General features: G+C 43.6%; 1 protein-coding gene across 6 annotated transcripts; it reads right to left on the bottom strand.

Annotated features, from left to right (window-relative positions):
* Window positions 1-22,867: 22,867 nt before the first annotated feature.
* Window positions 22,868-61,375, bottom strand: PRRC1 (proline rich coiled-coil 1). 6 transcript variants are annotated; one of them, XM_073557354.1, is made up of 9 exons: window positions 61,200-61,375; window positions 57,551-57,674; window positions 52,870-53,265; window positions 48,170-48,315; window positions 39,138-39,240; window positions 38,707-38,870; window positions 38,087-38,190; window positions 37,796-37,898; window positions 22,868-28,444 (listed from the first exon to the last, which is right to left on the bottom strand). In XM_073557354.1, exons 2-9 carry the CDS (start codon window positions 57,657-57,659, stop codon window positions 28,235-28,237), a joined length of 1,335 nt encoding a protein of 444 aa, XP_073413455.1. In that variant the 5' UTR covers window positions 57,660-57,674; window positions 61,200-61,375; the 3' UTR covers window positions 22,868-28,234. The 6 variants fall into 6 exon arrangements, with proteins under 6 accessions (XP_073413455.1, XP_073413498.1, XP_073413545.1 ...); XM_073557397.1 differs by lacking the exon at window positions 61,200-61,375 and adding an exon at window positions 60,861-61,056; XM_073557444.1 differs by lacking the exon at window positions 61,200-61,375 and adding an exon at window positions 60,620-60,785.
* Between the last annotated feature and the right edge of the window lie 10,714 nt (window positions 61,376-72,089).

The raw sequence follows: 72,089 nt of genomic DNA, 5'->3' as shown, positions 1-72,089 counted from the left end.
TCACAGTATGCATTATCCTTGTAGTGTGACATCTCAGTATGCATTATCCTTGTAGTGTGACATCACACTATGCATTATCCTTGTAGTGTGACATCACAGTATGCATTATCCTTTTAGTGTGACATTACAGTATGCATTATCCTTGTAGTGTGACATCTCAGTATGCATTATCCTTGTAGTGTGACATCACAGTATTCATTATACTTATAGTGTGACATCACAGTATGCATAATCCTTGTAGTGTGACATCTCAGTGTGACGAACGGGGGTCCCGCTGCCACCAAAACGTGATGAGCAGCGGACCCTGTGTCACCACTGTGTCACAATCCCACCACTGACAACCGTGTATCAGCGGACGGAGGGACGCGACACACTGCCGGCACACGGCTATCAGAAGAACAGTGGTGGCTTATCTTAGTTATCCCACCACTGACACCATGTGACAAAAATATCCAGCAAGCTAATCTCGCTCTAACAATTTGCCGCAGGGGGAGTTATTTTGGATGCCCCACCACTGCTATAACCTTCTACGACCGCGGGGATTTATGGATATCCCACTTTCTCAGTTCCACTTTGGAACTCGCAGCTCTCCGGTGCCCCCCTTACCCTCAGGTCAGTCAGGGAACTGCACCTAAGATAATTAGTCGCCGGACGAGCTGCTTGTTGTGAACCGGCGGTTTGGCTACTGCAGTGAGGGAATTATCAATGCTGTGGCCGCAGCCCCTCATTCAGCAATATAAGACCCTTCTGGACTGCCAGCTAGCTGCAACAATCGTACACACCACGCTGCCACCAGTCATGGTTTACTTAATTCACAGTATTAAATTAAGAGGGTCCGTGGCCAACCCCTTGAATTAGTAGCGATTAACTAACAAAGGCATATAGTTCGATTCTTAGAGCATGGAGACAAAACTAAATAATTTTATCATTTATTCCCCGAATGAGGGCAGTGATTATACAGATAAAAATTGCTACAAAATTGAGACATTACATATGTACAATTACAAATATAAAATAAAGGGATTAAAAAACAGAAAGTAACACTCACAGTTGCATATTGTTCTTCAGGCAAAACCATGTGGCTGAGTGGGGGAAGGAGAAGGCGGAGTCACACATCTCTGCTCATTTGCAGGCCTCTCTGGCACGAGGATTGGAGCTCTTCTGAGCTCCCTGTATGGGAGGGGTACCTTATAGCCTGGGTGTGTGACATCACCGAATGGGGCAGTCTGGAGAGTGCCCACCTCTCCTTCTTCAAGTTATGATCTGGCTACAAACTTTAGAATAACCATAACTTAACGGGAGGAGCTCGCACAAACACATATTTGGTGCCATTGGTTGTAATTTACTGAATAGAATCCGAAAAAACCAAGAATGATGTAACTGAGACATTCTATTTGGGTGCAATCCATAATTCAGGTTCTGGCAGTCTGAGAACTACGCAAAAGTCACCGTAGGGAAGCCGGGTCCACGCAGATCACAAATATATGATTGTTATTTCTCTGTCATATATGGTTTGCCAGCTAGGCTTCTTTTTAATATTTCCTATATTGATCCCAGCACATTTCCAGAGAACAAAGGGATATTTTCCCCCTAGCTAATTAACATTCCTGCTCTTCGAGAGGAAGTTGTTGGTTTCAAGTTTCACAGGGCCCTGCACATGAAGGGTTGATAACTCTTGGGCGAAGGGACTGCTACAGCTTCATGCTAGGCTGACAGTTTACAATGTCATAGAATGGAGGATTTCTAGCACATTCCAACAGAAAACATCATATTTTGCAGACATTGTATATCACACTCAGTATGCATTATCCTTGTAGTCTGACATTACACTATGCATTATCCTTGCAGTGTGACATTACACTATGCATTATCCTTGTAGTGAGATATCACAGTTTGCATTATCCGTGTAGTGTGACATCACAGTTTGCATTATCCTTGTAGTGACATCACAGTTTGCATTATCCTTGTAGTGTGACATCACACTATGCATTATTCTTGTAGTGTGACATCACAGTATGCATTATCCATGTAGTGTGACATTACACTATGCATTATCCGTGTAGTGTGACATCACAGTATGCATTATCCTTGTAGCGTTACATCACAGTATGCATTATTCTTGTAGTGTGACATCTCAGTATGCATTATCCTTGTAGTGTGACATCACAGTATGCATTATCCTTGTAGTGTGACATCTCAGTATACATTATCCTTGTAGTGTGACATCACAGTATGCGATATCCTTGTAGTGTGACATCACAGTATGCGTTATCCTTGTAATGTGACATCAGTTTGCATTATCCTTGTAGTGTGACATCACAGTATGCGTTATCCTTGTAGTGTGACATCAGTTTGCATTATCCTTGTAGTATGACATCACAGTATGCATTATCCGTGTAGTGTGACATCACAGTATGCATTATCCTTGTAGTGTGACATCACAGTATGCATTATCCTTGTAGTGTGACATCTCAGTATACATTATCCTTGTAGTGTGACATTACAGTATGCATTATTGTGACGAACAGCCCACCGCCGTTCGTCCAAATACGGAGGCGACTAACGGGGGTCCCGCTGCCACCAAAACGCGACGGACAGCGGACCCTGTGTCACCACTATGTCACAGTCCCACCACTGACACGGGTGTATCAGCGGACGGAGGGACGAGACACACTGCCGGCACACGGCTATCACAGGCTCAGTGGGGGCTTATCTTAGTTATCCCACCACTGGCACCATGTGACCAAAAATATCCAGCAAGCTAATCTCGCTCTACAATTTGCTGCAGGGGGAGTTTAATTTGGATGCCCCACCACTGCTATCAATCTTCCAAGTACTGCGGGGATTTATGTATATCCCACGTTCTCAGTTACACTTTGGAACTCGCAGCTCTCCGGCGCCCCCCTTACCCTCAGGTCAGTCAGGGAACTGCACCTAGGATAATTAGTCGCCGGACGGACTGCCTGTTGTGAACCGGCAATTAGGCTTCTGCAGTAAGGGAGTTATCAATGCTGTGGCCGCAGCCCCTTATTCAGCAATATAAGACCCTTCTGTACTGCCAGCAAGCCGCAATAGCCGTACACAACGTGCTGCCACCAGTCACGGTTACTTAATTCACAGTGTTAAAATTAAGAGGGTCCGTGGCAAACCCCTTGAATTAGTAGCGATTATCTATCAAAGGCGTATAGTTCGATTCTTAGAGCATGGGGACAGGCTAAATATTAAATCATTTATTTTCCGAAAGAGGACAGTGATTACAGATAAAAGTTGCTATAAAATTGAGACATAAAATATGTACGGTACAGATATAAAATAAAGGGATTAAAAACAGAGGTACACTCACGGTTGTTCATAACTCTTTAGGCAAACCCATGCGGCGGAGAAAGAAGGCGGAGCCAAACATCTCCACTCATCTGGAGTTCTGGTCAGCACGAGGATTGGAGCTCTTCTGAGCTGGTTTTGCCAAGGGAATGCCTTATAGGCTTTGCTTTGTGACATCATGGAGAGATGCATTCTGGGTTGATCCCACCTCTCTCATCCAAGTTATGTTTTGGCTACAAAACTTACATTAGCTATAACTTAATGGGAGAGGCTGGTATGGGCTTATCAGTGGTATCATGTTTCCCAGCGTAATGAGCCCATCAAGAAAACATCAAACATCTATGCGATATGACCGTCCATTTGGGCGCAAATCATATCTCAGGTTCTCGACATGTTAGGACTTCGGAAGTGACACTGTAGCGGAGCTGGGACCGCTCGGATCACAGAGATATGGTTATTATATCTCTATGTTTTAGGGCTTTCGCAGGGCAGGCTCTTAAAGGTTTACTTCTAACTCCTGATTTCAAACAAAGAGTTTTTTCCTGCACTTTTTTCTTTCAGTTGAGGCTGAGAGAAGAGGAGCCAAATGGTTGTAACAGCAGGGGGTCTCCTAGCTAATTAACATTCCTGTTCTGCCAGAGGAAGTGGCAGGGTTGATGACACTTGGGGGGGAAGGAATTCTTACTACTGACAGTTTACAATGTCCTAGGATGGAGGATTTCTAGCACAGTCCAACAGAAAACATATTTTGCAGACATTGTATATCACACCTCCCCCCTTAAGAGGGCGCTAAGGAGGCATTACCTCTCGGTAATCGGCCATGCGCACCTCAGCGGGTTCGCCCCGGCGGGACAACCCATCGGCATTGCCGTTTTCACTGCCCTTCCTGTGTTTTACAGTAAAGTCGTACTGCTGAAGGGCAAGGCTCCATCGGAGCAATCTTCCATTGGTTCCCGACACTGTGTGCAAGCAGCTCAGAGGGTTGTGGTCGGTTACCACCGTGAAGGCGCGCCCGTACAGGTAGGGCTGCAAACGTTGCAGTGCCCACACCATGGCCAGACACTCCTTCTCGATGGTCGAGTATGCCACTTCCCTCGGCAAAAGTTTCCGGCTCAGGTACAACACGGGGTGCTCTTGGTCCCCCGAGTCGACCTGGCTAAGCACAGCACCGAGGCCAAACTCGCTGGCGTCGGTCTGTACCAGAAACGGGCGACTGCTGTCGACTGCTCTCAACACTGGAGAGTTGCACAGGGCTGCTTTCAAAGCTTGGAAAGCCGCCTCACAGTCATCTGTCCAGTTGACTGTTTGGGGTAGCCTCTGCTTGGTGAGGTCAGTCAAGGGTTTGGCAAGGGCGCTATAGTCCTGTACGAACCGCCTATAGTACCCTGCAGTGCCCAAGAAGGACTTCACCTGTTTCTTGGTCCTGGGGATGGGCCAGGACACGATTGCGTCCACCTTTCCTGGCTCCGGACTCATGAAACCCCCGCCTACCCGGTGCCCCAGGTAGTGGACCTCGTGCATGCCCATCTGGCACTTTCCCGGCTTGATAGTCAGGCCTGCCTGGTGAAGACGCTTGAGCACCTCCTGGCGGCGCTGAAGGTGTTCCTCCCAGGTGGAACTGAAGATGGCAATATCGTCTATGTACACCACCGTGTACTCCTCCAGTCCCCAAAGCAGGTGGTTGACCATCCGCTGGAAAGTGGCAGGGGCATTCTTCATGCCGAAGGGCATGACCGTGGACTCGTACAGTCCAAAGGGGGTGATAAATGCGGATTTCTCCTGCGCCTCAGGGCTCAGGGGAATCTGCCAGTATCCCCCACTCAAATCCATGATGGATATGTAGTTGGCGTCTGCCAACTGCTCGAGCAGCTCCTCGATGCGCGGCATCGGGTGGGCATCAGAGGTTGTGATGGCGTTAAGCCCCCTGTAGTCCACGCAGAACCGGGTGGTTCGATCCTTTTTAGGCACGAGGACTACAGGTGAAGCCCACGCGCTTTTTGACCGTCGAATCACCCCCAGCCTTAACATCTCATCGATCTCTTGGCGCATGACTTGTTGCACCGTCTCAGAGATCCGATAAGGTGTTCACCGTAATGGGGCGTGATTCCCGGTGTCCACCTCATGAACCTCTAACTCCGTCCTCCCAGGACGATTGGTGAACACGGGCCGGAAGGGTTCCAGGGTGGCCATCAACTGCAACCGCTGGGACACGGTGAGCGAACCACTTATCTCCATGTCCTCAATGGACCCATTGGCCTTGGCCTGGGCCAGCATGTCCAGGAGGGGATCTTCCTCCCCATCCTCGGGCAGATTGCAGACCGGTAGGACGCAAGCTTCACGTTCGTAGTGCGCCTTCAGCATGTTGACGTGAAAGGCCTTGCGCCTACCCCGAGCATGGTCAAGCGTGACCACGTAGGTGACCGGGTTGAGCTGTTGGTGGACGACGTAGGGCCTTCCCAGGCTGCCTGAAGCTTATCCGTTGGTACGGGGACCAGCACCCACACCTTTTGACCCACCTGGTAGGTCCGCTCCCGGGCGTTCTGGTCGTACCAGCGCTTCTGGTCAGCCTGAGCCTGCGTCATGTTGTCATGCACCAACTGCGTCAAGGTCTGCATCTTGTCACGGAAGCGCATGACATAATCCACGATGGACACTTCTGTGGGGTTTGGCTTATCTTCCCAGGATTCTCTTATCAACCCAAGGGGTCCCCGGACTCGCCTGCCGTACAGGAGCTCGAAGGGGGAGAACCTGGTCGAGGCCTGTGGAACTTCTCTGTAAGCGAACAGCAGGTGTGGGAGGTACCACTCCCAGTCATGCCCTTGGGTCTCAACCAGTATGCGGAGCATCTGTTTGAGGGTACCGTTGAAGCGTTCACACAAACCATTAGTCTGTGGGTGATACGGACTCGATACCAGGTGCGTCACCTGCATTTTCTCACAGAGAGCCTCCATGAGGCGAGACATGAATTGAGTCCCTTGATCGGTAAGCATCTCCCTGGGAAATCCTACCCTTGAAAAGATGGTCACCAGTGCGTCAGCCACCTTATCTGCCCTGGTTGAAGACAGAGCTACTGCCTCTGGGTACCGGGTAGCGTAGTCTACCACGGTGAGAATGTATCGCTTTCCGGAGCTGCTGGGGACAGACAGCGGTCCTACAATGTCCACCGCGATTCTCTGGAAAGGCTCCTCTATCACCAGCAAAGGAATAAGGGGAGCCTTAAGAGCAGGCCCCGCCTTACCCACTTTTTGACAGGTGGCACAGGAGCGGCAGTAGTGTGTTATATCTGTCCCCATCTTGGGCCAATAGAAGTGTTGAGACAGCCGTGCCTTTGTTTTGCTGATCCCCAAGTGTCCAGCGAGTGGAATCTCATGGGCAATCCGCAACAACTCAGTTCTGAACTGATAGGGGACGACCAACTGTCTTTCCCTCAACCACTCCTTTTTAGGATCTCCGGGTACTGTCTCCCGGTACAACCTTCCTCGTTCCAAGAACACCCGCTCCTTATCAGACTTGGAGGTGGGCGTCTTGGCGAGACCTCTCAATTTCTCCAGGCTGGCATCTGAGTGCAGAGCAGCCTGGAACTCCATGCTGGAGGCTGCCAGAAGTGACGTCAGGGTCCCCTCTTTACTGGGACCCTCTGGAACCGGCTCTGGGTTCACCTCTGGTTCAGTCTCTCCTGTAGCAGCAGAGGGTCCAGAAGACAGTGCGTTACCTGCGATCTGGGCACTCTGACTGCGTGTGACAGCTGCTATGTATGCTGTCTCCCTGGGGATTTCTACAGACCCACCAGCCGGTGCTGCCCTGGGCTCTACCTCCCCATCCACCCCCAACACTTCAGGAGCAGTTCTATTTATGGGCCAGTTACCTTCCTCGGTGGCACTGGTCAGATGCATGGCATTACCTTCCTCATGGTCCCCATGCACCTCCCCATTTCCTTGAGCACCGTTGCTTGCTCCTGCCAGGGGTTCCTCAGCCGTCTCACTCCGCAGAGTGACGGGGCTGAGCACTTCGGTACCTGTGGACACATCTACCGCTTCAAAGAAAGGGTTAACGGGTTCAGTCGGCACAGATACATCAACATCATCATCATCCTTCCTAGGAGAAGAATGGTTATCAGTTTGCTTTGGCACATTCACATCAGCATCAGCATCATACCTGGGGAAAGAATGGTTGTTAGTTGCATCATTACTCATCAAGGCATTGGCAGGTAACACATTCAGTTTCCCATCATCAACATCATCAGGGGTAACGTTACCCTTATTATCAGTTTGGGGAAGGGTGTCAGGGACATAGTATGCAACCATCCGCCCCAAGTCAGTCCCCAATAAAACATCAATGGGCAGGTTTTCAGACACTCCCACCTCCCTCAACCTGCTCCCGGCACCCCAATCAAGAAAAACCCGGGCCACTGGCAAGGGACAACGGGTGCCTCCAATCCCGGTGACAGTCAGGGTTTTCCCCTCGACAAACTCTTCAGGGGCCGCCAGTCCAGGACGGATGAGGGTTCGTTCAGCCCCGGTGTCCTTGAGGCCTGTAGCAAGACGGGCCCCCACCTGGACAGGTTGAACGTTGTCGTCAGCCCTCCCAACCACACCTCCCACCAAAAGAACAGAGGCGTTTGGGCCCGGGGGCCTTGGCTGGGGGGTTCTTCGGCTTTTCCGGACAGGTGTAAGAGAAGTGACCAGGCCGCTTGCAGAGGTGACACAGGCGACTGTCAGTAGCCGGCCTGCTGTTGGCAACAGGGACTGGGCCTCCGGAGGGACGGCTAGCTGGGGCACTGGGGTTGGTTGCAGGCTTACCCCCTTTCCAGCTGGTGGCGACTGGCCTCCGCGTCTCGGGCTTCCGGTTGGCCTCGTAGTTGTCGGCGATCTGCGCCGCTTTGTCCGCGTTCGTTGGTTCACGGTCCAGGATGAACTGTCGGACCTCAGCTGGGCAGAGATGCAGGAACTGGTCTTTGATCATCAGGTCCCGTAGCTGCTCAAAGGATTCAACGGACAGTCCATGGATCCACTGGTCAAAGTGGGTCCTGAGTCCTTGCACCACATCACTGTAGCTATCGTGTGGGCCACGTTGGAGGTGCCGGAACTTCTTTCGGTATACCTCAGGTGTCAGCCGATATTTGGCGATCAGCGCCTCCTTTATGGCGCGATAGTCATCATCATGCGCTTGCGGAAGAGAAGCAAACGCCTCCAGAGCTTTGCCTTTTAGCCCTGGGGTCAAGTACCTGGCCCATTGGTCTTCGGGCAGTCGATACTGTCTGCAGGCTTTCTCAAAGGCTCGCAGAAACGTGTCCAAGTCCCCGTCCTTCTCCATCACGGGAAAATGCTCTGTCCGGGGTTTAGGAGTCTGGACGCTGCTGGGCTCCCTGCTTCGGGCTGTGGGGGCATTCCCACCCTGCTGGAGAACCTCCAGTTCATGGGCCCTCTGCGCCTGGCGCTCGGCTCTCTCAGCCTCTGCTTGGCGCTCACGTTCGGCTCGGGCCTCCTGCCGATATTGCTGGATCAGCCTCACCCGTCCATCACTGTCTTCGGCGGGGAGTTCGTCCAAGGCCATTTGCAGATAGGGGTCCACCCCGTTCTGGTTGAATGTGGGGCCAGCGCTCATGAGTGGAGCCTCTGCTGCAGCCCCATTGTTACTCGAGCCCGCTTCTGCGTTAGCTGGGCTCTGGTCGTTTTCCCGTTGCACCAGAGCTGCGATCATTTGGGCTTTGTTTTTGTTCGTGGTGTCGATCCGCCACACCCCGCAGAGGGCAATAAGAGATGCCTTGTTATGCTGCTTATACCACTCTGCTCCCATCGTAGCCATGGTTGCCAAATTAAAGACAGAAAAGAAAAACGGAGAAAAAGGGAGGGAATACTTGCAAGTACACACTAATGTCTCAGGACTAGTAACCACTGAGTCTGTTCTCCAAAACCTATGATGCAGGATTCTCGCAGGAACCGTGCAGGTTTTTAGTAAGAGGAATGATTGCTCAAACCAAATCACTAATGCTCTAGGATTATCCCACCGCTCTGCCACCAATATGTGACGAACAGCCCACTGCCGTTCGTCCAAATACGGAGGCGACTAACGGGGGTCCCGCTGCCACCAAAACGCGACGGACAGCGGACCCTGTGTCACCACTATGTCACAGTCCCACCACTGACACGGGTGTATCAGCGGACGGAGGGACGAGACACACTGCCGGCACACGGCTATCACAGGCACAGTGGGGGCTTATCTTAGTTATCCCACCACTGGCACCATGTGACCAAAAATATCCAGCAAGCTAATCTCGCTCTACAATTTGCCGCAGGGGGAGTTTAATTTGGATGCCCCACCACTGCTATCAATCTTCCAAGTACTGCGGGGATTTATGTATATCCCACGTTCTCAGTTCCACTTTGAAATTCGCAGCTCTCCGGCGCCCCCCTTACCCTCAGGTCAGTCAGGGAACTGCACCTAGGATAATTAGTCGCCGGACGGACTGCCTGTTGTGAACCGGCAATTAGGCTTCTGCAGTAAGGGAGTTATCAATGCTGTGGCCGCAGCCCCTTATTCAGCAATATAAGACCCTTCTGTACTGCCAGCAAGCCGCAATAGCCGCACACAACGTGCTGCCACCAGTCAAGGTTACTTAATTCACAGTGTTAAAATTAAGAGGGTCCGTGGCAAACCCCTTGAATTAGTAGCGATTATCTATCAAAGGCGTATAGTTCGATTCTTAGAGCATGGGGACAGGCTAAATATTAAATCATTTATTTTCCGAAAGAGGACAGTGATTACAGATAAAAGTTGCTATAAAATTGAGACATAAAATATGTACAGTACAGATATAAAATAAAGGGATTAAAAACAGAGGTACACTCACGGTTGTTCATAACTCTTTAGGCAAACCCATGCGGCGGAGAAAGAAGGCGGAGCCACACATCTCCACTCATCTGGAGTTCTGGTCAGCACGAGGATTGGAGCTCTTCTGAGCTGGTTTTGCCAAGGGAATGCCTTATAGGCTTTGCTTTGTGACATCACGGAGAGATGCTTTCTGGGTTGATCCCACCTCTCTCATCCAAGTTATGTTTTGGCTACAAAACTTACATTAGCTATAACTTTATGGGAGAGGCTGGTATGGGCTTATCAGTGGTATCATGTTTCCCAGCGTAATGAGCCCATCAAGAAAACATCAAACATCTATGCGATATGACCGTCCATTTGGGCGCAAATCATATCTCAGGTTCTCGACATGTTAGGACTTCGGAAGTGACACTGTAGCGGAGCTGGGACCGCTCGGATCACAAAGATATGGTTATTATATCTCTATGTTATAGGGCTTTCGCAGGGCAGGCTCTTAAAGGTTTACTTCTAACTCCTGATTTCAAACAAAGAGTTTTTTCCCGCACTTTTTTCTTTCAGTTGAGGCTGAGAGAAGAGGAGCCAAATGGTTGTAACAGCAGGGGGTCTACTAGCTAATTAACATTCCTGCTCTGCCAGAGGAAGTGGCAGGGTTGACGACACTTGGGGGGGAAGGAATTCTTACTGCTGACAGTTTACAATGTCCTAGGATGGAGGATTTCTAGCACAGTCCAACAGAAAACATATTTTGCAGACATTGTATATCACAATTATCCTTGTAGTATGACATCACAGTATGCATTATCCTTGTAGTGTGACATCTCAGTGTACATTATCCTTGTAGTGTGACATCTCAGTATACATTATCCTTGTAGTGTGACATCACAGTTTCCATTATCCTTGTAGTGTGACATCTCAGTGTGCATAATCCTTGTAGTGTGACATCACAGTATGCATTATCCTTGTAGTGTGACATCTCAGTATACATTATTCTTGTAGTGTGACATCACAGTATGCATTATCCTTGTAGTGTGACATCTCAGTATGCATTATCTTTGTAGTGTGACATCTCAGTGTACATTATCCTTGTAGTGTGACTTCTCAGTATGCATTATCCTTGCAGTGTGACATCACAGAATGCATTATCCTTGTAGTGTGACATCTCAGTATGCATTATTCTTGTAGTGTGACATCTCAGTGTGCATTATCCTTGTAGTGTGACATTACAGTATGCATTATCCTTGTAGTGTGACATCACAGTATGCATTATCCTTGTAGTGTGACATCTCAGTGTACATTATCCTTGTAGTGTGACATCTCAGTATACATTATCCTTGTAGTGTGACATCTCAGTATACATTATTCTTGCAGTGTGACATCACAGAATGCATTATCCTTGTAGTGTGACATCTCAGTATGCATTATTCTTGTAGTGTGACATCTCAGTGTGCATTATCCTTGTAGTGTGACATTACAGTATGCATTATCCTTGTAGTGTGACATCACAGTATGCATTATCCTTGTAGTGTGACATCTCAGTATACATTATCCTTGTAGTGTGACATCACAGTTTCCATTATCCTTGTAGTGTGACATTACAGTAAGCATTATGCTTGTAGTGTGACATCACAGTATGCATTATCCTTGTAGTGTGACATCTCAGTATGCATTATCCTTGTAGTATGACATCACAGTATGCATTATCCTTGTAGTATGACATCTCAGTATGCATTATGCTTGTAGTAAAAAACAAAGACAGAAACATGATTAAATACCCTGCAGTAAATAAATAATTACCAATAAATCCATATCAATAAATAATTATTTTTTTACTGCCGGGTATTTAATCATTATGTTTCTGTCTTTGTTTTTTTTTTCTGCTCAGTGGCCAAGTGTGAACATGCGCTTACAGGCTACATGCACACCAAATTATGTCCCAGTTCTCACCTTTGCGATTATCCTTATAGTGAGACATCACAGTATGCATTATTCTTCTGTGAAATCACTGTGTACAGTATTCTTTGTTTTAATGTTCATAGTGCAGAGATCTATTAAACAGTACCAAAATAATCAAAGTTTTTCAACATTTGAACCAGCTACTGTTTTTCTTTATAATAGCCAAGTGCGGCACCATTCCAAGCTTTCACATTGTCTCCTCCTTAGGCTAGCCACTGCCTCCTATTTTACAATACAGTGCAGACCAAAAGTTTGGACACACCTTCTCATTCAACACATTAGCCGGATGATGGGAGTACAGTTGTGGCCAAAAGTATTGACACCCCTGCAATTCTGTCAGATAATACTCAGTTTCTTCCTGAAAATGATTGCAAACACAAATTCTTTGGTATTATTATCTTCATTTAATTTGTCTTAAATGAAAAAACACAAAAAGAATTGTCCTAAAGCCAAATTGGATATAATTCCACACCAAACATAAAAAAGAGGGTGGACAAAAGTATTGGCACTGTTCGAAAAATCATGTGATGCTTCTCTAATTTGTGTAATTAACAGCACCTGTAACCTACCTGTGGCACCTAACAGGTGTTGGCAATAACTAAATCACACTTGCAGCCAGTTGGCATGGATTAAAGTTGACTCAACATCTGTCCTGTGTCCTTGTGTGTACCACATTGAGCATGAAGAAAAGAAAGAAGACCAAAGAACTTTCTGAGGACTTGAGAAACCAAATTGTGAGGAAGCATGAGCAATCTCAAGGCTACAAGTCCATCTCCAAAGACCTGAATGTTCCTGTGTCTACCGTGCCCGGTGTCATCAAGAAGTTTAAAGCCCATGGCACTGTGGCTAACCTCCCTAGATGTGGACTGAAAAGAAAATTTGACAAGAGATTTCAACGCAAGATTGTGCGGATGTTGGATAAAGAACCTCGACTACCATCCAAGCAAATTCAAACTGCCCTGCAGTCCGAGGGTACAACAGTGTCAACCCGTGCTATCCGTCGGCGTCTGAATGAAAAGGGACTGTATGGTAGGAGACCCAGGAAGAACCCACTTCTTACCCCGAGACATAAAAAAGCTAGGCTGGAGTTTGCCAAAACTTACCTGAAAAAGCCTAAAACGTTTTGGAAGAATGTTCTCTGGTCAGATGAGACAAAAGTAGAGCTTTTTGGGCAAAGGCATCAACATAGAGTTTACAGGAGAAAGAAAGGCATTCAAAGAAAAGAACACGGTCCCTACAGTCAAACATGGCTGAGGTTCCCTGATGTTTTGGGGTTGCTTTGCTGCCTCTGGCACTGGACTGCTTGACCGTGTGCATGGCATTATGAAGTCTGAAGACTACCAACAAATTTTGCAGCATAATGTAGGGCCCAGTGTGAGAAAGCTGGGTCTCCCTCAGAGATCATTGGTCTTCCAGCAGGACAATGACCCAAAACACACTTCAAAAAGAAAATGGTTTGAGAGAAAGCACTGGAGACTTCTAAGGTGGCCAGCAATGAGTCCAGACCTGAATCCCATAGAACACCTGTGGAGAAATCTAAAAATGGCAGTTTGGAGAAGGCACCCTTCAAATATCAGGGACCTGGAGCAGTTTGCCAAAGAAGAATGGTCTAAAATTCCAGCAGAGCATTGTAAGAAACTCATTGATGGTTACCGGAAGCGGTTGGTCGCAGTTATTTTGGCTAAAGGTTGTGCAACCAAGTATTAGGCTGAGGGTGCCAATACTTTTGTCTGGCCCATTTTTGGAGTTTTGTGTGAAATGATCAATGTTTTGCTTTTTGCTTCATTCTCTTTTGTGTTTTTTCATTTAAGACAAATTAAATGAAGATAATAATACCAAAGAATTTGTGATTGCAATCATTTTCAGGAAGAAACTAAGTATTATCGGACAGAATTGCAGGGGTGTCAATACTTTTGGCCACAACTGTATGTAGTATGTATGTTTTATGAATGTAGTATATATGTAGTATATATGTATGCTGAATGAATGTAGTATACATGTAGTATGTATGTAGTATGTATGCATGTTGTATGAATGTAGTATATATGAAGTATGTACTGTATGTATGTAGTATGTATGTATGTTTTATGAATGTTGTATGTATGTAGTATGTATGGTTTTTTTTTTTTTACATTCAACACATTAGCCGGATGATGGGACTACCACTGGCCCATCATTGGCTAATGTGTCAATCACTGTCATTGTAGCAGGCATAGCCCGATGGAACTTGTAGTCCCATCGGACGATGCCTGCACACACACACAACCCCCGGCAGGCCCGCAGACCCCCGGCAGGCCCGCACAGACCGCACATCATGATGACATAATTTCAGCAGCCAATCACAGCCATGCCATTAGTTAACATGGCTAACACAACTGGCTCATTGCATTATGGGAACTTCCGATTCCGGTATTCGATATTGTAAAAATATCGGAACTCCGATACAGCGAATATCGTCCGATACCCGATATTTGCAGTATCGGAATGCTCAACACTAATGATGAGTCCAAATTTGAGATATTTGGTTCCAACCACCGTGTCTTTGTGCGACGCAGAAAAGGTGAACGGATGGACTCTACATGCCTGGTTCCCACCGTGAAGCATGGAGGAGGTGTGATGGTGCTTTACTGGTGACACTGTTGGGGATTTATTCAAAATTGAAGGCATACTGAACCAGCATGGCTACCACAGCATCTTGCAGCGGCATGCTATTCCATCCGGTTTGTGTTTAGTTGGACCATCATTTATTTTTCAACAGGACAATGACCCCAAACACACCTCCAGGCTGTATAAGGGCTATTTGACCAAGTAGCAGAGTGATGGGGTGCTAAGCCAGATGACCTGGCCTCCACAGTCACCAGACCTGAACCCAATCGAGATGGTTTGGGGTGAGCTGGACCGCAGAGTGAAGGCAAAAGGACCAACAAGTGCTAAGCATCTCCGGGAACTCCTTCAAGACTATTGGAAGACCATTTCCGGAGACTACCTCTTGAAGCTTATCAAGAGAATGCCAAGAGTGTGCAAAGCAGTAATTAACCCCTTCCTGACATCCGACGTACTATCCCGTCCACGGTACCCGGGCCCGTATGACCGTGGATGGGATAGTACGTCTACCGCGATCAGCGGCGCCCACGTTGTGAGCGCCGCTGATCGCGGCCGGTTGTCAGCTGATTATCACAGCTGACACCCGGCACTATGTGTCAGGGGCAGTCACGGACCGCCCCCGACACGTTAACCCCTTGCACACCGCGATCAAACATGATCCCTCCGTGCTTCCCTGAGCCCCCCACGGCAGCGCAATGTGCAGCGCTGCTGCGGGGGGCTCCTATCCTCCAGGCCCCCGAATCCAAGATGGCGACGGGGGCCTTCGGGGACCTGAGGAAGCTGGCTTCCTCAGTGCCTGCAAAGCGCAGGCAAGAGGAAGTCTGCTTCAATGCCTGTGACAGATTACTGATCTGTCACAGTGATCTGTGATGTGACAGATCAGCGATCTGTCACAGGACAGTGATGTCCCACCTGGGACTATGTAATAAAGTAAAAAAAAAATTAAAAAAAAATGTAAAAATAAATTAAAAAAAATCGCCAAATAAATTAGTAAAAAAAAAAAAATATTCCCCAATAAATTCATTTTTTGAAAATAATAAAAAAAAACACAATAGAAGTACACATATTAGGTATCGCCGCGTCCGTAATGACCCGCCCTATAAAACTGTCCCATTAGTTAACCCTTTTAGCGAACCCCTTAAAAAATAAAAATAAAAAACGAAGCAAAAAATAATGATTTATTATCATACCGCCAAACAAAAAGTGTAATAACGCGCGATCAAAAAGACGCATATAAATATCCATGGTACCGCTGAAAACGTCATCTTGTCCCGCAAAAAACGAGCTGCAACACAGCATCATCAGCGAAAAAATAAAAAAGTTATAGCTCACAGAATAAAGCGATGCAAAAATAATTATTTTTTATATAAAATAGTTTTCATTGCATAAAACCGGCAAAAACATAAAAAAACGACCTAAATGAGGTATCGCTGTAACCGTACTGACCCGAAGAATAAAACCGCTTTATCAATTTTACCGCACGCGGAACGGTGTAAACGCACCCCCCCAAAAGAAATTCATGAAACGCTGGTTTTTGTTCATTCTGCGTCCCAAAAATAGGAATAAAAAGCGATCAAAAAATGTCACGTGCCCGAAAATGGTACCAATAAAAACGTCAACTCGTCCCGCAAAAAATAAGACCTCACATGACTCAGTGGGTCAAAATACGGAAAAATTATAGCTCTCAAAATGTGGTGATGCAAAAACTATTTTACAATAAAAAGCGTCTTTTAGCGTGTGACAGCCGCCAAACATAAAAACCGCCATAAATAGTAAGTCAAACCCCCCGTTATCACCCCCTTAGTTAGGGAAAAATAAAACTAAAAAAAAGTATTTATCTCCATTTTCCCGTTAGGGTAAGGCTGTGTGCACACGCTGCGGATTAGGTGCGGATTCATCCGCGCGGATTTTGTAAAATCCGCAGGTGAAACCGCAGGTCAAAAGACCTGCGGTTTTACCTGCAGATTGCTCTGCGGTTTTGTCCTGCGGTTTTTCATCTCCTCATTAGAGGAGATGGCAAACCGCAGGAGAATCCGCAGAAAGAATTGACATGTCAATTCTTTCTGCGGATTGAAAACCGCAGATAATCCGCGCGGAAAATTCCGCACCGTCTGCACTGCGGTTTTTGATTCCCATAGGGAATCATGGTACTGGGGTCCGCAGCAGCCAAAACCGCTGCGGAACCGCAGCAAAATCCGCAGCGTGTGCACACAGCCTTAGGTTTAGGGCTAGGGTTAGGGCTAGGGTTAGGGCTCAGATTAGGGTTAGGGGTGTGTTGGGGTTAGGGTTGGAGTTATAATTGGGGGTTTCCACTGTTTGGGCACATCAGGGGCTCTCCAAATGCAACATGGCGTCTGATCTCAATTCCAGCCAATTCTGAGTTGAAAAAGTCAAATGGTGCTCCTTCCCTTCCAAGCTCTGCCATGCGCCCAAACAGTGTTTTACCCCCACATGTAGGGTATCAGCCTACTCAGGACAAATTGCAAAACAATTTTTGGGGTCCAATTTCTCCTGTTACCCTTAGGAAAATAAAAAATTGGGGGCAAAAATATCATTTTTGTGGAAAAAAATGATTTTTTTATTTTCACGTCCGAGTGTTATAAACTTCTGTGAAGCACTTGGGGGTTCAAAGTGCTCACCACACATCTAGATAAGTTCCGTGGGGGGTCTAGTGTCCAAAATGGGGTCACTTGTGGGGAGTTTCAATAGTTTAGGTACATCAGGGGCTCTCCAAACGCACATGACACCCGCAGACCATTCCATCAAAGTCTGCATTCCAAAACGTCACTGCTTCCCTTCCGAGCCCCGACGTGTGTCCATACAGTAGTTTTCTCCCACATATGGGGTGTCCGCGTACTCAGGCCAAATTGGACAACAACTTTTGGGGTCCAATTTCTCCTGTTACCCTTGGGAAAATGAAAAAATTGGGGACTAATTGATCATGTTTCTGGAAAAAATACCATTTTTTTATTTTCATGCCCTGGCATTATAAACTTCTGTGAAGCCCTTGGGGGTTCAAAGTGCTCACCTCACATCTAGATAAGTTCCTTAGTGGGTCTAGTTTTCAAAATGGGGTCATTTGTGGGGGGTTTCCACTGTTTAGGTACATTAGGGGCTCTCCAAAGGCAACATGACACTCGCAGACCATTCCATCAAAGTCTGCATACCAAAACGTCACTACTTCCCTTCCGAGCCCCGACGTGTGTCCATACAGTAGTTTTCTCCCACATATGGGGTATCAGCATACTCAGGACAAATTGGACAACAACTTTTGGGGTCCAATTTCTCCTGGTACCCTTTGGAAAATAAAAAAATGGTGACTAAAAGATCATGTTTGTGGAAAAAATACGAATTATTTATTTTCACGCCCGGGCATTATAAACTTCTGTGAAGCACTGGGGGGGTCAAAGGGCTCACCACACATCTAGATAAGTTCCTTAGGGGGTCTAGTTTCCAAAATGGTGTCATTTGTGGGGGGTTTCCACTGTTTTGGTACATCAGGAGTTTTCCAAACGCGACATGGTGTCCGATCTCAATTCCAGCCAAAAACGTCAAATGGCGCTGCTTCCCTTCCGAGCTCTGCCATGCGCCCAAATAGTGGTTTACCCCCACATGTGGGGTATCAGCGTACTCAGAACAAATTGCACAATAACTTTTGCAGTCCTGTTACCCTTGGAAAAATAAGAATTGAGGGTGAAAAGATCATTTTTGTGGAAAAAATGATTTTTTAATTGTATGGCTTTATGTTATAAACTTCTGTGAAGCCCATGGGGGTTCAAAGTTTTCACCACACATCTAGATAAGTTCCTTAGGGGGTCTAGTTTCCAAAATGGTGTCATTTGTGGGGGTTTCCACTGTTTTGGTACATCAGGGGTTTTCCAAACGCGACATGGTGTCCGATCTCAATTCCAGCCAAAAACGTCAAATGGCATTGCTTCCCTTCCGAGCTCTGCCATGCGCCCAAATAGTGGTTTACCCCCACATGTGGGGTATCCGCGTACTCAGGACAAATTGCACAATAACTTTTATGGTCCTGTTACCCTTGGGAAAATAAAAATTGGGGTGAAAAGATCATTTTTGTGGAAAAAATATGATTTTTTAATTGTACCGCTGTACGTTATAAACTTCTGTAAAGCCCTTGTGGGTTCAAAGTTCTCACCACATATCTAGATAAGTTCCTTGGGGGGTCTAGTTTCCAAAATGGGGTCACTTGTAGGGGGTTTCCACTGTTTAGGTACATCAGGGACTCTCCAAACGTGACATGGCGTCCGATCTGAATTCCAGCCAATTTTGCATTGAAAAAGTCAAACGGCGCTCCTTCCATTCTGAGCTCTGCCATGCGCCGAAAGTCGTTCCCCCCCACAAATCAGGTATCAGCGTACTCAGGACAAATTGCACAATAACTTTTGCAGTCCAATTTCTCCTGTTACCCTTGGTAAAATAAAAAAAATTGAACCTGAAGTATTTTTTTTGTGAAAAAAAGTTAGATGTTCATTTCTTTTTAAATATTCAAAAAAATTCCTGTGACGCACCTAATGGGTTAATAAACTTCTTGAATGTGGTTTTGAGCACCTTAAGGGGTTCAGTTTTTAGAATGGTGTCACTTTTGGGTATTTTCTATCATATAGACCCCTCAAAGTGGCTTCAAATGTGATGTGGTCCTAAAAATAAAATGGTGTTGTAAAAATGAGAAATTGCTGGTCAACTTTTAACCCTTATAACTTCCTAACAAAAAAAAATTTTGGTTCCAAAATTGTGCTGATGTAAAGTAAACATGTGGGAAATGTTACTTATCAAGTTTTTTGTGTGCCGTATCTCTGTGATTTAAGGGCATAAAAATTCAAAGTTGGAAAATTGCGAAATTTTCAAAATTTTTGCCAAATTTCCATTTTTTTCACAAATAAACGCAAGTTATTTGAATGAAATTTTACCACTAACATGAAGTACAATATGTCACGAGAAAACAATGTCAGAATCACCAGGATCAATGGAAGCGTTCCAGAGTTATGACCTCATAAAGGTACAGTGGTCAGAATTGTAAAAATTGGCCCGGTCATGAACGTGCAAACCACCCTTGGGGGTGAAGGGGTTAAAGCAAAAGGTGGCTACTTTGAAGAACCTAGAATATAAGTCATATTTTCAGTTGTTAATTCATAGTTTTGATGCCTTCAGAGTGAATCTACAATTTTCATAGTCATGAAAATAAAGAAAACTCTTTGAATGAGGTATGTCCAAACTTTTGGTCTGTACTGTATATTATAAAACAAGTCAAATTCTTATTTAACCCCTTAACCTCAGAGGTATTTTCGCTTTTTGATCCCCTTCTTCCCATAGCCATAACTTTTTTTTTTTTGGTCAATATGGCCATGTGAGGGCTTGTTTTTTGCGGGACGAGTTGTACTTTTGAACGACATCATTGATATTAACATATTGTGTACTGGAAAACGGCAAAAAAAAATTACAAGTGCAGTGAAATTGCAAAAAAGTGCAATCCCACACTTTTTTTTTTTTTACCACCATGTTCACTAAATGCTAAAACTAACCTGCCAGTATGATTCTTCAGGTCATTACGAGTTCGTAGACACCAAACATATCTAAGTTCTTTTTTATCTAAGGGGTGAAAAAAAATCCAAAATTTCTTTTAAAAAAATTGCACCATTTTGCCATACCCGTAGCGTCTCCATTTTTCATGATCTCTGGTTGGGTGAGGGCTTATTTTTTGTGTGCCAAGCTGACATTTTCAATTATACCATTTTGGTGCAGACACGATCTGTTGATTTCCCCTAATTGCATTTTCATGCAATGTTGCGGCGATCAAAAAAGTAATTCTGCCGTTTTGATTTTTTTTCTCGTTACGCCGTTTACATGTGCCAGAGAAGATGTGAGCTCAGTGCCAGAGCCCACATCAAAGGGTGCCAGACATTGGCGTACTATTACGCCCGATGTCGGAAAGGGGTTAAATACAGTACACTTACACTGTAATTATGAGTATCATAAAGATATACTATGATAAGAATAACGGTTTAGGAGTCCTTTGGATTTCCAATGACCCTTCAAGACCTTGACTGGAAAAAATTGATGACCATTATAACTCAGGAGCGACCTTGGTAGAAAATTCTTTGGATCCGAGTGATTAAAAGTATTGCTCTTTTTTAAACCGTAAATAATAAAACTATGACTTTTTGTGCAGATTTTGCACCTTTCTCAGGAACGCTAAATCTATTAATTTCAATAGAAAGTAACAGCACATTCATGTAACTCGGATCCAAGGGCTTTTCATCCAAGGTAGTGTCTGAGGCATGAAGGAACATTTATTGATACGGTCATTTCTAGGGATTCATTTTCTATTCCTGTCAAGCATAGGGAGACGGATTCTCTTTTGCGGGTCCGGCAGCCAACGCTTGCCGTGAGGTGTTGATGTCCATATCTACGCTCAACAGTGCTGTGCCGATCATTTGCACAACGAGCTTCTGCTAGGTACGTGGTCAAATCAGATGTATTTAGTCTATCTTCTTATTTTACATGGCACTGACATGTTCTGGAGTCCTGAAAAAAATTGCATTAATCCGTGGCCTCTCATGAAACAAGTTGATATACCCTGACGCCATTTAAGGCACCTTTGGATAAATTTACATTTCTTGACCAAAGCCGATAAATAACTTGTGATCATCTACATGCAAGCCGATTGGCGGTAATTTCATATCTGGTTTACACAGGCAGACATGCTTTCTACGCATACAGAACAATCGTTAATATATCATTACTTGCCAATCGAAGTTATCTACTTTGCCTACTATACTGGGATTTGTCATAATCTGATTTGAAAAGGTCTACAAGCTATAATAATCCAATGATTACTAGAAAGAAGGGACCTCAGTGCTACTAAAGGACAGCGGATGCCACATTTGCACTGATGCACAATATTACGCCAATTGTCCCAAGTTTTTCATGACAGAGAGGAACCAGCGTCTGATTTCTCTTACTCCTGCACTGATTAGAAGCACTTCACCTTCGTATTAAACAGTGTAAATTTCTTTTGGCAGTGCAGGGATTAATCTGCTCAGTTGAGAGCTCCTGGAAGCTTTCCTGTATTAAGGCTCTCAGCTGTTCACCGTTAGCCACTCCCATATCCTATATAATCTGGGCCCAGGCTAGCACTGATTGTCAGAGTTAGCTTATGCTGCATGGCTGGATGTTGTTGGTTATTATTGGAGAAGACGTTTGGTGGATTTATCTGTGACTGTTCCTAGGTTTTGAATGGGTGATAATTTCCTTTCTTCTCACTACTTTGGTTTAACCCCATACTGCACTCCCCGCTGCATTCCTCTGTTGTATGTGTGAGTATATTTGGTATTTTTCGTTACCCCTGTTCATATTACCTTGCTAGTCTGGTTGATGTATTACGGTACACTACTGCTCCCCTCTTCCCTGAGTGGGGGAAGGGTAAAGACAGAGGGCGGATTCAGAAACTAAAGCAAGGTACATGTTTACACCATCAGAAGTAATCCGGGCTCCCCTAGCATTAGGTAGAGGGAAAGAGCCCCTAGTCCTGGGACATCCAACAACATAGTCATGCCACCAATAAAACAACTTATGCAATTTCCTTTATTATAGGAAGATAAGTAATCAGGTCAGATTCACACGTCATATGTGAAAAATGGTCCTTGTTTTTTTCACTGTGCTGGAGTCATGTTTGGTCCATGTGACCGTTCTTACAATCCTTGTTGCATCCATTTTACCCAGTAAACTACAGAAAGCTCACGGATGACATCCATGTGCTGTTTTTTATTTCATGAGGACATTTAATTGCATAGGCATGACTGATCTGCACATTGGACCAAAATAGGACATGTCTCAAGTTTTTCTTTTTGCTGACAATTGATTTTTTTTTTTTTTTTTTAAAAAAGGACAAGTGAAAAGGTACATTGAATGTAAAGATAACCGAGAGCACCCATACCAAAAAAACTGGTGTGAATGAGCCCTTACAATGTTTCCCTCCTCTTTTTGATGCTATAGAGATGTAGACTGTATTTAAAATAAATTATGTATATGCTAAATATTTTTACAGGGCATTGGTAAAATATTTAGAAATTAATGTAAAAACCCGTGATATCCATTCAAACTTTCACTTGAGAAACAAAGGAACTGGAAACCAATCTAACTGTAAAAAGGTTTATTTAAAGAGGATACACATAATAGGCCACTGGCAGCAAGTATATTCTGAACGGAGTAGGAAACAAATTCTAAAATCAGTTTTAGGCAACTAGATTTAAAGCTAATGTATAAGATTAAAAGCAATATATTCAACCCACAGTCATTTGAGCTTCTGCATCAAAAACTCTGCTTATTTCTCTTCCTCGAATGGGAAATTTTTTTTATATATATATATATATATATATATATATATATATATATATATATATATATACACACACAGACACACACTCATATATATATCACTTTAGATATAACACTAGACAAATAATTAAAATCTGGACTGATTATTATAGATGCTATAACTGCATAATTAGCATGTAAAAATGTGGTTTTAAAAGGCAAAATCCACTTGAATATAGAAAAGTTAACTCATCTGCTAAGAGGATCTTAGCAAGCAATTACCTTAATAGGGTCATATAAAATATTAGGAAGTATAGCGATGTTCGAAATCCTGTGGGTATCACAAATTGAAATTTTCTCCTGGTTGTAATAAACCTACAAAGCCGCAAGGAACAGCAACCTTATAAAATATGGCAAACTTGCATAATAATTACTGTACTGCTGAATTTCACCATCTCCACCGGGGCTACCGGGAATGACCTGCCCATATGTGTTGGCTGGAACCAATGGCTGATTTTAGCAATTATTCCTGCAATGACTGTGAAGTAGCAGTGAACATCCCGGCTTGGTTACATGTATTTTGTTGTTGTTCACAATAAGAAGTCAATTAGTTAAGAATTAGAAATCACTGATTGAAGAAAAGTAGAGCAAATAATGATTTCAAAGTGTTTCACGCAAATTCTCTGCCGAAAACACTTTCACAAATCCCATTGGGATATGTTTCCCTCAAGGACAGTACGTTGCGACATTGCATTTGAAACATAGGAACTTGCACGCTACTTATCAAGGTGCCCACAAAAAAACAGGTTCCAGAAATGTTAATATTTTCCACTAGTAATATTTAAAACGATATTTTCAAGGCAGAGTGACGAGCAGCTTTTTCACTTCTGGAGGAACGTTTTACTTGATGGGTATTTTGATTTCAGTAACTGCAGTACCTGACCCAGCTCAGTTTCCCATACTAAGTAGATGCGTCCTTCAAACAATAAAGAAGTTCCATATTTGCACATTTGTACATGGCAATAGTACAAGATTCTTTTTGGCTGGCCATGGGGCTCAGCCTCTAACCGTACCAAAGTTCTGTGAGGCTGCTGTCATTACAGGTAGTAGATGTTCATCAGTGGTGATCTAATGGATTACTAAAATCGGGGTCCTCAGGCACCCATTTTGCAGGAGTTTGAAAGGAGCGGTGGTCATACATGTGCGCTACTACTCGAATCAAAGTCTACTAAAGCAGAGCGCTTGATTATCTCTGCCAATCCCATAGACTTTGAATAGAGCGATGGAGTGTGCATCCATGACCACTGCTTTATTCAACCTTCTGAGCAGGATTGGGTTCAGGATCAAACATTCTCTTATTCACTGGAGGTCCCAGTTATGGATCCCATAAATGTAATGGAGTTTCGGGGAATACATCTATAACTAGTGGCCTGCGCTAGGTGAAGATAAAAAATAAAAAAAGATCACCCGCCCCATGTCTTCACCCATGCTTTTTTGGCAACAGGATCCAGCGGTGACATTGTGATTATATATAGCACATACGCCCGTTCGAGCAAATTACTGGCTAAGTAGTGATGACAATTTAGACAGCCTCTGAGCCCAGTGATTAGCTGCAGTGGTCACCCCTGCAGCCTGTCAACAAAGACCAGATCAGCGGTGTTTTTCTTTATCCAGCTCAAGCCAATAAGAACACGTGGATAAGTGATCAATATTTGATGCAGGGGGAACCCCACAACTGCACCTGTAAAAATCATAATCAAAGTAAAAAAAATATGTCCATATGTAAATATTATAAATAAAGCGGACGACATGATATGATTTTAAAAATTCATTGATAAAAAGGAAAAAAAAAAAAAAAGATTAGTTTTCAAACGTTATAAGTATTTTTCACTATGGCATCATAATCAGAATTATTAAAACGAAATTAAATGCCCAGTTATCTAATACAATGCCCACTGGGACTACAGAAATCAGAGCAAGGACATTATTATTAGAATTATGCTATCTTATTCTGCAGCACTTTTACATGCATTATCATCAGTTTTTCACTTGCGTGTTCTGTCCATTTTTAATATTACCAATTGTACATCCATTTTTTAATAGATCCCTGTGTCTGTTCCATTTAGACTCCGTTCTATTCTGTGAATCAGAATAGGGCAGATTGCCTCAGGTTTTTAAAGATGGAAAAAATGGAAGTAAAATTAATATCACAGAGGACAAATAACAAAAACAAATCTGATGTGTGGATGTGCCCTTAGAAGTGTGGAGCTAGCTGAGAAATCTGCAGAAGGCTTCATTTTTCCATCAATTTTTCTTCTCCTATATGTGGATGAAGTGTTCAAAACCCCTGCCAACTATACTGTAATGTATACTGTACAGTAGCGTACCGCAGGCCGGCAGCACAAATCTGCGGCCAATCCTGTCTGCACTCATCCTTAGAAAATTATTATTATGCGCTACATTCATATATGGCGATAGTCATGTACAAAGCCACAACATTACTGCACAAAAAAAGAGGAGAATGGGAAAGATGGAAACAAAGTTGTAGTGACTCAATTTAATCTGTATTCTTCTGTAAGGTTAATCTCTGCTGTCCGACTTTTGCATAACAAATTGTGAGACCATATTATGCAGATTGGTGATCAGACACAGAATACACACTACTGTAAATTCCTCTGGTATCTTTCTGGTCACATGTACAGGACCCAAAGGAGATATTCTCAGCAGCGGATAATGCCATGGGCTATGAAATTACTCTAAAGCAAAGCTTTCAACTATTCATACCGCGAGGAGGTGCGATATATCAGTTTAATTTTGGATTACTTAGAGGTGGAACACAAGACCCCGCATCGTTAACACACGACTTGCTGCATGGAGTCTGAGCCATAACCTGAATAGGCACTGACAGTTTTCCATCTGAAGCAAAGACATAAGGCTATACCAATAGCATCATACTGTATGTACATTCGGATAGAAAGGGAAAGTGCGATTGATTTCTGTTGCATGTGTTGTGAAGGATCAGTCCAAAGATCATATGCTTGTTTGACATCACTACAATCCCTTTGGACCAAAAAGGAATTATGAACAGTCAGAATTAGTAGATAAAGCGCTAATTCAGCCCATCCCCAGGAGACTTCCGGGGAAGACACGCTGCGGTCTCCGGGGAAGACACGCTGCGGTCTCCGGGGAAGACACGCTGCGGTCTCCGGGGAAGACACGCTGCGGTCTCCGGGGAAGACACGCTGCGGTCTCCGGGGAAGACACGCTGCGGTCTCCGGGGAAGACACGCTGCGGTCTCCGGGGAAGACACGCTGCGGTCTCCGGGGAAGACACGCTGCGGTCTCCGGGGAAGACACTCATCTGGCTTCCAGGTGAAATAGCTCTCAATAGGATAAAGATAAGAACGGGGATGTCAGCTCACCCATAGCGGAGTCCAGAGATCAGAAAACCCATCAGTGCCGCAGGAAGATCAATCAATAGTGAAAAATGGTAAATCCAGCTTCAAAAATCTGATGTATATAAAAGCAAATTTATTAGGTAAATTGAAAATAAGAAGACAGCATGTTAGTCACAGCTCTGACTTGAGGAGATGATAGGGAGACGCGTTGCAATCAGCATTGATTAAAGACCTGGGGTCTGAAACACGTCTGCCTCATCTCCCCAAACCGGGGCTGTGACTATACCATGATGTCATCTTATTTTTAATTTACCTAATAAGTTTGATACTTTTATATACTTGTACAGCTGGATTTACCATTTTTGACTATTAAATAGCTCTCAATGGTCCAAAAGGACATGTTCTGGAGCTCCAAAGGAAAGAATTTAAAACTTAGCCTTTAATCATATAGGATATAAAAAAATTGGGATGCTGTGCACATATGAAAAAAGAAAATCCATACGGCTTATGCGTTTTGGGTAGAAAAACCCTTAGTCCTAGCTACTTTTAACTACTTTTCTTTGGTGTTGGAGAAAATCCCCCTGTGAACCATTGAGTGTATGAATTAGTCCCTGAGGACCAAAATAAAGATAAACCATCCCTGATATCACAGGACATCATTGGCATCAACTAGTGATCAGCTAACAGACATATCCATTTCTAAACTGAAATCTGAAGGATGCCAGGCTTTGCTTCAAGGTCACTACTGTAACAGCTACATTGATATGGTTTTTGCCATTATAAGGATATGGACACCTTCAGAGTTAATTTTTTTTTTACTTAAATACAGGCACTTACTTAAATTGTTGCACCCTTAAGCTGGTACAGACCCAGGGTCACACTGTACATAGTTGATTGTAGAATGAGATAACTATGAAACCATCAGTGAGCTTATTTTGACTGCAGGATGAGCTCACCCTTTGGCTTTATCCAGAAGTTCGTATTTCACGTGCTGAGTTTGGATCGTGACTTCCAAATTGATTGTCTCTTGAGACCTGTGGTTATTTCAGGCATTACAGTCCGAATAAGCACCGTGAGACACTGAAGTCTGAATTCAGCCTTTGTACTCCCGAATTAATTTATTGCCAAAAGTTTAGCAGCCGCCATGACGAGCTCACTGACGGATTGACTGTTAACTCTGCAGCCAGCTATGTGCAGTGAAACGTAGAAGCCGAACGCAGCAAAAAGTATTAATGAAACACAACTGCAAGAATGATTTTTTTTGCCAAAATTGGTTGCATTTAAATAACAAAAAAAAATGCACCTGAAGGCGTCCATATTTATTTACTGCAATATCAACCAGAACAGTAATAAAGGTGCAACAGAATCCGATACATATTCCGAGCTGTGTGATCTGCACATATTGACAAGAACAGACACACACTGTGTATTATATACACTGACACATAAGACGTAAAGCTTGGTGAGTTACTTCTATCTAATATCTAATGAAGGACGTACAGGCAGTATATGGTATATACTCCTCTGCTAAGAAGCCCGGCCTTCCACCATCACCTCTACAGCTGAGCACATACAGACATCGCGGGTGCAGGAAGGGACGGGGACAATACATTGCTAAACATCTGGAAGTGTATTTAACAAATGTAACCTCTCGATTGTACAAAAGATTGGATTCTGCAGCGTTTTAGGTTTCCCTTAAACAATAGAGAACTACTGTTCCGAGTTGTTTGGTCTCAATTTCAGATCTTAAAAACTCAGAATTATATAAAAAGATGTCGCGTCAGGTTGTGTTCAGAGAATTCTTGGTGGGAGACGCTGCTTGTACATTCCTGCGAGGGCTTTGGCCGCGCTGTAGATCATCTGCCTGCGCGACATGCCTGTGAATGCCACGTGCCAATCAGTCCTGCTGACGTGGGGTATACTTCTCTCCAGCACTTCGCCCACTGTTACAGACAGGCCAGACCACCGGAGGTTGTAGTCTTGTGGGGTGAGATTCTGAGCCTATATAGTGGGAGGAAGAAGAGTACGAAATGTTTTACTATGGGTCAGTAGGAGTGACAGACACTGGACAAGACGACAATCAGTAAGTATTTATATACATCCACCCTATACCACAAGCAAATTGATAAGGGACTAGGCAATAACAGAATTGCTGGAAGCGCTACTTCCATTATGTATTGTGAAAATCTGATGACTGAACTGCTTTAACCCCTTAGTGAAAGAGCCAATTTGGTACTTAATGACCAAGCCAATTTTTACAATTCTGACCACTGTCACTTTATGAGGCTATAACTCTGGAACGCTTCTATGGAACCCGGTGATTCTCAGACTGTTTTTTCATGATAAATTGTACTTCATGCTAGTGGTAAAATTTCTTCGCTATGACTTGTGATTATTTATGGGAAAAAAAAACGGAAATATGGCAAAAAAATTTAAAATTTTGCAATTTTCAAACTTTAAATTTTTATGCCCTTAAATGGGCCGGAGACCCTACTTGTGCACCTTTCACGAACTGATTGATATTTGAGTGCCTTGTTATTTCTACTACTTAAATGAGAGATATGTCACACAAATTACTTAATAAATAACATTTCCCACATGTATACTTTGCATCAGCACAATTTTGGAAACAAAATTTTTTTTTGTTAGGAAGTTATATGGGTTAAAAGTTGACCAGCGATTTCTTATAAACCATTCTTTTAGGGACCACATCACATTTAAAGTCACTTTGAGGGGTCAATATGACAGAAAATACCCAAAAGTGACACCATTCTAAAAACTTCACCCCTAAGGTGCTCAAAACCACATTCAAGAAGTTAATCAACCCTTTATGTGCTTCACAGGAACTGAAGCAATGTGGAAGGAAAAAAATTAACATTAACAAAAAATTTAGTTCACAACCAATTTTTTTTATTTTCACAAGTGTTAAAAGAGAAAATGAACCACAAAATTTGTTGTGCACTTTCTCCTGAATACGCCGATACCCCATATATGGGGGTAAACCACTGTTTGGGCGCATGGCAGAGCTCGGAAGGGAATGAGCGCCATTTGACTTTTTCAATGCAGAATTGGCTGGAATTGAGATTGGACACAATGTGGCGTTTGGAGACCCCCTGATGTGCCTAAACATTGGAAACCGCCCCCACAAGTGTCACCATTTTGGAAACTAGACCCCTTAAGGAACTTATCTAGATGTGTGGTAAGCACTTTGAACCTCCAAGTGCTTCACAGAAGTTTATAACGTAGAGCCGTAAAAATAGAAAATCCATATTTTTTTTCCACAAAAATGATCTTTTCACCCCCAATTTTTTATTTTACCAAAGGTAGCAAAAGGAATTGGACCCGAAAAGTTGTTGTGCAATTTGTCTTGAGTATGCTCATATCCCATATGCGGGGGTAAACCTGTTTGGGTGCACGGTAGAGCTCGGAAGGGAGGGAGCACTGTTTTGGAATGCAGACTTTGATGGAACGGTCTGCAGGTGTCATGCTGCGTTTGCAGAGCCCCTGATGTGCCTAAACAGTAGAAACCCCCCACAAGTGACCCCATTTTGGAATCTAGACCAAGGAGCAACTTGTCATCTAGGCAGAGAACGGCATTGAAAGAGTTACAACTAATGAATGATGTGGTTATTAAGGCGGCAGATAAGCGCGGAAATGTCGTGATCTGGCCTATTGATAAATATGAAAAGGAGGCTTTCAAGCAACTCAAGAATAAGGATATGTATGAGCAATTAGTAAGTAATCCCACGATATCCTTTACCCAGTCTTTACAAAAGATTTTGGATAACGCATTTGAGGCGGGTCTAATTCCTAAAAAGATCTTTGATGGGCTTATGACAAGGAATCCGAAGGTACCAACTTTTTACTTGCTGCCCAAGGTCCACAAGGATCGGGTCAATCCTCCAGGTCGTCCTATTGTTGCTGGCATAGGGGGGCTGTGTGATATGGTGTGTAAATTTATTGACTATTATTTAAAACCTATAGTCGAGACGCTGCCCTCCTATGTCAGGGATACGACTGATTTATTAAATAAGATCAATGGGATTACCCTGGAGGATGATATGATCCTTGTGGCCATTGATAATGAATCATTGTACACTTCCATCAACCATGTTGATGGATTGGCAGCAGTTCAATTCTATTTGGAAATGACCAGTCAGGATGGCCACTGGTGTGAATTTCTCATGGAGCTTCTGGATTTTGTTCTTCATCATAATTATTTTGTTTTCAAAAATCGTTTTTTTTTACAGAAGCGCGGCACTGCCATGGGTGCGGCCTGCGCTCCATCCTATGCGAACCTCTTTCTTGGCTTCTGGGAGAGGCAGGTTCTTCAGGGGGACGGGGCGCATGCCGCTGACCATGTGCAGTGCTGGCATCTTTATATTGATGACGTCTTTGTCATTTGGCAGGGGTCTTCAGATAAACTCCAGGAATTCATGTGTGACTTAAACTCCAATAATTTTAATTTGAAGTTTACTTATAAGTGGCATAAATCGACTATCGAATTCCTGGATGTTCTATTTAAGATCGACCATCAAAGGTTGATCCAAACTGACCTGTTTCGTAAAGAAACGGCAGTGAATTCATTACTCCATGCTCATTCTGCGCATATTCCACCGGTCATTCGCGCCATCCCCACTGGCCAGTTCCTAAGAACACGGCGCATCTGTTCTACAGAGAGATCGTTTGAATTACAGGCTAGGGAGCTGAGCCAACATTTAGAGCTAGAGGTTACAGCAACAGATGTATTAAACGAGGGTATCAAAAAGCCAAGAAAACTCCACGTGTTAATTTATTGGCCAATTACAACACTCGGCGAGATGAGAAGGATGATACGATTTGTTTCGTCTCTACATCCAACTGTCAGTGGGACCGCATTCGGGATATTTTGGCCAAATGTTGGCCTATTTTACATACCGATACTATATTGTCAGCATGTCTACTAGAGTTGAGCGATACCGTCCGATACTTCAAAGTATCGTATCGGATGGTATCGGCCGATCTTTAAAAAAAGTATCGGTATCGCCGATTCCGATACCGGAAGTCCCATTCAAGTCTATGGGACTTCCGGTATCGGAATAAGAAAAACCCTTTCCTGCCCTTGTACAGCCTCTCTGGGGTCTGTACGGGCCTTTCGGGGGGCTGTGCCGGCCTGCCAGGGGGTCTGTGCAGGCTCCGGTGGTCTGTGCCGGCCTGCCGGTGGTCTGTGCAGGCTCCGGGGGGCTGTGCCGGCCTGCCGGGGGGCTGTGCAGGCTCCGGGGGGGCTGTGCCGGCCTGCCGGGAGGCTGTGCCGGCCTGCCGGTGGTCTGTGCCGGCCTGCCGGTGGTCTGTGCCGGCCTGCCGGTGGTCTGTGCCGGCCTGCCGGTGGTCTGTGCAGGCATCGTCCGATGGGACTACAAGTCCCATCGGGCGATGCCTGCTACCATGACAGTGATTGACACATTAGCCAATGATGGGACAGTAGTAGTACCATCATCCGGCTAATGTGTTAAATGTAAAAAAAAAAAAAAAAAAGAATTACATGCTACATACATACAACATGCATACTACATACATGCTACATTCATACTACATACTACATACATGCTACATTCATACTACATAAATACTACATGCAACATACATACTACATATATACTACATGCATGCTACATACATACCACATATATACTACATACATACTACATGCATGCTACATGCTACATACATAACATATATACTACATGCATGCTACATACATACTACATGCTACATACTACATATATACTACATGCATGCTACATACATACTACATGCTACATACTACATATATACTACATGCATGCTACATACATACTACATGCTACATACTACATATATACTACATGCATGCTACATACATACTACATATATACTACATGCATGCTACATACATACTGCATGCTACATACATACCACATATATACTACATACATACTACATGCATGCTACATGCATGCTACATGCTACATACATAACATATATACTACATGCATGCTACATACATACTACATGCTACATATATACTACATGCATGCTACATACATACTACATGCTACATACTACATATATACTACATGCATGCTACATACATACTACATGCTACATACATACTACATATATACTACATGCATGCTACATACATACTACATGCTACATATATACTACATATATACTACATACATACTACATGCATGCTACATGCATGCTACATACATAACACATATATTACGTGGATCGCGCGCATATTGATGACGTCTGAGTGGACATTTTTTTCCACCTATGCGCGCGACTCAGGGATGGCGGTGGGGCATCGCAAGTTAACCGCTCGGTTCAGCTGGGCATGCGCCGTTTTGATTATCCACACCTGGGACGCCGCTTATATAACATGGATAGATGTTGTAAGACAGACACTTCCCCTTGAGAAAGCCGTGGCGAAACGCGCGTCGGGGTCGAGTGGGTCGTCCCCCTACCTAAACAGCAATAGTATGGGTGAGTGACTATGGCAGCCGGGCACTGGGCTTGATTTTTGGTATTTACCGATCAATCCCCCCTCTTATGGTATTACATACTGCTGCTCTCATAGGTGTTTGTTACCAATATTCTATATTATTCTGGGGCCACTTTTTGCCAGTCATTGACTGTTGCGTTTATTTAGCAACTTATATGTGCTATGACCTTAATTATCTATGTGGGCTTTAGGGCCAATTGTCACTCTGACCGTAGGTGGGGATGATTACCCTCGTTGTCATCAGGATTGTCTTTTTCTTTAATCACCTCTGATGCAATTATGAATGTTTGATATTCTCTTTTAATGTGACTAAATAAAGATTGTTCTTATTATTTTTTATATTTTCTCTTTGTGGTTTATGGTTACTCAATTTTCTCTTTTTTTATTTACATATGTTTGTGAGTACTCCACGTTTGATGGTTTGTCCTTATTATTCGGTGGGGGAACCACTATGTTTACTTTAACTGGTTCCTGACTACTTTTTGACTAACATGTTAGTTTTGAATTTTTTTTTCCACCAAGGAGCATGTCTAGATGTGTGGTGAGCACTTTCAACCCCCAAGAGCTTCACAAAAGTTTTTACCACAGAGCCGTGAAAATAAAAGAATCTTTTTTATTTTTCCACAAAAATGATTTTTTAGCCCCCCATTTTTTATTTTCACAAGTGTAACAGGAATAATTAGACACCTAAAGTTGCTGTGCAATTTGCCCTGAGTACGCTGATGCCCCATATGTGGAGGAAACCACTGTTTGGGCGCAGAGCAGAGCTCAGAAGGGAGCACAGTTTGAGTTTTTGAACGCAAAATTGGCTGGAATCAATGGTGGTGCCATGTCGCGTTTGGAGACCCCCTGATGTGCCTAAACAGTGGAAACCCCCCCAATTCTAACTATTCTAATTCCTAACCCTAATCCCAACCCTAACCACAACCCTAACCCTAACGCCAACACACCCCTAACCCTAATCCCAACCCTAAGGGTATGTTTTCACGCTGCGTGCTGGCAGCACTTTGGACACAGTAGATACCCAACTCTGCCCAAAGCGCTGCCGGCTTTTGTACATATGGTGATTCCGCACGTGTTCATTGAACACATGCGGAATCACCGCATCCTATCCATGGACTGGGTTATTTATCTGGCGGAGATGGAGTGTCTCCGCCAGATAAATACATATGCAGCAGTCTAGAAAGACGCACCGCATGTCCGTAATTTCGTAATCCCGTCCACTATGCTGTAACATCTGGACGCTGCGGATTGAATGCTGCTGCTGTGTGCAGTGTTCAATCCGCAGCAAATCCTTACAACATGCGTTAGGTGGAAACATACCCTAACCATATCCCTAAAGAGAACCCTAACCCTAATCCCAACCCTAACCTTAATCCCAGCCCTAACCCTAACTTTAGCCCAATTGTAACACTAATGGAAAAATGGAAATAAATATATATTTTTCATTTTATTATTTTTCCCTAACTAAGGGGATGATAAAGGAGAGTGTGATTTACTTTTTTTATTTTGATCACTTTGATAGAGTCTATCACAGCGATCAAAATGAACCTGGAATGAATGAACTAAATCTGCCGGGTGCTGGCCTGCAGATCTCGGCAGATGCATCGCACATGTGCCCGCCATTTTCTTTACAGGAAGAAGACGCCGGGAGCCGTGGGGGGAAACTGGGAGGTACAGGGGACAGATCGGGGGACTATTTCTCTCCCCTCTGATGTGATTTTTTTTTTTTTTTTGCAGTCCCCGAAGAAATTCCGACTCTGGGGGGGTGCTATTTACTTTTTCAACAGCCATTAATTAACGACGCTGTGGTTTAAGTACCCTTAACTACCGCCGTTAAAAGGCGCATTGGCAGTCGTTAAGGGGTTAAAGGGGATCTGTCCCCTCTCCTTATGTACTTGTGTGTCCCCTGTCTTACACATGTTTATTATACTTGTCTATATTTCCCCTTTTCACATGTAAAGCGCCATGGAATAAATGGCGCTATATAAATGCATAATAATAATCTGTCACCTCATTTTTCGCCTATCAGCTTCCAGCACTGCCATCAGAGGCTTATCTACAGCATTCTGTAATGCTGTAGATAAGCCTCCGATGTAACCTGAAAGATAAGAAACACAAGTTAGATTATACTCACCCCGGCATTCGGTCCGGTCCGATGGGTGTCGCCGTCCGATCCGGCGCCTCCCATCTTCATACGATGATGTCCTCCTCCTTGCTTCTCCCTCGGCTCCTGCACAGACGTACTTTCTCTGTCCTATTGAGGGCAGAGCAGAGTACTGCAGTGCGCAGGCGCCGGAGCCCTCTGACCTTTCCCGGCGCCTGCGCACTTCAGTATTTTACTCTGCCCTCAACAGGGCAGATAAAGTACACCTGCGCAGGAGCCGAAGGAGAAGCATGGAGGAGGACATCAACGTATGAAGATGGGAGGCACCGGACGGGACCGCGACACCCACCGCACCCGACTCCGCCCCCCCCGGTGAGTATGATCTAACGTGTTTTTCTTATCGTTCAGGTTTCATCGGGAGTTTATCTACAGTACAGCATTACAGAATGCTGTAGATAAGCTCCTGATGGCGGTGCTGGCAGCTGATAGGCCAAAAATGGGGTGACAGATTCCCTTTTAAAGGGAATCTATCACCAGGTTTTTGCTATGTAATGTAAAAGTAGCATAATGTAGGGGGAGAAACCCTGATTACTGCGATGTGGCACGTTGTTGCCTGCTGATCTAGCAGTGCTCTTGAATGCTGAGTTCTGTATAAAACCAACTACAGCACTGACTGGCAGCTTTTTGCTCATGCACAGTGTACACAAAACGTGTCAATCAGTGGTGAAGATATTACTGGACCACCACGAATCAGGTTTACTACTCCTCTAGTGATAATCTCCTGTTGATAGAACAAGATTTTTATCAAAACTACAACAATAAGCCCAATAAATAAGCAGTTCTTTATTAAAGCTACAGTGCTGGATAGTGATTCTTCTACGGACAATATCAAACAGCAGCCCAAAGAAGTTAAGAGCTGACATGGTATAATTTGAGGTTGCTCACTGCCTATTTTAACTCTGAGAAATTTCTCACGGCGAACTGCGGTGAACTCACTGACTTTTTCTCACTGTGTTGAGGTCACCGCAGTTCAGCCTAGCTGGGAACACAGCCTCAGTGACTTGCGGTAACCTCGATCATGTCAGCGCTGGTCACTGATGCTGCGCTCGCAGCAGGTCATTCCTCAGTGGTTCTTAGCTTGGACGGTCGCATCTTGGCCTCATCCAGGTTAAAACCCATTATCCCCAGACATGGATTACAGAATGGGACAGAACAACGGACAGGTGATGGATATGGTTGTTTTTTTACTATTAATTTATTACAGGAGATGAGGGCTTCAGTGGAATTAGGAAAAGTGCTTTTTGTTCTATTTCAAATAAATGACTTTATTCTGGCAGTGTCTTTAGTTACAACACAACTATAGGATTAGTAATGGAGAGGTGTCTTATAGACACCTCTCCATTACTAATCCGTGGGCTTAATGTCACCAGACAATATAAAGGTGATACCAACCACTCAAATATGAATCCAACTTGCCATCACTACAGGGCGCATCTGATAGGTGAGCCTTTTCTGGGACGGCTGCAGGCTGCTATTTTTAGCCTGGGGGAAGGGCAATATCCATTGCCCCTTAACCGCCTGAATATACCGCCTGAATATATCAGTTCACAACTGTCTGCTTTAGCTTGGCTGGTTGTCAAAAATGGAGGGGGCCCAACATTGTTTTTTTAAATTATTTTGAAACATATGGCATGGGGACCCCTCTATTCTTGATAACCAGCTTTGCTAAAGCAGAAAGATGGGGGTTGCAGCTCGCAGCTGTCACTTTTGCCTGGCTTGTTCTGAAAAATATAGGGGAACCCCACATCATTTTTATTTCTAGCGCAGGCAGCAGCTGTTGAATACTCTAATCAGCTGCCAATTGCTCTCGCTGTTAACAGTTGAATACAATGCTCAACATTGTACCCTGTTGATGCTGATCATATAGAGAGCATGGGACAGTGATGTGAGCTGTCTTCAGCACCTGGCACCGGGGAGCAATGCGAACAGTACCGCTGATTCCCAGGCGCTGGTACGTGTCACACTGGTCATCCGTGTGTCATCAGTGTGCACGTGTGCTGAATGTTTTGCGGCCCGTGCTGCTGCTGTTAAAACACCGGACATGTCAGTGTGTTTTGCCCACAGACACATGGGCCATTGAAATGCACTGGTATGCACAGACACATTCACTTTAATTGGTCTACGTGTGTAAGTGTCTCCAGTAAATGTCAAAACTGTCACCACACGTACCGGACATATTGACAACTGAAGGAGTCCTAACAGAAATAAATTTGCCTGCCTACCATCGGAGAAGTGTTTCGGCATTGAAGCTGGTCGGATCCAGCCAAACTGAAAGCTGTATAGCAAACACCATGCGAGGGGACGCTTCTGTACTAGGAAACCATCTACTGCAGAGGTGACCAGATACCTAGACATCAAGTTGCAAGCTATATAAAATTAAAAAGCCCTCTGTTGTTGAGATTGGAGTGGATTTGTAATAAGAAATAAATTGCAAAAGTTGTTTGTTTTTACAAACACTTTGCAATTTGAACCATTTCCAGACATAACAAAACTGCCCAAAGAGGTGTCATCATACATCTTAATAGCGTTAGAACAAACTGAGACAATTGGGAAGAGGACAGATCATTAGAACTTGAGTGTACACAAACTCTTTGGGAGTCTTCATATAAAATCACTTTTCTTATTTTCAGATGTGACTGGAAAAAAATTAACATACCTGTTGTACATACTCTAAAGGTATAGGTGTGGCTTGTGTGAAGGCTTCTAAACGTATGCCATGGACCGGGTCATCGACAATTATACAGCCAATGTCGAACCACCTGAAACATGCATAACAATATGATCTATGCGCATAGATTATTCATTTAGTGCCTCTTACCCGTGCGATAGGATACCGACCTACAGCATCATCTTATACGTGACTATCATGATACAGGCCTATATAACAGAGATTTAAATGGAGACACCAGCAGAATGAGGTTATTCTGCCCTTATATCCATTGCTTACTTGTCTGGCAGAAGCTCAGCAATGAAATTTTCCACTGACACAGCAGGCTGCTTCTCATGGATCACTCCACTCCGACGCAGGCTATCAATTCTTTCCTGAGCCCCCTGTAGGCAGAAGGTATTACATTTAAGGTGCTATAATGATACTTGAGCCTATTAGCCATGTATTTGTTTTATTAATAGATTATACAAGAACTAGTCTGTTCCCTCCACCGAGCCCAGCAAGTAAGCTACTTTATTAAAGTTACTAGGGGAAATTAAAGGTCCTGGGCTTGTAGACAACACAATGTGAGATGTTTCCTTCACTGTGGGGTATTACAGCTTGTACTTTTTATAGAGTGATGAGCGAATGTGCTCTGATAAGGTGTTATCCCAGCACGCTCAGGTGCTAACCGAGTTGTCTTCAGCGTGCTCGAAAAATATTCTCGAGTCCCCGCGGTTGCATGTCTCGCTGCTCTGTTGCAGCTGTCAAACAGCTGAGAAATATGCAGTCGTGGGAACTTGAGCAGATTTTTCAAGCACGCCGAAGACATGTAGTTAGCACCCGAGAATGCTCGGATCACACCTTATCCCAGCACATTTGCTCATCACTAGTATCTATGCAACAATAAAATAAACCACCTTTTGGCCCGCAGCATAACCAACAGGCTGTGGAGCAATATTTGACTGTCCGTCTTCTCCTGTAACAAGGGCCATGCCGAAAACTTCTTGGAAAGCATCTCGCACAGCAGCAACCTTCACTTCTTTCTTTGATGTTACTACTAGGTCAAGTTCTCCTCCAGATCCTAAAGAAATAAAATACATATGATAGATCATTTACACAGTGTTACTCATTGACATTAGTCCTTTTTTTCTTTAGTTTGAAATAATCTTGAATTTGTCACTTCTACCTAATGCCATACAGCCTCCACAGACGGAGACAAGCCTCCGATGAATAAGACCATACAAATCCTGTAGCTAAAAAACAAAGCTTATGTGGAGTTATGTCCATCATCATCCACAAGTAAAAATCAACATGTACATAATGATAGATTTGATATTTCATTACTTACGTATATATGGAGCCATGCCAGGATCCAGAGTAGTGATTACACTCTCCACTGAGTGTTTGGTTTTATCCAGGACAGATTTCACCACAGGATTCCCAGCAACTCCCTACATTAAATGGTAGAGTTTAATGGGGCTTTTTCCCTACTATATAGAAAAGCAGTAAAACAATCAAGAGGGTGAAAAAAAAACCAACACAAGAAAACCCCAGAAAATAATCTTTATGTTTTACAAGGAGTGGGAAAACACATTGAATGCATAGTTATATTGATATAGGCCACTTGCTGATAAGAACGGTTCTAATAGACCTCAAACATCTAGCCATAAAGGAACGTGACCCAGCCACTCATCCAGATTTATTAAACACTAGCTGAAGAGCCCGGCATTGCCCGGGTATAGTAACTAACTACGGTTAGTTAGAACAAATTACAATGATTATATCTATATACAGATCTGGCAAAAATTAAGAGCCCACCACATCAAAACCCTGTCAAGGACAGCCCATTCTCCAGACCTGAACCCCATTGAAACCCTCTGGAATGTAATCAAGAGGATGATGGATAGTCACAAGCCAGCAAACAAGGAAGAACTGCTTAAATGTTTGCGCCAGAAGCAGTGTGAAAGACTGGTGGCAAGCATGCCAAGAAGCATGGAAAACTGATGAAAAATCATGGTTATTCCACAAAATATTGATTTCTGAACTCTTCCTTAGTATTGTTGTTTCTAAATGATTATCAACTTCTTTTCTTTGCATTATTTGAGCTCTGAAAGCACTGTTTTTTTATTTTGACCATTTCTCCTTTTCAGAAAAAAAATACAAAATTTAATGCTTGGAAATTTGGAGACATGTTGTCAGAAGTTTATAGACTAAAAGAACAATTTATATTTTACTCAAAACTATACCTATAAAGAGAAAAATCAGACAAACTGAACATTTGAAAGTGGTCCCTTAATTTTTGCCAGAGCTGTATATAAAGCTGAGTGTAGAGCCCCGCCCACTCCGCATAGCCACATTCACTATAATATCCCACATCATCCCGTCAGCCAGAGCTACCGGACAACTACCACTAAGGCTAGTTTCACACTAGCGTTTTTGAGCGCAGCGACGGCCTGCGCACGGCCGCTGCTAAGCCCCGCCCCCTGCCGCGCCTCCACCGGTAGCTCCGCCTACCGGCGCATGACGCTGCATGCGCCCTGCGTCCCCTATCTTTATCACTGGGGGCGCAGGCCGTGCGCAGTATACGTTTGGCGGCGCATGCGCCTTTTTGACGGTGCACCGGCGCAACCAAACTGCAGCAGGTTGCATTTGGCGCAGGTCGGCGTACCGTCAAAAGGACGCATGCGCCGCCAAACGCATACTGCGCACGGCCTGCTCCCCCAGTGATAAAGATAGGGGACGCAGGGCGCATGCAGCGTCATGCGCCGGTAGGCGGAGCTACCGGCGGAGGCGCGGCAGGGGGCGGGGCTTAGCGGCGGCTGTGCGCAGGCCGTCGCTGCGCTCAAAAACGCTAGTGTGAAACTAGCCTAATATCCCGCATCATCCCGTCAGCCAGAGCCACTGGACTACTACCCCTAATATCCCACATCATTCCGTCAGCCAGAGCTACTGGACTACTACCCCTAATATCCCACATCATTCCGTCAGCCAGAGCTACTGGACTACTACCCCTAATATCCCACATCATCCCGTCAGCCAGAGCCACCGGACTACTACCCCTAATATCCCACATCATCCTGTCAGCCAGAGCCACCGGACTACTACCCCTAATATCCCACATCATCCTGTAAGCCAGAGCCACCGGACTACTACCCCTAATATCCCACATCATCCCATCACAGCCGCTGGACTACTACCCCTAATATCCCACATCATCCAGTCAGACAGAGCCACCGGACTACTACCCCTAATATCCCACATCATCCCGTCAGCCAGAGCTACTGGACTACTACCCCTAATATCCCACATCATCCTGTCAGCCAGAGCCACCGGACTACTACCCCTAATACCCACATCATCCTGTCAGCCAGAGCCACTGGACTACTACCCCTAATATCCCACATCATCCTGTCAGCCAGAGCCGCTGGACTACTACCCCTAATATCCCACATCATCCTGTCAGCCAGAGCCGCCGGACTACTACCCCTAAAATCCCACATCATCCTGTCAGCCAGAGCCACTGGACTACTACCCCTAATACCCACATCATCCTGTCAGCCAGAGCCACCGGACTACTACCCCTAATATCCCACATCATCCTGTCAGCCAGAGCCACCGGACTACTACCCCTAATATCCCACATCATCCTGTCAGCCAGAGCCACCGGACTACTACCCCTAATATCCCACATCATCAAAACAGCCAGAGCCACCGGACTACTACCCCTAATATCCCACATCATCCTGTCAGCCAGAGCTACCGGACTACTACCCCTAATATCCCACATCATCAAATCAGCCAGAGCCACCGGACAACTACCACTAATATCCCACATCATCCCATCAGCCAGAGCCACTGGACTACTACCCCTAATATCCCACATCATCCCATCAGCCAGAGGCACTGGACTACTACCTCTAATATCCCACATCATCCCATCAGCCAGAGCTACCGGACTACTACCCCTAATATCCCACATCATCCTGTCAGCCAGAGCCACCGGACTACTACCCCTAATATCCCACATCATCCCGTCAGCCAGAGCTACCGGACTACTACCCCTAAGGGTATGTGCACACGCTGCAGATTCTGCTGCGGATCCACAGCGTTTTTGGTCCTGCGGATCTGTAGCAGTTCCGCAGACATTGTACAGTACAATGTTAGCCAATGGGATTTAAAAACCGCAGTGCTCACGCTGCGTTTTTTTCCGCGCGGATTTGCTGCGGTTTTAAATCCGCAGAATGTCAATTCTTTCTGCGGATTCCGCAGCGGTTTGACACCTGTTCCATTGTCCAGGTGTCAAACCGCAGGCAAATCCGCAGATAAACCGCAGGTCACTTTACCTGCGGTTTTACCTGCAAATCCGCGCGGAAAAATCCGCAGGTGAATCCGTAGCGTGTGCACTCACCCTTATATCCCACATCATCTCATCAGCCTGGGGTCAGAATCAGAGCGCTGAGTGGAACGGTCCTAACTTCCATACCAGGGATCCCTTTAAGAGAGGCCTGGCATCAGAACCAGAGTGCGGAGTGGATTTGCCCTGACTTCCATACCAATGAACTCTTTAATAGAAGCCTGGGGTGAGAATCAGTGCCGAGGGATTTATCCTAACTTCCATACCGGAGATCCCTTTAAGAGAGGTCTGGAGTCAGTACGAAAGCGCAGAGTGAATTTGCCCTCACTTCCATACCGGGGATCCCTTTAAGAGGGGCCTCGGGTCCTGGGGTTACAACCAGAGCGCTGAGTGGCTTTGCCCTGACTTCCATACCAATGATCCCTTTAATAGAATCCTGGGGTCAGAATCAGAGCGCTGAGAGATTTGCCCTAACTTCCCTATAGGAGATCCCTTTAAGACAGCCTGGAGTCATTACCAAAGCACAGAGTGGATTTCCCCTCACTTCCGTACTGGGGATCCCTTTAAGAGGTGCCTGGGGTCAGAACCAGAGCACTTAGCGGAATTGCTTTAACTTCCATACCAATGATTCCTTTAAGAGACCCCGGGGTCAGAACCACAGAGCTGAATGGAACGGTCCTAACTTCCATACAGGGGATCTCTTTAAGAGAAGCCTGGGGTCAAAACCAGAGCACTGGATGGATTTGCCCTGACTTCCATATAAATGTTCCCTGTAATAGAAACCTGGGGTCAGAATCAGAGCGCTGAGGGATTTGCCCTAACTTCCATACCGGAGATCCCTTTAAGAGGTAAGATGTGCCTATGGATGTGTGATGGGGATATGATCATGGGAGGGGGGGGGGATTCATTTCTGTTATGTGCTCTCTGCTCCTTTCTGGGGGGCAGACAATGGTTGGGAGCTTATGTTCCCGGGATGCTAGATTTCTCCCACCCGGTCAGTGTCTGCAGAGGTGTTGTCGTGGAGTGGGAAAACTGTTGCTCATAGCAACCAATCACAGCTCAATCACAGCTCAGCTTCTTTTAAACAGCTCTGGTGAAATGAAAGATGCTTCGTGCAATCATTTATGTAAATCTAAGTGCTTGTATTCTACAACTTCTAAAAAGTACCGATAACTAGTCTGTGACTGAACTTTCCACTTAAGAAGCCACAGGCTCCAGACTTCCTCTCACAATGATTGACTGCCGTTATATGAAATCTGGAAGTGTTTGGAACGATGTAACTCAGCTCCGCTGTATCTCTACACAGTAGCTGCGAAGATCAGTGAAGAGAGAAAGGCGTGCTTTTTTTCTCTCCCACATATGACCCTGCCTGCTTATGATTGGTCAACATCATGCAGGGGAAACGTACACACCCCCCGAGACAAATCTCTGGTATTCCCCAGAAACTGTAACCTAAACTTTACAAGCTAATATCTCCACAATGGAGAGGATAAATTGGAAAAAAAAAAACTGTTTTCTCTGCAGCCCCTATTCCATGATGTGGATAGTTTGACGCCTTCACCCCAAAGCTGGTTTTCACCTTCATGACTAGAATAAATGACTCAAGGGAAGTGCAATATATAATATAATAAGTTAACCTGAAATCATAATAATGCACCCATGGAAATATAAAGGACAACTCGGATAATAGAATAAAACAAACGAAAAAAAACGAAAAAAAATGTCCAATAATAAAATATTTTATTTTATTAGAATATAGTTAAAATTAATGATAATCAGGGGAGGCCAATGCCAAAATAGAGGCACACCCTGGGGACAACAGTGATTACTCAATATCAATACATCACAAAGAATATCTCACAATGTTAAAAAATAATAAATAAATAATAACAAGTGTCAATACAATATCTTTGTGTAAAACAGCCAAAATACATCGTATAAAGTGTAGTCAAAAAGACTGTGCAAAAGACTAAAAAGATATATACACATCAATATATAGCCACAATAAAGTGCATAGCAGATTAAACAAAAAATAAAAAATAAATTGCCACACATAAAGTGCAATGTGCAACAATAATGAGGTGAATCAACGCAAGTAATTTGAATAAAGTGATGAAACAATGAATAAAATTGCGAGCACAATGTATTACTTGCGTTGATTCACCTCATTATTGTTGCACATTGCACTTTATGTGTGGCAATTTATTTTTTATTTTTTGTTTAATCTGCTATGCACTTTATTGTGGCTATATATTGATGTGTATATATCTTTTTAGTCTTTTGCACAGTCTTTTTGACTACACTTTATACGATGTATTTTGGCTGTTTTACACAAAGATATTGTATTGACACTTGTTATTATTTATTTATTATTTTTTAACATTATGAGATATTCTTTGTGATGTATTGATATTGAGTAATCACTGTTGTCCCCAGGGTGTGCCTCTATTTTGGCATTGGCCTCCCCTGATTATCATTAATTTTAACTATATTCTAATAAAATAAAATATTTTATTATTGGACATTTTTTTTCGTTTGTTTTATTTGTTTTACCTTCATGACTAGGCCAAATTTTACAATTCTGACCACTGTCAATTTACAGTCATATGTAAAAGTTTGGGCACCCCTATTAATGTTAACCTTTTTTCTTTATAACAATTCTGGTTTTTGCAACAGGTATTTCAGTTTCATATATCTAATAACTGATGGACTCAGTTATATTTCTGGATTCAAATGAGGTTTATTGTACTAACAGAAAATGTGCAATCTGCATTTAAACAAAATTTGACCGGTGCAAAAGTATGGGCACCCTTATCATTTTCTTGATTTGAACACTCCTAACTACTTTTTACTGACTTCCTGAAGCACTAAATTGGTTTTGTAACCTCATTGAGCTTTGAACTTCATAGCCAGGTGTATCAAATCATGAGAAAAGGTATTTAAGGTGGCCACTTGCAAGTAGTTCTCCTATTTGATTCTCCTATGAAGAGTGGCATCATGGGCTCCTCAAAACAACTCTCAAATGATCTGAAAACAAAGATTATTCAACATAGCTTTTCAGGGGAAGGATACAAAAAGTTGTCTCAGAGATTTAACCTGTCAGTTTCCACTGTGAGGAACATAGTAAGGAAATGGAAGAACACAGGTACAGTTCTTGTTAAGCCCAGAAGTGGCAGGCCAAGAAAAATATCAGAAAGGCAGAGAAGAAGAATGGTGAGAACAGTCAAGGACAATCCACAGACCACCTCCAAAGACCTGCAGCATCATCTTGCTGCAGATGGTGTCACTGTGCATCGGTCAACAATACAGCGCATGCATAACCAAACAACTCAATCTTTGTTTCATCAGTTCACAGGACCTTCTTCCAAAATGTAACTGGCTTGTCCAAATGTGCTTTTGCATACCTCAGGTGACTCTGTTTGTGGCGTGCTTGCAGAAACGGCTTCTTTCGCATCACTCTCCCATACAGCTTCTCCTTCTGCAAAGTGCGCTGTATTGTTGACCGATGAACAGTGACACCATCTGCAGCAAGATGATGCTGCAGGTCTTTGGAGGTGGTCTGTGGATTGTCCTTGACTGTTCTCACCATTCTTCTTCTCTGCCTTTCTGATATTTTTCTTGGCCTGCCACTTCTGGGCTTAACAAGAACTGTACCTGTGTTCTTCCATTCCCTTACTATGTTCCTCACAGTGGAAACTGACAGGTTAAATCTCTGAGACAACTTTTTGTATCCTTCCCCTGAAAAGCTATGCTGAATAATCTTTGTTTTCAGATCATTTGAGAGTTGTTTTGAGGAGCCCATGATGCCACTCTTCATAGGAGAATCAAATAGGAGAACTACTTGTAAGTGGCCACTTTAAATACCTTTTCTCATGATTTGATACACCTGGCTATGAAGTTCAAAGCTCAATGAGGTTACAAAACCAATTTAGTGCTTCAGGAAGTCAGTAAAAAGTAGTTAGGAGTGTTCAAATCAAGAAAATGATAAGGGTGCCCATACTTTTGCACCGGTCAAATTTTGTTTAAATGCAGATTGCACATTTTCTGTTAGTACAATAAACCTCATTTGAATCCAGAAATATAACTGAGTCCATCAGTTATTAGATATATGAAACTGAAATACCTGTTGCAAAAACCAAAATTGTTATAAAGAAAAAAGGTTAACATTAATAGGGGTGCCCAAACTTTTACATATGACTGTATAAGGTATCAACTCTGGATCGCTTCAACGGATCCCACTGATTCTGAGATGGTCTTTTCATGACATATTGTGGTTCATCATAGTGGTAACAATGTTTCAATTTGAGTTCCATTTTATTTCTGAAAAAAAAAAAATCAGAAATTTGGTGGCAATTTTCAAATCCTTAAATCAGAGTTTTGTCACACAAAAATAATATTTCCCACATGTTTACCAATTTTTGTGGGGGAAACCAATGTCTGAGTGCACGGCGGGGCTCGGAAGGGAAAGAGCGCCATGTGACTTTTTGAGCGCAAAATAAACTGGAATCGAGGACACACACCATGCCATGTTTGCAGAGCCCCTCATGTACCTAAACAGTGGAAACCCCCCTCAAGTACCCCCATTTTGGAAACTAGACCCCCTCCCAAGGAATTTGTGTGGTGAGCATCTTAAACCCATAGATGCGTCACAGAAATTTATAACGTTGACCCGCGAAAATGAAAAATAAAAAATAAGTCACTTTTTGCCACAAAAATGTTCTTTTAGGCCCAATTGTTTATGTTCACAAAAGGTAACATGAGAAAATGGAACCCAAAATGTGTTGTTCAATATTTCTGAGTACGATGATACCCCAATTGTGGGGGAAAACTACTGTTTTGGCACACAGCAGGGCTCAAAGGAAAAAGACGTTTGGAACGCAGACTTTGATTTTAAAGTTGATTATGTGGTCTGCAGGAGTCATGTCGCATTTGGAGAACCCCTGATGTGCCTAAACAGTGGAAACCCCCACTAGTGACCCTATATTATAATTGATTCAGTGTTTTCCTGGTATGTGACTTTTTTAATGTGGTGGCATATGTAAGTAGAGTATTCTGCATCAGGATAGTATATGGGGAAAAAAAGGATTGGACAATAGCAAGCACGAACGTTGATCAGTGATTTTTGCGTCACTGATCAGCGCTCGGCGGCTGCAGAATGTACAAAAAAAGAAAAAAAAAAACTGACAAAATCGAGCAATCAAATAATCATTTCATTGTCTGGAACACTTAAAATGCTGTAATTGGCTGTGATTTTTGCAGCAATTTGTTTTAGATAGAAAGCAAAACAAGCTGTACTCTCCTTCTCTGGGTCCATTGGTGTCTCCGCCGATGCTCCTGATGTCTGCCATTAGCTGCAGCACTGAGTCACATCGACAATCAGTGAGCTCAACAACTCGGAGCTGGGAGCTCCGTCCACACTGAAGTGCTAAGCTTAGAGCCACTGAGCTCACGGGTTAGCTGTCGTGCTGTCAGGATGACATCAGCTCCGCAGTCAATGCTATATATCGGGAGCAACAGCAGAGACTCCTCAGACTATTTCAACAACCCCTTTAAGAGGTTAAAGAAAACAAGATGGCAGAAGTTTAATTTATCTCCACTATATTGTTATTTAAAAAAATATTGGACCCGTCATGTAATGATCTGACCTACTGGTATGTTATGTCAACTGTCCTGCAAAGTAAATGACATAAAAAAAATAATGCCAGAAAGACAGTTTTTGGTCACCTCATCTTCCACAAAATACTAAGAAGCTATCATAAAGCACATATGTACACCAAACCAGTTTTTGTTATTTTTTCATTTTGTGAAAATAGCAGATAGATTAAAATAAAAAGTTTGGAAGTTGTTCAATACATTATATGGTGGCATTAAAAAATACAGCTGATCCCATTGATAAAAAGCCCTCATATGGATAGGTTATTTAAAAAAAAAAAAAAAAGTTATGGCTCCTGGAAAGCTGTACAATAACACGGAAGCAAAAAGGACTACAGGTTGCAGCAGGAGGGTTGTAAGCTGTTGCATCTCACCTTAATGAAGCCCCAGATTCCTCCAGCAGGTGGGTCATTGTGGCCAGCAAAAACCCTGGGGTCCTCAGGCTCCTCCGGGAATGTAATGGAAGAGCCCGATACACCGGGGGCGACAGGAGTCAGATGGGGAACAGCATTTGGTAAAACTTCAAAAAGGAAACAAAAACACCAGTAAGTTTTGGCTCTTTTAAAGGGAATCTGTCACACTTTTTTTTGGCTTTGCAGCTGCTGTCATAGACATCGGGGGCTTATCTACACCATTCTGTAATGCTGTAGATAAGCCCCCGATGTAACCTCCCTTCTTCATGCGATGAAGTCCTCTTCTCCCATCCTGAAATGGCTCCGGGGCAGAGCAGAATTCTGCAGCGCGCAGGCGCCAGACCTCTCCCGACGCCTGCGCACTGCAGGATTCTGCCTTCAACAGGGCAAAAGTAGTGCGCCTGCGCCGGAGCCATTACAGGACGGGAGAAGAGGACGTCATCGCATGAAGAAGGGAGGCAAACGATAACACCTTCTCCGATCACATTCATTCATCACTAACAGACACCCATGTTATGTGGCTAGCATATAAACTCAAGAAAGTGTGATGTATATAAGATTAAGAAAAAATAAGGAACAAGGTTGTGACAAGTCTCTACGTGACCCACATGTGACTGCTGTGTGCCACGTCTGCCCTAGTGCTGCCGATATCTGACAGCACCTGATCCTCCTACATCAGGGAATACACTTATTATCCCTCATGTTAGAGAAAAACAACAAAGCTCTGTTATGTCATGGAAATAAAATAAACTATTTCCAATTATTTTAAGATTATGTATCTACATACATAGATTAAAGGCGTTGCTCAGAGTAACAAACCATCTGGAAATGTGGTTAAAGTGCACCTGTCACCAGGTTTGGCCGCTATAAGATACGGCCACTGTCTTTCAAGGCTTATCTACAGCATTCTATAATGCTGTAGATAAGCCCCCGATCTGATCTGAAAGATAAGAAAAACAAGTTTTATTATACTCACCTGCAGGGCGGTCCGATGCGGTCTGGTCTGATGGGTGTCGCCCATCTTCTTGTGATGCCGCCCTCCTGCTTCTTCATCGCTCCACCACATCGTGCTCCTGCTCAGGCGTACTTCTCTGTCCTGTTGAGGGCAGAGCAAAGTCCTGCAGTGTGCAGGCGCCGCGAAAGGTCAGAGGTCCAGCGCCTACGCACTGCAGTACTTTGCCCTGCCCTCAACAGGACAGAGAAGTACGCCTGAGCAGGAGCACGATGCCGGGGAGCGATGAAACTACAGGAGGCCGGCATCGCAAGAATATGAAAGGCACCGTACCTGCGACACCCATCAGACCAGTCCGGCCCCCGGGTGAGTATAAAGAAGAATACGTTTTATATCTTTCAGGTCGGACCGCTTATCTGCGGCATTTTAGAATGCTGTATATCAGCCCTGAAAGGTGGTGGCCGCATCTTATAGCGGCCAAAACAGGTGACAGGTCCGCTTTAAATCAGTAAGGTGCAAAACTTATTAAAGGGGTTTTCTGGTCTCGGAATAAGTCCTATAGAGAATGATTGCAGAATCATGACAGTGTGTGACATGCACAGTCACAATTCTTCTATATGCCCTGCAGACAAGTCTCTCTGGCTTCTCTCAATAAGAGAAGAGCAAGAGTCTAGTCGGCACGTGATCATAAATGTGCAAATCATATTCACCTGGAGTCGTTACTGCCCATCGCCTGGGAAATACTGTGGAATCGCATGATACACTGTCATTATTAAACATTCTGCAGTTGCAAAAAGTGACTGCAGACTGTTCTTCTTAGATCGGACAACCCCTTTAAAATACTTTAAGAATACCCAAACTTCAGTCTCAAGGCTCTCGCTTCCATTTAGGGTCCAACACAGTACAGCACCTCCTGTCTAGGCTCACCGTCAGTGCTGCTTGTGACGGGGCTGGCTGATTGCTCATCACAATAGAAGAGCCCGCCATCATAACTGATGAACCAACAGAGGAGCTTGGCTTAGCTACTGAGATGCCAGCCAGCCTCCCTCACACAGAAATGATGGCACTGTTCTAAGCCCTAACCAGAGAAGGAGCTGCTGAGAACCAGGAATGAAGCTTCAAGATGAGATATGAACATATACTAATAAGTTATATAACTACTGTAACTAGTTTCAGAACAATTTTTGCACTGTACAACCCATAAAAATTGCGTGGCCTCACTCCAGCTTTCGGATTACTCTTAGGCTGTGTTCACACATGCCGTTTCTGACCGCAGAACATAAGCTGCGTTTCCCAGTACGCAGAAATCTCATGCACACTCTGCTCTTTTTTCTTGACAGAAGTGGAGAACTGAACGGTTTTTGAAAATTTGCAGCATGTTAATTCTTTTAGCGTTTTTTTCACCAACAGAAAGCTATGAGAAAATTACGCAAATAACGCAGCGTAACATTTGTGCTGCATTTTTTCTAACATTTTTGGTGAAGAAAATGAACATGTACTGGAGACCAATCCCATGTAATACGCCTGAAAAACGCAGCAAAAAAAACAGAACTAAGTTTTTTTTAACCCTAGCCTACCTGGCTTGGCTACAATATATACAGGTGCCAAGCAGAAATGTAATCCGCACCCAAAAAACTATGTAACAATGCAGGGTTTTGAAGGCAGTGTTTTTTCCTGCCAAGAGAGCAGGTTTTGGCTTCAGAAAAAATGCTGCATGTGAACATAGGCTTGGGTTATGTGTGTGCACATGTTTGTGTTTGCAGCAAATTTTTCTGCTGCAGAAAACCAGCGATTTAGCAAGAAAAAACGCTGCATAAAATACACGTGTTTTTGTGCTTGTTTTTACATTTATTTAAATGGGTGACAAACCTGCAAAAATGCTGAAAGAATTGGCACAGATTTGAAAAAAATGCTTTGAAGGTTCAGATCTGCTGGGGAAAAAAAGCAGAATGGCTGTAAAAATACGCTGCAAAAACACAACATGTGAACAAGCCCTTAAGACATGCGACACTTAAAGGGAACCTGTCACCTCCCACCCCCCCCCCCCCAAGGCATTTTTCAGTTAAAGAGCCACCTTCAGCAGCACTAAGGGCCCCGTCACACACATCGAGATCGCTGCTGAGTCACTAGTTTTGTGACGCAACAGCGATCTCACCAGCGAGATCGCTGTGTGTGACAGCGATCAGGAGCGGCCCCCCTGCCTGTATCACTGATCGTTGATGGAGAGCCCTGGACATTTTTGGGGTCGCTGGTCTCCCGCTGGTCAGCACGCATCGCTGCGTGTGACAGGTGGGAGACCAGCGACCAGGAGCTGGTAACTAAAGGTACACATCGGGTTTCGAAGGGGGCGCGCTGTGCCTAGAAATCCGATGTGTACCTTAGTTACCAGCGCGCTGATGCAGGGAGCTGGTAACCAAGGTACACATTGGGTTTCTAAGTGACGCACGCCCCTTAGAAACCCGATGTGTACCTTAGTTACCAGCTCCCTGCATCAGCGTGCTGGTAACTAAAGTACACAGAGACGCCACGCGCTCGGCGTCGCTGGTGCTGATCGCTGGTGAAGCTGCCTGTTTGACAGCTCACCAGCGATCATGTAGCGACTCACCAGTGATCCTGACACGTTGATATCGTTGTCGGGATTGCTGGTGAGTCGCTATGTGTGACAGGGCCCTAAGGCTGCATTCTGTGAAGATGGCTCTCCTTTTTCTGACCCCTAGGTTAACACTGAAATATTGACTTTTATAAATAGCTCCTCATACCTGTAATGTGTCCCCCTGTATCAGCAGCCTAACATCCGTCCATCACGCCTGTCCGGTCACCCACCATCCGTCCATCATGATGCCCCTGTGCGTCGCTGCATCCTCCTGTTTTGAATGCCGGCGCCTGCTCTGTGACAAGAGTTCTCGGGCATGCGCAGTGCACGCTGCCCGAGAACCGACATCAGGCTATCGCGCCTGCGTGTTGTGAAGGCCCCTGATCCCGCCCCACAGTGTGTTATGATGTATTCACACTGTGGGGCTGGGGCCTCCGCAACAAGCAGGCGCAATAGCCTGATGTCGGTTCTCGGGCAGCGCGCACTGCGCATGCCCGAGAACTCTTGTCACAGCGCAGGCGCCAGCATTCAAAACAGGAGGATGCAGCAACGCACAGGGGCATCATGATGGACGGATGGTGGGCAGCGCCGAGACACCGGACAGGCATGATGGACGGATGGTAGGCGGCTGATACAGGGGAACAAACCACACCTATGGGACACATTACAGGTATGAGGAGCTATTTGTAAAAGTCAATATTTCAGCGTTACTAGGGGTCAGAAACAGAAGAGCCACCTTCACAGAATGCAGCCTTAGTGCTGCTGAAGGTGGCTTTTTAACTGAAAAACACCCGGGGGGGGGGGGTGACAGGTTCCCTTTAACTTCAAGAGCATTAACAGACATTGCTCACGCTTGAGGTTCAGATGGACACTTGTGCCCCTCTTTTCTGGGTGATCAAAGTGGTCTATGAACCAAGATGCCACCGATCAAAAACTGCTACACGGTGGCTAAACATGGCTACTTTTTTTTTTTAAAGTTATGATATCAATTCACAGGAGAATTCTCCATTATACTGCAAACACAAGCTTTCAAGAAATTACGAGACATTCCCTCCAGACATGTTTGTAATGACACCACAATGGAAGAGAGTAAGAATATAAGATTAGAGACCCAACCTGTGACCGGGGGTGCAGAGTATGAAGGCATCAATGGTGTCTGCGGTGCTCGCCCAGCGTGACCCTTGGTAATATCGTAGGTGGAAGCCATAGAAAATCCTGTGACTGGAGGACCCATAGGTGGACCTGATAAGACTGGTGCAGGAGAAGAACCAAGTGGAGGAGGAGGAGGAAAAGATGCAGGAGAAGAGAAAGATGGCATCGGACTGCTGAAACCTACAGGTGCAGTCGTGTGAAGAGGCGGCAGCAGCCCTCCTGAGGCCAGAGGTGTAAACGGCAGAGGAGCTGAGGTTCTCATGGGAGGAACGGTGGAAGGGGGAAGAGGAGTAGAAAAACTAGGGGGTGAAAAAGTCTGAGCAGATGGGATCATCGGAGCAGCCAGTGGACTCGATAAAACTGTAAAGTGAAGACAAAGTACAGGTCAGAGCTTTATACGGCCATGGTGGTTTCATCACAATGCATGACATGAAAAGCAAAGAGACGTGCATTCATCACAATCACAAGCAATTATTTATCTACTTACGTAAAAGGAATCCGTCATTCCCAAAATGTATTTTAAATGGGCTATACAATATGGGATGTAGCCCCTATAACAACCAAGCTAACCCTGCACCTGTTACACTACACGAGACGATAACTATTATTTCATATGCAGACGTTGATGCACCCTTGGCGTGGCCAAGAGCTGGGTGCACCATTACGCCTCCTCATTTGCTTCCCAGAGTGGGCACCATGTGGATGCTGCCGGTGTGTGTGAGGGTACGCTGAGGCCGGGTTTGTTCTTCTGATGACGATCGCTGCACTGCAGAGTGTATAAGTGTAGCGAGTGGCGTCTTTAGAGGTAATGGTGTAGGAGCTTCACAGTCTACAGCAGATCTCGCGTTATCACCTCTTGTATTATGTGTATGTACCGTTAGCGCTCCTGGTCTTGGTCATCAGGGTGAGGAAGACTGCGACCAAACGCAACCTTGGATCGTGGGCAAGTGGGTCTACTTGTGTCCCCAGTGTTTTTCCTTAACATCGCTGACATAATACACGTGTGCAGGCATTAAGCAAATCTCTGGCGTTATCATTGCGCCTATGTAGTCGGTGTGGCATGCAGGGCTGTGGAGTCGCAGTCAAAGTCGTGGAGTCGGAGTCCATTTTGGTGGAATCGGAGTCGGTGTCATGGAAACTGAGGGGGTCGGATTTGGAGGTTTGACTTACTGACTTCACAGCCCTGGTGGCATGCCCACTTATTCCCGTTGTTTTGGAGCGCGGTGCACCTTTCATAGGTAGGCTTTCACCAACGTCTGAAGTACTGGATTTTGCGCTTGGTTTCGTCATATTATGAAACCAATAGTTTTCTGGACATCACTGAATATTATTATGTAATGTAGGGGATCACTCTCGCTGGTAGTCATTAGGGAGCGTTCGCACAGGCAATGCAGTTTGCTTTCCACAGGTCGCACAGGACCAAAACAAACAATAGTCCATTGTCAACTGACTCGGGACTAGTAACAGCTGTTTTTCTATCTTTTCACTACACACAGCGGTCCCCGAGCTGGTTGCCACTTGGAATGACACATCCATTCATGACAACGTCTTGATCCCCAGCCTATGCTACATATTATTGGAAGCGTGTTGTGCTACACTTTTTATGCAACTTAATCAGCTCTTTTTTCGTCTCCTTACCACAGGATTACATTAATGCACTTGAGTTAACAGGGAATTGTACTCATGCACTTTCATTTCCTTATTGCTGTATTAGGCAGCATGTTTGGGCCCTTCCTACCTGTCATTTATATTGGCATCTAGTCCTCTTGTGTATATGGGTAGCATTATATTCTTATGTAAGTAGGGAGACGCTGTGGCTGTATAGGAGGTCTGTACTTCCATGTGCTGTATAGGATGTCCTTGTGTCTCTCACACTAGAAGCTCCTTATTTTATTATCCAGAATCAATGTTTCTTATTTTCTTTCTATGCAAATACAAATTGTATTTATAAATACTTTCTCAAGTTGTCACTGTGCTCACCTCGTCTGTGTGGGATTATACCCTACCAGATGATACACGCTTGATTTACACGTTAGAATATTGGTCCTTATCCACAATACTATCGATTTAATAATATAAACAGGCGCTCTGTCTTCTAAGTTTCTGCTTTCAGACCTTATCGTGTTTGCTTCTAGAGGTATTCTGAGGAGAAAAATTGTTTAAAGGGGTTTTCTTCCTTTTTTTTTTTTTTTAAACAGCGGGAAGCTATGCTGATAGAAAAGCAACCTACACTTACCCCAGGAATCTGCTCCGTGCACTCGCCCTGGACCAAAACTGATGACATGAAGACTACCAGCCAATCAGTGACTGGTGGTCACAGTGTCATAGATTAATGTCTGGCGGAGATAGGACCGCTAACGTGGCAGTTCTGGAGCAGGTTCCCGGGGTCAGGGAAGCCACGGTCAAGTGTCTGGTGGTCACAGTGTCATAGATTAATATCTGGCGGAGATAGGACCGCTAACGTGGCAGTTCTGGTGCAGGTTCCCGGGGTCAGGGAAGCCACGGTCAAGTGTCTGGTGGTCACAGTGTCATAGATTAATGTCTGGCGGAGATAGGACCGCTAACGTGGCAGTTCTGGAGCAGGTTCCCGGGGTCAGGGAAGCCACGGTCAAGTGTCTGGTGGTCACAGTGTCATAGATTAATATCTGGCGGAGATAGGACCGCTAACGTGGCAGTTCTGGTGCAGGTTCCCGGGGTCAGGGAAGCCACGGTCAAGTGTCTGGTGGTCACAGTGTCATAGATTAATGTCTGGCGGAGATAGGACCGCTAACGTGGCAGTTCTGGAGCAGGTTCCCGGGGTCAGGGAAGCCACGGTCAAGTGTCTGGTGGTCACAGTGTCATAGATTAATATCTGGCGGAGATAGGACCGCTAACGTGGCAGTTCTGGTGCAGGTTCCCGGGGTCAGGGAAGCCACGGTCAAGTGTCTGGTGGTCACAGTGTCATAGATTAATGTCTGGCGGAGATAGGACCGCTAACGTGGCAGTTCTGGTGCAGGTTCCCGGGGTCAGGGAAGCCACGGTTAAGTGTCTGGTGGTCACAGTGTCATAGATTAATATCTGGCGGAGATAGGACCGCTAACGTGGCAGTTCTGGTGCAGGTTCCCGGGGTCAGGGAAGCCACGGTCAAGTGTCTGGTGGTCACAGGGTCATAGATTAATGTCTGGCGGAGATGGGACCGCTAACGTGGCAGTTCTGGAGCAGGTTCCCGGGGTCAGGGAATCTTCTTTTATCTGTACGGTCCCCACTGCACTATTAAAAAAGACCAGAAACTGATCCCTCACAGGTCTTGTTCCGGCACTTACTGGCTCCCCGCTGGTCTATGCTTCCACGTCCCGTTCTTGACATATAGGAAATGGCCAGAAATGTCGTAAAGCCATTCATTGGCTGGGGTTGGGGATAGTTGCAGCCACTGATTGACAGGACAGGCATTTCTGGAGATTTCTGGTATGTCAAGGACAGGACCTGTGACAACAAGATAAATGCCAAATCCAGACCTTAGGAGAAAGAGAGTGGGGTGCGGTAAGGATGAGTATCCATTCTTCTATTATTTCTTACTTGTCTGAGGACTGAAAGCAATCATTGTTATTGCTGGAACACGTTTAAGAAAGCACAGTAGCACCGTAAGGCTGCGTTCACACATCGCGGTTTTTTCGCGGCGGTTTTAAACGCTCGATTTTTCCGCGAAAAATAAGCATCCCATGCATTCCTATGGGATTCCGCACATGCTGTGCTAATGCTGCGTTTTTTTCCACGGCGGAATCGCTTTGCGGTAAAAAACGCAGCATGCTCATTAATTTAGCGGAATCGCTGCGATTCCACCTACATAGGAATGCATTGTTCTGCTTACTTTCCGCATGTGGCTGTGTCCACCATGCGAAAAGTAAGCAGAACATTTGCGGATGGTATCCACGGTCCAGAGGAGAGGAGACTGTCCTCCGGGCTGTGGGTACCATATCCCTGTAAAAAATAGAATTAAAAAAAAAATATATTGTTATTCTCACCTTCCTACGTCCCGCGCAGCCTTCCCGCCTCCCTCCATGCTCCCGACATCTTCCGATCCCAATAATCCTTTGCGAGAATGACTGCGGAAGATGCCGGGAGCGTGGAGAGAGGCGGGAAGGCTGCGCGGGAAGGTGAGAATAACAATATTTTTTATTTTTTTAATTATTTTTTACATCCTATCTTTTACTACTGATGCTGCATAAGCAGCATCAATAGTAAAAAGTTGGTCACACTCGTCAAACACTGTTTGACGAGTGTGACCAACCTGTCAATCAGTTCTCCAAGCGATGCTACGGATCGCTTGGAAAACGCTAGCATTCTGCAAGCTAATTACGCTTGCAAACTGCTAGTTTTTCGGCGGGAAAATCGCAGGAATTTAAAATGCGATTTTCCCGCGGAATGGAATTCCGGAATTCTCGCGGTAACTTCCGCGAGAGTTCCGCTACATGTGAACGTAGCCTACGGTCCAAAACTGAATCCAGAGACCTAGATGACAGAGCATGTATGCTGTAATGTCCACACAACTGATGATTTTTGGAAAAATCCATACGACTTCCAGACGTAGCATTCTCCCAAACATATGCATTAGTTACAAATTATGTCTAACAGACAGTGTCAGATCACGGAGACACACGGACTCTACCTGGAGGAACCGGGGTGGCAATGGCTGTAGCGGCTGTATGTGAGGTCCCCGCGGTGCTGGGTGGAGGAGTGCTCGGAGGGGTGGTCTCTATGCCGCTCTCTTCCATCATTTTCTGTGATGGGCTCTGTAAGTAAAATCTGATCAGCACAAATACATTGTAACGTACACAGACAGCACCACTCTTGCCTCTCACGAGCCTTCTGTAGATGCTTGAGGCACTTGGAAGGTTCGTTTTATGGATCACAGAGACAGCTTTGAAGGTCCTGAGGCTCATGTGAATGTTATAACGGCAGCCATGCCTGGAAGTATGTACATTCCTGATACATCACAGTATGGGGGAGATTTACTAGACCCGATGGAATAGAAATTGGACCCAAATAATGTCATAAAACTGCCGTACAACGCATGGAAGATCTGGTTTAGAGGATTCCTGCACCTCCGCTCCAGCAAATGTCTAAAAAGGGATGATGGCTCAGTGGATCCAGGAAATCAGACAGATTTTTGACTGGCCTGCGCACATTTCTCTTTTCTCAGGTTTAGGAACAGAAAAAAATTGTCCAGCTTCCAGCCAAACGTACCAAAGTTAGTGCACGGCATACACCGCTGGGGACCTTTGGCCAAACGTACCAAAGTTAGCGCACGGCATACACCTCCGGGGACCTTTGGCCAAACGTACCAAAGTTAGCGCACGGCATACACCGCCGGGGACCTTTGGCCAAACGTACCAAAGTTAGCGCACGGCATACACCGCCGGGGACCTTTGGCCAAACGTACCAAAGTTAGCGCACGGCATACACCGCCGGGGACCTTTGGCCAAACGTACCAAAGTTAGAGCACGGCATACACCGCTGGGGACCTTTGGCCAAACGTACCAAAGTTAGCGCACGGCATACACCGCTGGGGACCTTTGGCCAAACGTACCAAAGTTAGCGCACGGCATTACACCGCTGGGGACCTTTGGCCAAACGTACCAAAGTTAGCGCACGGCATACACCACTGGAGACCTTTGGCCAAACGTACCAAAGTTAGCGCACGGCATACACCGCTGGGGACCTTTGGCCAAACGTACCAAAGTTAGCGCACGGCATACACCGCTGGGGACCTTTGGCCAAACGTACCAAAGTTAGCGCACGGCATTACACCGCTGGGGACCTTTGGCCAAACGTACCAAAGTTAGAGCACGGCATACACCGCTGGGGACCTTTGGCCAAACGTACCAAAGTTAGCGCACGGCATACACCACTGGAGACCTTTGGCCAAACGTACCAAAGTTAGCGCACGGCATACACCGCTGGGGACCTTTGGCCAAACGTACCAAAGTTAGCGCACGGCATTACACCGCTGGGGACCTTTGGCCAAACGTACCAAAGTTAGCGCACGGCATACACCACTGGAGACCTTTGGCCAAACGTACCAAAGTTAGCGCACGGCATACACCGCTGGGGACCTTTGGCCAAACGTACCAAAGTTAGCGCACGGCATTACACCGCTGGGGACCTTTGGCCAAACGTACCAAAGTTAGAGCACGGCATACACCGCTGGGGACCTTTGGCCAAACGTACCAAAGTTAGCGCACGGCATACACCACTGGAGACCTTTGGCCAAACGTACCAAAGTTAGCGCACGGCATACACCGCTGGGGACCTTTGGCCAAACGTACCAAAGTTAGCGCACGGCATACACCACTGGGGACCTTTGGCCAAACGTACCAAAGTTAGAGCACGGCATACACCGCTGGGGACCTTTGGCCAAACGTACCAAAGTTAGAGCACGGCATACACCGCTGGGGACCTTTGGCCAAACGTACCAAAGTTAGAGCACGGCATACACCGCTGGGGACCTTTGGCCAAACGTACCAAAGTTAGAGCACGGCATTACACCGCTGGGGACCTTTGGCACATCTCCTGACTGCCAGGTAAACATTTCTATGAGAATTTTAGCCAAGACTAGTAAGGCCACATTCACACGTTCAGTATTTGGTCAGTATTTTACCTCAGTATTTGTAAGCCAAAACCAGGAGTGGGAACAATCAGAGGAAAGATATAATACAGTAGAAACACGTCACCACTTCTGGATTTATCACCCACTCCTGGCTTTGGCTTACACATACTGAGGTAAAATACTGGCCAAATACTGAAGTAAAATACTCAAATACTGATCGTGTGACCGTAGCCTAAATCTGCTCCTATGTGTTATTTTGCACAATTAGCCCGGCTTCATATTCACAGTCAACATCCGTGTAGCACCAGATTTTACGGATACATTTCCATTATTAACCCAGGAAACTATGTGATCTTGTACATTTTTAATGTAGATGAATGAAAGTGAATCACACCGATATAAAATATGGACATATGGAAGACAAGGATGGAAAGTATCAGTCTTCTGGATTACACTCGTACGATCTGTGTGGTCGCCTGACATCGGCCTTAAGCCAGTGTCACATGACCGTATGATCTCTCATTGGGCACAGTGTGACCGGGGTCCGATCAGCGTCGGCACAGTGTGACCGGGGTCCGATCAGCGTCGGCACAGTGTGACCGGGGTCCGATCAGCGTCGGCACAGTGTGACCGGGGTCCGATCAGCGTCGGCACAGTGTGATCTGATTCTCTCAGATGAGCAGAAGATGGAGAAAACAACATTGTCCATCCTGACAGTCTGCGGATATCAGAACGCACTCTGATGTCATCCAAGTGCAGTCTGATATTTTCCACGCACTCACTGACTTGCATGGTCGAATGTGAACCAATAATCGAATCCAACTCGGGCATCCTGCAATCATTTCCCCAGACCGGTTCTGGACGAGGAATAATTTCAGACATGTTCATGTCCGCATAGAATAACATTGGCCTGAGTGCGGTCCGTTGGCCCACACGTCACGGTCCGTACTTGGTCTATGAATGTCGCGGTGTGAAGACGGCCCTGGTAGCTTTACATTAGAGATTGTGGCACTGCCCTGACCCCCCTATTATGGCGCAGACACGGGGGAGGGTCCGCACATTTCACAAGAGGGAAATCTGTTGCGTTTTACAGAACAGTGTGGATGAAAACGCAGACACTATACACACCGTAAAAAGCGGCCCGGACCTGGGCGAGCTCTGCTGTGGATTATATCTGCAGGCGTGGAAATCCACGGTGTTTCCTGCACCCAAGCCATCAGCTGGTATGAATGGTGGTATAATGGGAGTGACTGCCCTTGGGAAGCTTATGGCTTGTCATGCACATCTCAGGCCAGTGAGCCATTAAATCCAGTGGTTGAAAGTGGTCCACAACACTGGTGCGTTCCTGTCACGTGACCCTTCTCCGTACCTCTGATTTGCGGACATCAGAAGAGCTGACATACAGATTCTAGGGTTCTCCCCACAAATCAGGGAAGCCGGGGCTGTTCTGTCTCATGCTGGTTCCTGCCTCCTCCCCTACAGCTGACTGGCTCCAGGTACAAGCCCCAGACCCCAGTAATAAGCCACACGGCCCCTCACACAGGCACACACTGCGTGACTACATTTCCCAGCATTCCCCGCGCTGCCACGTTCTGCGTCCTCTCCGCTGAGTGCCCTCTGTGCAGCAGTGATGAGGCGGCGACTCCGGAATGTGTGGCTGCGGGGACATTCCTGCCGCCGGTCACATGTCACCCAGGACTCTCCTCACCTGTCCCGGCCGCTCCGCGTATCACCGCCCGGGTCCGTAACGCTGGATCACGGGGTACAGCCAGCAGCCGGTCACCGCTCGCCCAGGGCCGGCATGTAATATGTCCGCTGCAGCTGACGGGAGCGCTGCCACGTAACCCGGACTAGGCGGGGAGAGCGCGGCTCCAAGGCCGGGGGCGTGTCTGCTGCGTGGGAGCCGGGAGTGTGCGCTCCGCTCAGTGCCACGGCAGGTCCTGGTGCTGCTGAGGGGCCTGGGCACTGTGGACTATACGTCCACCAGTAATGTTGACTTTGGGGGCCCACTTTTCACCTGCATACAAATATTACACTTCCCTCATTCACAAATTTACCTCTATCTCTATATAATAATAAACTGGGTAGTTTGGTTAATGAATAGTGTTGAGCGATACTTTCCGATATTGAGAAATATTGGATCGGACCGATACCCAAAAAGTGTCGGGTATCGCCGATACCGGAAACCCCATTCAAGTCAATGGGACAGAAATATCGGAATTAAAAAAAAACCCCTTTCTTGCACATCCAGTTTGGGAGGGGGGAAGAGTGTGGGCGGGGTCTGTGCAGGCCTGCCGGGGGTCTGTGCGGGCCTGCTGGGGGTCTGTGCGGGCCTGCCGGGGGTCTGTGCGGGCCTGCCGGGGGTCTGTGCGGGCCTGCCGGGGGTCTGTGCGGGCCTGCCGAGGGTCTGTGCGGGCTGCTGGGGGTCTGTGCGGGCTGCCGGGGGTTGTGTGTGTGTGCATGCATCGTCCGATGGGACTACAAGTCCCATCGGGCGATTACTGCTACAATGACAGTGAATGACACATTAGCCAATGATGGGACAGTAGTAGTCCCATCATCCGGCTAATGTGTTGAATGTAAAAAAAAAACAAAAACATACATACTATATACATCATATATACTACATTCATACAACATACATACTACATACATACTTCATATATACTACAGTCATACAAAATACATACGTACTTCATATACACTCACTGGCCACTTTATTAGGTACACCATGCTAGTAACGGGTTGGACCCCCTTTTGCCTTCAGAACTGCCTCAATTCTTCGTGGCAGAGATTCAACAAGGTGCTGGAAGCATTCCTCAGAGATTTTGGACCATATTGACATGATGGCATCACACAGTTGGCGCAGATTTGTCGGCTGCACATCCCTGATGCGAATCTCCCGTTCCACCACATCCCAAAGATGCTCTATTGGATTGAGATCTGGTGACTGAGGAGGCCATTTGAGTACAGTGAACTCATTGTCATGTTCAAGAAACCAATCTGAGATGATTCGAGCTTTATGACATGGCGCATTATCCTGCTGAAAGTAGCCATCAGATGCCTGTTCTTAGCTGAGAGGAGTGGTACCCAGTGTGGTCTTCTGCTGCTGTAGCCCATCTGCCTCAAAGTTCGACGCACTGTGCGTTCAGAGATGCTCTTCTGCCTACCTTGGTTGTAACGGGTGGCAATTTGAGTCACTGTTGCCTTTCTATCAGCTCGAACCAGTATGCCCATTCTCCTCTGACCTCTGGCATCAACAAGGCATTTCCGGCCACAGAACTGCCGCTCACTGGATTTTTTTTCTTTTTCGGACCATTCTCTGTAAACCCTAGAGATGGTTGTGCGTGAAAATCCCAGTAGATCAGCAGTTTCTGAAATACTCAGACCAGCCCTTCTGGCACCAACAATCATGCCACGTTCAAAGGCACTCAAATCACCTTTCTTCCCCATACTGATGCTCGGTTTGAACTGCAGGAGATTGTCTTGACCATGTCTACATGCCTAAATGCACTGAGTTGCCGCCATGTGATTGGCTGATTAGAAATTAAGTCTTAACACACAGTTGGACAGGTGTACCTAATAAAGTGGCCAGTGAGTGTACATACTTCATATATACTACATTCATACAACATACTACATACATACTACATATATACTACAATCATACAACATACATACTTCATATATACTACATTCATACAGCATACATACATACTATATGCATACTTCATATATACTACATTCATACAGCATACATACATACTACATACATACTTCATATATGCTACATTCATACAACATACATACATACTTCATATATACTACATTCATACAACATACATACTACATATATACTACATTCATACAACATACATACATACTACATGCTACATACATACTACATTCATACAACATACATTCTACATATATACTGCATTCATTCAACATACATACATAGTACATACTACATAAATACTACATATATACTACATTCATACAACATACATACATACTACATACATACTTCATATATACTACATTCATACAACATACATACATAGTACATATATACTACATTCATACAACATACATACACAGTACATACTACATACATACTTCATATATACTACATTCATACAACATACATACACAGTACATACTACATACATACTTCATATATACTACATTCATACAACTTACATACTTCATATGTACTACATTCATACAACATACATACTACATACATACTACATTCATACAACAACATACATACTACATATATACTACATTCATACAGCATACATACATACTACATACATACTTCATATATACTACATTCATACAACATAAATACATACTACATATATACTACATTCATACAACTTACATACTACATACATACTTCATATATACTACATTCAGACAACATACATACTACATACATACTTCATATATACTACAGTCATACAACATACATACGTACTACATACATACTTCATATATACTACATTCATACAACATACATACATACTTCATATATACTACATTCATACAATACACATACATACATACTTCATATATACTACATTCATACAACATACTACATACATACTACATATATACTACAATCATACAACATGCATACTTCATATATACTACATTCATACAACATACATACTATATGCATACTTCATATATACTACATTCATACAGCATACATACTACATACATACTTCATATATGCTACATTCATACAACATACATACATACTTCATATATACTACATTCATACAACATACATGCTACATACATACTACATATATACTACAGTCATACAAAATACATACGTACTTCATATACACTCACTGGCCACTTTATTAGGTACACCATGCTAGTAACGGGTTGGACCCCCTTTTGCCTTCAGAACTGCCTCAATTCTTCGTGGCAGAGATTCAACAAGGTGCTGGAAGCATTCCTCAGAGATTTTGGACCATATTGACATGATGGCATCACACAGTTGGCGCAGATTTGTCGGCTGCACATCCCTGATGCGAATCTCCCGTTCCACCACATCCCAAAGATGCTCTATTGGATTGAGATCTGGTGACTGAGGAGGCCATTTGAGTACAGTGAACTCATTGTCATGTTCAAGAAACCAATCTGAGATGATTCGAGCTTTATGACATGGCGCATTATCCTGCTGAAAGTAGCCATCAGATGCCTGTTCTTAGCTGAGAGGAGTGGTACCCAGTGTGGTCTTCTGCTGCTGTAGCCCATCTGCCTCAAAGTTCGACGCACTGTGCGTTCAGAGATGCTCTTCTGCCTACCTTGGTTGTAACGGGTGGCAATTTGAGTCACTGTTGCCTTTCTATCAGCTCGAACCAGTATGCCCATTCTCCTCTGACCTCTGGCATCAACAAGGCATTTCCGGCCACAGAACTGCCGCTCACTGGATTTTTTTTCTTTTTCGGACCATTCTCTGTAAACCCTAGAGATGGTTGTGCGTGAAAATCCCAGTAGATCAGCAGTTTCTGAAATACTCAGACCAGCCCTTCTGGCACCAACAATCATGCCACGTTCAAAGGCACTCAAATCACCTTTCTTCCCCATACTGATGCTCGGTTTGAACTGCAGGAGATTGTCTTGACCATGTCTACATGCCTAAATGCACTGAGTTGCCGCCATGTGATTGGCTGATTAGAAATTAAGTCTTAACACACAGTTGGACAGGTGTACCTAATAAAGTGGCCAGTGAGTGTACATACTTCATATATACTACATTCATACAACATACTACATACATACTACATATATACTACAATCATACAACATACATACTTCATATATACTACATTCATACAGCATACATACATACTATATGCATACTTCATATATACTACATTCATACAGCATACATACATACTACATACATACTTCATATATGCTACATTCATACAACATACATACATACTTCATATATACTACATTCATACAACATACATACTACATATATACTACATTCATACAACATACATACATACTACATGCTACATACATACTACATTCATACAACATACATTCTACATATATACTGCATTCATTCAACATACATACATAGTACATACTACATAAATACTACATATATACTACATTCATACAACATACATACATACTACATACATACTTCATATATACTACATTCATACAACATACATACATAGTACATATATACTACATTCATACAACATACATACACAGTACATACTACATACATACTTCATATATACTACATTCATACAACATACATACACAGTACATACTACATACATACTTCATATATACTACATTCATACAACTTACATACTTCATATGTACTACATTCATACAACATACATACTACATACATACTACATTCATACAACAACATACATACTACATATATACTACATTCATACAGCATACATACATACTACATACATACTTCATATATACTACATTCATACAACATAAATACATACTACATATATACTACATTCATACAACTTACATACTACATACATACTTCATATATACTACATTCAGACAACATACATACTACATACATACTTCATATATACTACAGTCATACAACATACATACGTACTACATACATACTTCATATATACTACATTCATACAACATACATACATACTTCATATATACTACATTCATACAATACACATACATACATACTTCATATATACTACATTCATACAACATACTACATACATACTACATATATACTACAATCATACAACATGCATACTTCATATATACTACATTCATACAACATACATACTATATGCATACTTCATATATACTACATTCATACAGCATACATACTACATACATACTTCATATATGCTACATTCATACAACATACATACATACTTCATATATACTACATTCATACAACATACATGCTACATACATACTACATATATACTACATTCATACAACATACATACTACATACATACTACATATATACTACATTCATACAACATACATACTACATGCTACATACATACTACATTCACACAACATACATACAACATACATTCTACATATATACTGCATTCATTCAACATACATACATAGTACATACTACATAAATACTACATATATACTACATTCATACAACATACATACATACTACATACATACTTTATATACTACATTCATACAACATACATACATAGTACATATATACTACATTCATACAACATACATACACAGTACATACTACATACATACTTCATATATACTACATTCATACAACATACATACACAGTACATACTACATACATACTTCATATATACTACATTCATACAACTTACATACTTCATATGTACTACATTCATACTACATATATACTACATTCATACAACAACATACATACTACATATATACTACATTCATACAGCATACATACATACTACATACATACTTCATATATACTACATTCATACAACATACATACATACTACATATATACTACATTCATACAACACACATACATACATACTTCATATATACTACATTCATACAACATACTACATACATACTACATATATACTACAATCATACAACATGCATACTTCATATATACTACATTCATACAACATACATACTATATGCATACTTCATATATACTACATTCATACAGCATACATACATACTACATATATACTACATTCATACAGCATACATACATACTTCATATATGCTACATTCATACAACATACATACATACTTCATATATACTACATTCATACAACATACATGCTACATACATACTACATATATACTACATTCATACAACATACATACTACATACATACTACATATATACTACATTCATACAACATACATACATACTACATGCTACATACATACTACATACAACATACATACAACATACATTCTACATATATACTGCATTCATTCAACATACATACATAGTACATACTACATAAATACTACATATATACTACATTCATACAACATACATACATACTACATACATACTTTATATACTACATTCATACAACATACATACATAGTACATATATACTACATTCATACAACATACATACACAGTACATACTACATACATACTTCATATATACTACATTCATACAACATACATACACAGTACATACTACATACATACTTCATATATACTACATTCATACAACTTACATACTTCATATGTACTACATTCATACTACATACATACTACATTCATACAACAACATACATACTACATATATACTACATTCATACAGCATACATACATACTACATACATACTTCATATATACTACATTCATACAACATACATACATACTACATATATACTACATTCATACAACACACATACATACATACTTCATATATACTACATTCATACAACATACTACATACATACTACATATATACTACAATCATACAACATGCATACTTCATATATACTACATTCATACAACATACATACTATATGCATACTTCATATATACTACATTCATACAGCATACATACATACTACATATATACTACATTCATACAGCATACATACATACTTCATATCTGCTACATTCATACAACATACATACATACTTCATATATACTACATTCATACAACATACATGCTACATACATACTACATATATACTACATTCATACAACATACATACTACATACATACTACATATATACTACATTCATACAACATACATACATACTACATGCTACATACATACTACATACAACATACATACAACATACATTCTACATATATACTGCATTCATTCAACATACATACATAGTACATACTACATAAATACTACATATATACTACATTCATACAACATACATACATACTACATACATACTTTATATACTACATTGATACAACATACATACATAGTACATATATACTACATTCATACAACATACATACACAGTACATACTACATACATACTTCATATATACTACATTCATACAACATACATACACAGTACATACTACATACATACTTCATATATACTACATTCATACAACTTACATACTTTATATGTACTACATTCATACTACATTCATACAACAACATACATACTACATATATACTACATTCATACAGCATACATACATACTACATACATACTTCATATATACTACATTCATACAACATACATACATACTACATATATACTACATTCATACAACTTACATACTACATACATACTTCATATATACTACATTCATACAACATATACTACATACATACTTCATATATACTACAGTCATACAACATATGTACTACATACATACTTCATATATACTACATTCATACAACATACATACATACTTCATATATACTACATTCATACAACACACATACATACATACTTCATTTATACTACATTCATACAACATACTACATACATACTACATATATACTACAATCATACAACATGCATACTTCATATATACTACATTCATACAACATACATACTATATGCATACTTCATATATACTACATTCATACAGCATACATACATACTACATATATACTACATTCATACAGCATACATACATACTTCATATATGCTACATTCATACAACATACATACATACTTCATATATACTACATTCATACAACATACATGCTACATACATACTACATTCATACAACATACATACTACATACATACTACATATATACTACATTCATACAACATACATACATACTACATGCTACATACATACTACATACAACATACATACAACATACAGTCTACATATATACTGCATTCATTCAACATACATACATAGTACATACTACATAAATACTACATATATACTACATTCATACAACATACATACATACTACATACATACTTTATATACTACATTCATACAACATACATACATAGTACATATATACTACATTCATACAACATACATACACAGTACATACTACATACATACTTCATATATACTACATTCATACAACATACATACACAGTACATACTACATACATACTTCATACATACTACATTCATACAACAACATACATACTACATATATACTACATTCATACAGCATACATACATACTACATACATACTTCATATATACTACATTCATACAACATACATACATACTACATATATACTACATTCATACAACTTACATACTACATACATACTTCATATATACTACATTCATACAACATACATACTACATACATACTTCATATATACTACAGTCATACAACATACGTACTACATACATACTTCATATATACTACATTCATACAACATACATACATACTTCATATATACTACATTCATACAACACACATACATACATACTTCATATATACTACATTCATACAACATACTACATACATACTACATATATACTACAATCATACAACATGCATACTTCATATATACTACATTCATACAACATACATACTATATGCATACTTCATATATACTACATTCATACAGCATACATACATACTACATATATACTACATTCATACAGCATACATACATACTTCATATATGCTACATTCATACAACATACATACTACATGCTACATACATACTACATATATACTACATTCATACAACATACATACTACATACATACTACATACATACTATATTCATACAACATACATACATGCTACATGCATACTACATATATACTACATTCATATAACATACATACTTCATATAGAACGGCTTATTTCCAGCAGAGCCGGGGAGTCAGACAAGGCTGCAGCCTAAGCCCAACGCTCTTCAACATTTACATCAATGAGCTGGCTACCGCTCTGGAATCTTCCACAGCACCAGGTCTCACCCTCCACGACGTGCAGGTGAAATTCCTGCTGTATGCAGATGACTTGCTGCTTCTGTCACCAACCGAGAAAGGCCTCCAAGACAACCTGAAAATCTTAGAGAAATTCAGCTCCACCTGGGCTCTACCGGTCAACCTAAAGAAAACCAACATCATGGTGTTCCAGAAGAGAAAGAGAAAATCAGACCAGCACCCTTCATTTATCCTCAACAACTGCGCCCTTACAGGAACGGACAAATATACCTATCTGGGCCTAGAGATTCACCGATCAGGGAGCTTCAAACAAGCCATAGAGACCCTGAAAGACAAGGCATGCAAAACCTTCTATGCCATCCGAAGGAAACTCTACCATCTAAAGCCACCAGTGAGGGTCTGGTTAAAAATCTTCGATTCTATCATCGCCCCAATCCTCCTGTATGGCAGCGAAGTCTGGGGTCCTCACACCTACCCAGACTGGTCAAGGTGGGATTCAAGCCCAACAGAAATATTCCACCTGGAATTCTGCAAGCACCTTCTCCAAGTCCATCGGAGCACCTCCAACAGTGCTTGCCGGGCCGAGCTGGGCAGATTCCCTCTACACCTAACGGTTCTAAAGAGGGCACTGTCATTCCGGGCTCACCTACATAGGAGCAATCCAAGCTCCCATCACCATAAAGCCCTGACACATGTAGGGGAAACAGAAAAACCAGGACCCTCGGAACAGCTCACCCAAACCCAACCTGACCAGAAAACCAATCACAACAACCTGACAAAAGCCGGAATCAGGAAGATGGTAGACGAAGGCCAGGAGAGGTACGTAAGTGACTGGAAGAACGACATCATCAGCTCACAGAAACTGACCATGTACCAGAGTCTACAGAGAGACTACAGACTGGCTCCATACCTGGAGAAACTCCAGGACCCCAAAGACCGCAGGATCCTGAGCCGGTATAGACTCAGTGCCCACAGTCTGGCCATCGAATCCGGCCGACACAGGCAGAGCTACAAGCCCAGGGAGGAAAGACTGTGCCAACACTGTGACCAGGAGGCCCTGGAGGATGAGACCCACTTCCTGCTACACTGCTCCAAGTACTCAGCAGTGAGGGACACTCACTTCAGGAGACTCTCACATCTCTTCCCGGATTTCACCACCATGAAGGAGGAAGAGAAAACATACATCCTGCTGGGGGAAGAAGAGAGAGCAGTGGAGATAGCAGCGCAATATGTGAACGAATGCCATAGACTGCGAGAAAGAGAACTCTGATATGCCATGGACTTCTATGGCACCCACCCTGGATATGCCCCAATCCCCCATCCACCTTCCCTATGCCATGGACTTCTATAGCCTCATCCTGGATCTGCCCCCATGCCGCCATCCACCTTCCCTATGCCATGGACTTCTATAGCCCCAACCTGGATCTGCCCCATCCACCTTTCCTACAGCCCCTTCCCAACATCCCTACAGTCCCTATCCCTATTCCCTTCTGTACACCTGCTTTGGCAAAACTAATGTGTATTTAGTCCTGCCAATAAAGCTTCTTTGAATCTTGAATACTACATTCATACAACACACATACATACATCATATATACTACATTCATACAACATACTACATACATACTACATATATACTACAATCATACAACATACATACTTCATATATACTACATTCATACAGCATACATACATACTATATGCA

Source organism: Dendrobates tinctorius, unplaced genomic scaffold (genome assembly GCF_039654945.1).
Source record: "Dendrobates tinctorius isolate UK_male_01 unplaced genomic scaffold, ASM3965494v1 ptg000003l, whole genome shotgun sequence".
NCBI classification, from domain to species: Eukaryota; Metazoa; Chordata; class Amphibia; order Anura; family Dendrobatidae; genus Dendrobates; species Dendrobates tinctorius.
Note: the sequence above shows the minus strand (reverse complement) of the source record. Positions and strands in the feature narration are given on the sequence as shown.

Excerpts from the sequence above, each read along its gene's own strand:
- PRRC1 (XM_073557354.1), bottom strand. The coding sequence starts at position 57,659 with ATGATGGAAGAGAGCGGCATAGAGACCACCCCTCCGAGCACTCCTCCA. Across the intron at positions 53,266-57,550 it reads TGCCACCCCGGTTCCTCCAG|TTTTATCGAGTCCACTGGCT; the intron begins GTAGAGTCCGTG and ends TTCACTTTACAG. Across the intron at positions 48,316-52,869 it reads CTCTGCACCCCCGGTCACAG|TTTTACCAAATGCTGTTCCC; the intron begins GTTGGGTCTCTA and ends TCCTTTTTGAAG.